Raw genomic sequence first — 72,089 nt, forward strand, 5'->3', positions numbered from 1 at the left:
TTCTTTCAATTAGGGAAGGGTTCTCCAGACTGGATAATTCTGTTTGTCCTCAAGCAAGCAGCAGTCTTTTTGATACATCTAACGAGGATAATATTTCAAATCGAAATGGAGAACCTCAAGAACATAACTTATATGAAGTCAGAGATGATATTTGCGAACAATCAAAACTTAATTATGAAGCGAGTGAAGATCAAGAACATGACAGCCATGGAATATTGGATGGTCGGAGTGAGTTTGGAGGCAATGCTGTTGAAGATATAGACTCATGGGAATCAAATGCTCATATTATAGAAGGATGGTAGGAACAAGTGCCAGATAATGTGGTAAGACAGTGGCAATGGTATGGAAAAAATTTGGCCAGGTCTTCTGCATTAATCTTTGTAGATGTGTGATTTATTTATTTATTTTTGTGGATTCTTTTTCTTCATTTTCAGGAGAAGAGTATCTAATCTACTTCACAGTGGCTTTCGCGAGAGACTTGACCAGTTGATACAATCATATGTGGAAAGGCAAAGCCATGCCACTGTAGACTGGGAGCTGGATGGTTCATCACCATCACCTGCGTCTGTCGAACAAGATCTCGATCAAGCAATTCCAAATCAGAGTGAGGTTCAGAAGGATGATGTTGTTAGAGCACATCCTGTTGCTCCACCCTCACACCCAATTCCTCCTCCTCCCCCAATGTGGGACCAGAGGCCACACCGTGATACGTGGACACAGGATGACATGCATCAACGATTTGGAATTGTATGTTATGTCTCTTCGACACTTCTTGGATTTTGGTTCTTTTACATATGATGTTTATGTTGCTAATATTTTTTTCCTATATAGGAGTGGGAAATCATCAATGACATGAGGATTGACATGGCTAGACTACAACAGAGGATGAATAACTTGCAAAGAATGATGGAAACTTGCATGGACATGCAACTTCAGTTGCAGCGCTCAATAAAGCAAGAAGTCTCTGCTGCCCTGAATTGGCCAGCTTGTTCACAAGGTACAGCAACAAATTTAGATCGAGTTTTGCTTATAATTAATTTGGAAATAAAATTTTTTGCCATTAAGATTAACATATAATTTGAAAGGACCATAATCATATAAATCGTTCGCAGCTGCTCCAGCAGAGTTGTGTGAGGGTGAGGGTGGTTTGGCCGAGGATGAGACCAAGTGGGATCATGTTAGAAAAGGAATGTGATGTCTATGTTCTAATACCAATATTGACTCTTTACTGTACAGGTTGGTAGAGATCTCATACTTTTTTTTTTTGATAATTATATAGCTTGTTCTAATCAAAGGCTATAATGGATTTAATTTTTAGTACCTGGAAATGATTGTCTTTGAAGATACAGATATTTTGATGATGTCTTTTAGTTTTCTATTTGTATTTTTCAAAGTTTGTCTAGATATGTTGTTTAAATTATTTTCTATTTTTTTCTTTCTTATTTTGTTTCTGGTACAAAGATGTGATTAGTTTCCTCTGCTTATAAGGTTTTTCTAACGTTGTTATGCATTTGTTTGGACCCAAGCATGTGCTTTGTAGTAGGTTAGCTTAAATAGGCTTCATCTGCTTTTATGATATTTTTTTTAAAGAAATCTTCATTGTCAGTGATATGTGCAATTAGAGTTGTTTTGTTTAAACATGATATTAGACTTGTTTTACTGTTCTTGCAGGTCTTACTGTTCATTCTATCCAATAGGGTAGCTGGATGCCTAATTGCCGAACCAATAGAGAAGGCATTCAAAGTCATCTCAAATTCAGCAGACAATGATGCTATTAACACAAAAGAACAAAGAACCAAACCAACCATCCTCCAATTTGGGGATATTAGTTTTCAGAGGGAGACAGTGAAAAGATCTCATTCTGCTAGTAATACTAACCTGTTGGATGGAGACCTTTGTAGCGCAGTTGTTTTCTAGGAGGTAGCAGTGCCGGCTGTCTGTGGCATTAGAGCAATTTTGGTTTCTCCTGTCAACAGAAGAAAATGAATAGCCACTCAGTTGCTGGATGAAGTGAGGTAATTCTCTTATGTTTAAGATATTCACTTTGGCAAGTGATGACCAATATATGATTTTTTGTAATTTTTATTTGTACGAGTGCCAAATCTTTGTTTGAGAGAGAGAGAGAGAGAAACTTTACTTTTGATGTTCTTCAACTTGTGTCATTTTGATGTTCTGAAGTTTGCACTTACATTATCTTGTGTATAGTTTTCCTTGTATTGAATTTCTTCTGCTAGAGCAACCTAATGAGCAGCAGTTTCTAAATGCTAATACAGTACTTGTTTTTAGCTGTTGAAATGAAGCTATCACCCAATACCAGTTGTGTTCTCTGAGGCAAAGGGATCACGTATATGGGATCCTGAAGGCAAATGGTATCTAGACTTTCTCTCTGCTTATTCTGCAGTTAATCAGGTAGAAAATGTTGGGAAATTGTGTTTTCATATATATATTTGTTACTTGATGACTGAATTTGTTTCTATCTGAGCCATTGCTGCAGCTTTTTATCTATTCATATTTCAATGTTCTTTCTTTTTTTCTTTTCAATGATTTTCCATTTTCCAACTTGCTTATTACTGTGACGATTGCTCTTTTTTCTCTATCTCAAGGAAATGCAAATTCATAGAAGATGTAAGGCAGGAAATTTACTGATATTCATTAACAATTGGTATTTTGAACTCCTACACAAGTACTTTTTAATGAACATGCATTATTTATTTCTCATTTTCAGTGCTGCTGCCTCTTCAATGTCTACACTAAAGCAGCCAACTGTTCGAGTTCAGGCTATCATTGCTAAAGGTGTACCGAGTCAGATGCTAAGCAATTGATTGTGGCTATCATTGCATTATTTTCTTATGATCGAGTTGTGGCTATCATTGCATTATTTGCTTCTGAAAATTTGAGAAATTTCATGTTACAGAAACTATTAGTACTAAAGAATTATGTCAACATGTAATAAGAACAATCACTATAACATATATGTTGTGTATGTCTCACAATGTGGTTATCTAGGCTATCAAAAAGTGGTTAAAATAGCTAGTGACCATAACTGTTTTAACAAGATTCCTCAAGTTCACTTACTTTGGTTCAGCTGTAGAGTTAGTTAAGTTGATTTTTTAGTTTTGTTTTCGGGTTGGTTCTTTTGTATTTTGGTGCACGTATATAAGTGAACCTTGCATCATTATTGATGCACACAGATTTAGAGAGCACTAAGAGAAAAAGAAGAGAGAAAGAGAGAGTTCAGTGAGTTATAGAGGTTGGAGTTAAAGAGAGAGCATTATTTATGTACACTGTTGTTGATGACAGTGTTGAATGTTTTAAACTAATTTGTGGATTGTTAATACAATGTTGAATGTTCTTACTTTTTGTTATTTGAAAATCATGTTCGTTTGATGATGCTAGTATAAATTAGAAAGCTAATTTTAATTATATAAAAAAAATTAAAATATAATAGAATAAATTAGTGTTATATAAATAAAATATATAATGAGAATTTAAACATATCTAAATATAACAATAATACGAAAATTAAGTTATAATATCTATTCCAATAACACTTTTTATGCAAAGAATTATGTTATGCAAATTTCATTATATAACACAAATAATGTGTTATACTAAAGTGTAGTATAACACAAAAAATGTGTTATACTAAAGTGTAGTATAACACAAAAAAAGTGTTATATAATCGACTATAAATAACATAATTAAACACTTATCTATATATTAAAATAACACAGAAATTGTGTTATCGTTGACAGTACAATAACACATCTGTATAACACTAATAAAGTGTTATGTAAAGTACCCTGACCTACGATAACATAGTCGGTCTTAACACATCAGAAAGTGTTATCGTATGTTTTGATAACACATTTTCAGTGTTATTAAAAGCATTTTTTCTTGTAGTGATAGAATCTGGGGGTGTATCGCCCACGTAATAAGGAAAAAGGAAGGAAAGCTAGAACTGCGAACTGAAGTTTGCATGTTTGTTTACTATCCTAAACCCACTCGGGGTGGAATTTTCTATAGTCATTCAGAAAAGAAAGTGTTTACTTCTACGAATGCTACTTTTCTTCAAAATGACTATGCCCAAAACTTCAAACCGCACGACAAAGTAGTTTTAGAGGAGATGGTTGAAGAATTGATTCCAACCAATGTTCCATCGTCATCGATGCAAGTTGATGATGAAATTCCCACTCATCATGTCCAACCGACACAAGTCGATTTCAATGAAGAAAGTACCACAGTTCCTGAGCAAACAATCGTAGATCCTCGTCGTAGTGGGTGGGTTTCTAGGGACCCAGTTTGCTTTGTTTTGGATGGTGAAACCAATATTGTTGTTGGTGACACTACTAAAGATGATCCATTTTCTTTCAAACTGGAAATGGCTAGCCTTGAAAAGGAACTATGGCTCGAAGCCATGAAATAGGAAATGGAGTCCACGTACTCAAATTCCGTCTAGGATCTTGTGGAATCACCTAGTGTCTTTAGGACCAATGGGTGCAAGTGGATCCACAAGAAGAAATGAGGTGTTGATGGAAAGATCAAAATTTGTAAAGCTCGATTAGTAGTATTCCTGGTTCTTAATGTAGATGATATATGTTGTACCCTAATCTTAGCACAAGTTCATTCACTCAGCTTGGGTTGAGTTGGCAAACAAATACGTGGAAAAGTAATCAAGTAGAATATTTGATTATTATTTAGATGGATAGCTCGAGGTTTGTAATGATCAGACTTGGTGTTATGCATCTTGAATTTACCATGAACTACGAATAAGATAAGTCATTAAAGCGCTAGCTCGGGGTCGGATAGCTGTCAGAATACAAGCCTGTGGAAGATACGAAGCTCGGGTGATTCTGATATAACTTATACTTCATACGAAAGGATCCCCAGAGATTCGGGATTTGCTTATATGCTTATCAATGTCCAGGCTGTTATATTTATTATCCCAGATAACAGGACATATTTACTTTGTTATCAAATCATATCCCAACATAAATGGGAATTATTTGTATGGAATGTAGACATTATGTAAATGCATGATTGATTCACGCGGTTACCCAAACCTGTCCGTGAAATTCTCCTATAAATACTGGGAATATTAAACAGAAAGGGAAAGAATTTGGTAATACCAAAACTCTGCCAAAATAGATAGAGAAACAACAATAATATTGACTCGTGGACTAGGTGGATTTTAACCACTGAACCACGTAAAATTTATGTGTGCTTGAGGGAATTTTGATTATTTTCCATTACGGTTTACTGTTAAGCACTAATCTGCCTTATTATTTCTTAATAGTCAGTTGGCGAAAAACCGCGTCAATAGTTTGGTGCTTTTATTGAGAGAAAGTTAGTGCTTCATCAAAATCCCAGTCGATTCTCATCATGGTACTCACTCGCTCAATGCATGATAATGAGATGGAACAGCCTGGTGGGTAGGAGGCCCATCATGCTGTTGTTCTGGATGAACGTGGCCCTGAGATTCAACAACGTCCGGGAAAATAACTCGCGGGAAAAGGCGACACTGAGAGTTCAGTGTCATTGCCGCCGAATCCAAATCCAGACTACCTAACTATCATTGAGTTAGAAAACATGCAGTTGAGGAGCCATCTCGCTAAGGCAAAAACGCAGATTGAGGAGGTTTTGGCTTGGTTACCCCCTCTAGCAACCGACATTAATGTCAAAAATAGGCAGAGTGGGTCTCATAAGTCCCACAGGAATAACCGACCCAAACTGAGTCGATTAGTCAGAACTGGAACTCCAAGTTCTGTACTATGGGGCAAGATTGCTAGAATGCTCTACCCAGCGATCATCATAAGGGTCGTCAGCATGTCATTCGGTTGGTTAGAACTATAACCCCAAGCTCGGTGCCTTCGTCATCGACCCCCAGAAATGCCCATGAAAATCCACGAGGGGTGGTTGGGACAGGCTCACGAGGACAAAACACTCCAACAAACCCTCCTATGTCGCGATCGGATCACCTTATGGAACGAGGATAGCCTCACCAATAAGGCATCCCCCGTTGCCTATAAGACATCTGATACCACCTTGTCCTCAACGGGACATTCCAGCTTATGGAGACAGTAGGAGGAATCCTCCCCCATGTGCCAATTCTTATGTCCCACCAACATGTGTCTAAAATCAGATCCTCGGCCCCAACCACGAGTTGTAAGCTTTACAAACGGGAGCTACTGGACTGAAAGTCATCATAGCGGTAGGTCTTAGGACGACCTAAGAAATAAGTTGACTTCAGCATAGAGTCCTCGGTACGATCCGCAACCTAATTTGCACGATTGTTTGAATTCGAAGAAAATGAATCCAGCTCGGAATGAAGATATTAGCTATACTCGACCAGAAGGAGGTCCATCCATAGTACGCTATAATGGGAATGCCCCACAAAACCAAGCTCGAGCTTGGAGGGACAATAACTCGTCAAACATATATGATTGGATGGGAGCTGTCGAGCATCCCCCGGGTAACCTAAGGACTAAGGACCAAATCCTCGAAAGACTAGCCTTAATGGAAGAGCAAATGAAGAGGCTTTTATCTAGAAAAGAAAAAGACGATTACGACTCAGATGAGGAGATCGAGCCTTGCTCTCCAAATATTACGGTGGCCACATATCCTGTAGTCTTTAGAATGCCACACCTATCAAAATTTAATGGAAATGGAGATCTGTCAGTTCACCTCAGAATGTTTAGCACCATGATGATGGCTCACAATGTCGGGCTCGATCTAAGGTGTAGTTTATTCCCTGCAACTTTGGTCGGGCCAGCCAGGCAATGGTTTAAGAAATATAAGGGGCATTCAATAAGCTTGTTGAAGAAGTTTTCTTCTGATTTCAAAAAAGCATTCCGAGCTTCACAGTCAACTCGGGTTGATACTAATTCATTGGCCAATGTGAAGCAATAACCTGGTGAGATGTTGAAAGCATATCTAAGTAGATTTTCCAATGTTGCTGCATAAGCTAGGGATTTTGATGATAGCTCTAAGCTAATGGCAACGAGGATAGGAATCCTCATCGAGGGCGACCTGTGGCAGGAATTCCAAAGAAAAGGAGTTAAGTGTGTGGACGAATTCTTGGCTCGAGCTCAAGAATGGATTAACCTAGAGGAGGCGTAAGCTTCTGTTGCATGAACTTGCCAGACCCCTATTCAGCCCGTTAAAGTGATAACAGACGTTACAACTATGACTCACACCGTTACCCAGAACAACCAAGGGGGGAATAACAAAAGGAAGGGAAATGGCGAGGGCGAGCAGAGCGGAACGAAGATAAACAAGCCCGCAGAGAAGTTGAAACCTATCTACGCCACGTATACCGACCTAACGAATACACTTGAGCATATTTTTTTGGCCAATTCTACTCCCCTTCCGTGGAAGAAACCAGAGCCATTGAAGAACCAGAGGGCGAAGAAAGATTCATCCAAATTCTGCCGATTCCATAACGACATTGGTCATAACACTGATGATTGCCGACAACTAAAGGATGAGATTGAAACTCTTATTAGGGCGGGACCTTTGGCTCAGTACGCCCAAAATCGGGTGAATCCAAGTAAGCCCGTTGGGCACAACCCACTACCAGTTCTAGAAGCTCCAACAAGCCAGCACGGAGCTCAACATAAATCAACTTGACCCTCCTCCGATATTAGGGGGAGATATAACCACTATTACGAGAGGACCCCATTTGGCAGGCATGAGCAGCAGGGCCCAAAAGAAGTGCATTAATGAATTGAAGTCCCATAACGGGGTGGAGTTCATCCCGGAGCAACAGTTATCGAAACAACAGTGATTGGAAAAGCAACCAATCACTTTCACCGTAGAGGATGCTGGATACGTCCAACTCCCACATAACGATCCGTTGGTCATAATCGTTCACCTCGCCAACCGAAGGGTCCGAAGAACACTAGTGGATAACGAAAGTTCTGTGAATCTACTTTTCAGGTCCACCCTAGAACAAATGGGGTTATCTGTAAATGATTTCAAAGCGACCTCAATGACTCTGTACAAGTTTTCGGGTGAAAGTTCAGCAGCCGTCGGGATGATCGGATAGTGGTGACATTGGGAGAAAACTCACGAACTATTTCCAAGTTACATAAGTTCATGGTAATCGATTGTCCAGCAGCATACGATGTAATTTTGGGTTGACCTACGCTGACGGCGTTTGAAGCCATAACCTCTATCCATAACCTAACAATGAAATTCCCCTTGGCTACGGGATTATGCACTGTCAGAGGTGATCAGCTCGCTTCCAGGAAATGCTATAGCATTTCTATGAAGGGAAAATCACAACCCGAGCAGCAAGAGATGGTTATAAATGACGGAGGTGAGGAGTCCCAGAAAGTAAAAGTTACTCGCGGGATGGAAAAACCTCATCAAAAAGAGGATAGTGACGTCGCCCAATGCGATGACATTGACCCATGGGTAGGTGAAGACATATTAGAACTCCAAGCCATAGAAGATCTTGAGGATGTAAACATCGACCCCAAAGATGCTTCAATAGTCGTAAAGATTGGGAAGAATCTTGATGATAAAAGAAAGAAGGAGCTGGTTGATTTCTTACAGGAAAACCTGGATGTTTTCGCTTGGTCACATGAATATATGGTGGGAATAAGTCCAAATGTAATCATGCACACCTTAAATTTGGACAAGAATGTGCCTGCATAATCTAAAAAATGGAGACGTTTGGGAATGATCCAAGCTGAAGCCCTTGAGGAAGAAGTCGCTCGATTATTAAAATGAGGGTATATCCGGGAGGCAAAATACCTGATCTGGGTCGCCAATGCCATGCTGGTCCCGAAGCCAAACGGGAAAGGACCTGTATCAACTTCTCCGATCTAAATAAAGCTTGTCCCAACGATTGTCTCCCACTACCAAGGATTGACAGTTGGTAGATGCCACGGCAGGTCACGAGCTCATGGACGCATATTCTTGATATAACCAGATCATGATGAATCTTATGGACCAGGAACATACTAGTTTCATGACTGAACATAACGTATATTGTTATAAATTTTTTCCCTTCGGGCAAAAAAATGCAGGGGCTACATATCAACGCTTGGTCAACAAAATGTTCGCTAGCCAGATCAGGAGAAATATGGAAGTGTATGCCGATGGCATGCTTGTCAAATAAAAAACTGCCAACAACCATGTGTTCGATCTAGAAGTGTTTTGGGATATTAAGGAAGTATGACATGAAACTGAATCCCCATAAATGTACTTTCGTAGTGGCGTCTGGAAAATTCTTGGTGTTCATAGTCAACACGAGGGGGATCGAGGAGAATCCTCTGAAAATCAGATCGTTGTTAGAAATGCCCTCGCCCAGGTCACATAAGGAAGTTCAAAGTCTAATTGGAAGGGTGGTGGCTTTGAATCGTTTCATTTCAAAATTCACTGAGAAGTGTCTGTCATTCTATAACTTGCTCAGAGGAAACAAAAAATTTGAGTGGACCGAGGAGTGCGAACAGGCATTCCACAACCTAAAAATGCATCTAGCTGAGCTCGTCATATTATCTAAACCTATGTCTGGAGAATCTCTGTTCCTTTATTTGGTCATGAAAGAGAATGCAGTCAGCGCCGTGTTAGTTCGAGAAGAAGACCGTGCTCAGACACCTGTTTACTATGTAAGCAAGAGACTTCTTGGAGCCAAGTCACGATATCCACTGATAGAGAAGGTGCCATTCTGTCTAATATTGGCTTCTAGAAAGCTCCGGCCATATTTCCAGTCCCGTTTAATCAATGTCTTGACTGACCAATCTTTAAGGCAGGTTTTGCAAAATCCTGAAATATCGAGTGGTCTTTTAAAATGGGCCATCGAACTTAACTAGTTCAAGATATTTTACATGCAACGAACCTTAAATAAAAGTCAGGCCCTTGCATATTTCATGGCTGAATGCACCAGATTTCAAGAGGAGCTTTTGAGGGAGCCAGTGTAGGAATTATGGAAAATCTTCGTTGACGGATCATTGAACAAGAACGGATGAGGAGCTGGGATCATCTTAATCTCACTGGAAGGGCATCGATTTCACACAGCTCTAAGGTTCAGATTTGAAGCATCCAACAACGAAGCCGAATATGAGACCTTACTAGCAGGACTGAGGGTAGCAAGAGAACTCAAAGTGAAAGCCATCTAATGCTATAGCGATTCCAAACTTGTGGTCAATCAGGTATTGGGAGAGTATCAAGCCTGAGGTACCAAGATGGCGGCCTACCTAGCTAGGGTAAAGGGAGAACTGTCAGAATTTGAGTATAGCTCTATTGAATAGAGTCCTAGAGAGCAGAATTCTAATGCTGATGCTTTGGCATGCTTTGCTAATACAAAAGAGGCCGAGACATTGAATGTGGTGCCAGTGGAATTCTTGGAAAACCCAAGCATGACAGGAGAGGTGATAGAGGTCGGAATGATCGACATAAGGCCGACCTGGTTGACTCCCATAATGGAATACCTCATAATTGAAAGTTACCTGACAACAGAAAAGATGTGAGAAAAGTGCTTTATCAAGCTCCATGGTATGTAATAATAGATGGAATCTTATATCGACATGGTCATTCGTTGCCTCACCTACGATGCATTCTACCCGAGGAAGCCAACACCATTTTACAAGAAATACATGAAGGCATTTGTGGAGATCATGCTGCGGGGCAAAACCTAGCAATGAAGATACTGAGGCAGGGCTATTTCTGGCCCACTTTAACGAAAGACTCGATCTCGTATGTTCAGAAGTGCGACAAATGCCAGTGTTTTGCCATGGTTGCCCGAGCTACTCTGATTGAGCTAACCATGATTTCATCCCCATGGCCATTTGTGGTATGGGGAATCAACCTAATAGGCTCCCTACCTATGGGAAAGGGAGCAGATCATTATGCGGTGGTGGCGATCAACTACTTGACGAAGTGGGTAGAAGCTGAGCCTCTGGCAACCATCACTTCAAAAAGAGTCCTGGACTTCGAAGTGAAGAATATTATATGTCAGTTTGGGCTTGCTAAAAAGATCGTGTCAGACAATGGGACGCAATTTGACAGTGATCTCTTCATAGATTTCTGTGAAAAATATGGCATTATGAAGAGTTTCTCGTCAGTAGCATACCCACAAGCCAACGGGCAGGTCGAGGATGTAAACAAAACCCTTAAGGCGAGTCTGAAGAAGAGGTTAGACGAAGCAAAAGGATTATTACCCGAATAGCTCCCCCAAGTACTTTGGGCCTATTGAACTTCTCACAAGACCTCCACAGGGCATACTCCTTTTTCCAGTCTTTCAGAAGTGAGGCCATGCTTCCAATCAAAGCAATGGTAACTACTCATAGGCAAAGGATGTTTGATTAAGAACAAAATAATGGATTACTTAATGCATCCCTCGATCTGATCGAAGAAAAAGAAGAGGAATCGCAACTACATCTCGCCCATTATCAACAAAAGATCACTCGCTATTTCAATTCAAAAGTCAAGGGTTGTAGACTGGGATTAGGCGACCTAGTTCTCTAATGGGTCTTTTTGGCGAATAAAGACCCTAAGGATGGTGTGTTGGGCCCGAACTGGGAAGGACCATACCAGGTTGTAGAAGTCTTATGCAAGGGAACTTTTAAGATAGCTCGACTGAATGGAGAAATAGTCCCATGGACCTAGAATGCTCTCAATTTCAAAAAGTATTATCAATAGTTCCACCATCAATGTAGGCTTATTTATAAAATCCATTCCAATTAAATAATAGATGGATTATTAAGTAACCATTTCCTAGTCTTATTATTACAAGCTCGTGCTCTCATACATTCTAGTTACTTGGGGGGCACATAACCGAGCTTGGCAAAATTAAGCCTGCTCAGATAAAGATCTAAAACATAGAAGCTTGGAAATATTGATTATTCCACAACATTTTAAAGCTCGAGTTTTCAATAAATCTTGCACGAACTAAGTTTAAATTATTTAAAACCTTGGACGTAACCAGGTCCAAAAACTTAGAAGTTTGGAAAAATTGATTATTCAACGACTTTTTAAAGCTGGAGTTTTCAATAAACCTAGCGTGACCAAAGTTTAAATCGTTAAAAAACCTTGGATATAATCAGGTTTAAAGCCTGATTCATAACAGGTATGACACAAATAAACAAATAAAAACTTGGATATAACCAAGTACGATAAAATCTGTCTCGATCTAAAAGTCGATTCCTAAAAACTCGAATGTATAAGAGTCTAAGGATTCATAAGCATAAGAAGATAATAAAGAAAAGACAAGTGGATCAAAAGTTAAATATATATTGAAATAAAACAAACAAATTACACCGAGGAGAAATAACCTCGAACTGAGCCACAAGGCAATTGTTTAATATCAAAAAATTGTTAAACAATTACAAAGAAAATCATAAATAAAATCATTGGGCCCCGTCATCTTGCATTGCAGAGGTGACCTCCTTGCCATCTCCCTCCGTTACTCTAGAAGTCTCACCAGTTTCCATGGGTTCTTTTAAGAATCGATCCTTGAGTTTAGCAAGGTACGGATCCCATAACTCGGGCTCCATTAAAGAGAAGTTCCCGTCCTGGTTGAAAGCCCAACAATTGTACAACATCTCCTCCATGGATGATGATGACGTCGTGTTTTCCTCCTTGGTCTTAACTTTGGCCTCTAGAAGTTTCGCTTTGAGCTCACCAATCTCGACCTGGAGTTCTTCAGCATGATGGTTCACTTCTGTGGTCTGAGCCTGGGAGGTAGAAAGTGTGGTCCTTGCGGCCTGCTCTTTTTCTTGGGAAATGGTGAGAACAGCCTTGGCAGCTTGCTCATTCTTCTGAGCAGTTGTCAAGCTTGCTTTGGTGGCTTGCTCACTTACCTTAGCAGTGTCTAGCTCGGCTCGGAGCTCATCATTTCTAGCCCTAGCCCTAGTTATGATGCGGTATTGGGCCAGGACGAACTACAAAGTAACAAAACAAGTGAAAAATATAAGATGAAGAACACAAAAAAAAAAAAAAAATTATCACTAGGTGTGGAAGGAAAACTTACGGTGAGGTTCATCCCAAAGGCAGAATCGAAGACATTCTCTGGGCTACGCCCCTCCATGGTTCTCAGGTCCCTCACGCTGGCTTTATAGGCATGGCCCACCATATTAGACGTTGTCTCATATATAATACCCCGAAAGGATTCTAGGATCCTCTCCAGGTCCTGAGGATCAACCGGTATTCAGACGGTGGGGGCCTCGGCTTGAATAACTCGGGGAGGTGGGGGCATAAGTCCAGAGGGGGGAGGAGGAAGTTTCTTAGTGATGACATTAGCCATTAGAGCTGACTCCTGAGCTGAGCTCGTGTCCTTCCTATTGGAAGGGGATTTTGAAATGTTCCCCGTTGCAGGCATGGCCTTCTTCACCACCCTAGGCCTCTTCATGACGAGACCCGTGCCAGTTTTCCTAGCCTGAAAGGCAATTCGTAGGTCGAGAGCTCTGGTCTGTTCCATCTCTTCACCAAAAAAGAGCAAAAGGATTTAGTTCACATAAATGATGCTTTAAAAACACATAAAGGAAAAGGTGGAAACAAAGATCCTACCCTCCGGGCTGGGGAAGGAATGTATAATCACTAGCTCAAGTGTATGAACCGGGCTAAGCATTGTGACCTTCGACTTTGGAAGTAATGGAGAGGAGGGGGAATCTAGGGGTACAATTTCTAAAACCCTAGGGAGTTTAGGTTCCTCCTCAGGGCTAGATTCATCTATACACTGCCTAAATCTAGGAGCAAATGCCCCTTGGAGCAGAGAGGGCCATGTCCTAAGGTTGGTTTCATATTCTTCGAAAATAGACAGCCTAAAATGTAGTGTATTGTCAACAACAATGGTGCCTTTGGGGTAGTTATGGTCATAGCGTACCACCAAACGGTCCACGCATTGGAGGAGAGTTATGTTTAGGTCCAAATCGATGGGGTTGTGACTAACTAGCTAGATGGGGTTGAAAAGAATTAACCTAAAGCTAGCAGCAGCCCGATATAATTCCCTAAAAAGGTATGGGTTACGTTGGTCAGAAGGGCCGGCTGCTGCCCTAGAAGCAGCTCGATCAGGATCAGGCCTGTGGACTGCTTCGGGGGCCTGCCTTTTTCGCATAAGAGGCACCTCGTCCTCTTCCTCCTCACCGTCGTCAGTGGTTGGCAAGGCCACTTTAGAGGTGGGGAGCTCGGGGATCACTGGAAGAGGAACCCAGGTTCTCAAGGCAAGTGTTTGACCCTCACTGATCAACTTACAGACTAGCATCGTGATGTCATGCATGACCTGATGATAGTCCCTTTCACTGGGGGGAGTTTGGACAGATTCTCATACTGACCCCTGAGGGTCACAGATTTTCCCGTCCTGGCAAATATGGCTACGTGAAAAGAAAATTCAATCAGGACGTGTACAGGAAAAATATTTTAAGTAAAAGAAATAAAAGTTTTCGAGCTGGATTTACAAGGATGAAAGACTTACAAGGTCAGTTGAAGTAATAGTGTTCGCAATTTCTGAAACCATTCGACATAAAGAATAAGTCTATATAATAATTTGGATGGCTGGGGAGATCAATGACGGAGCGGAGTTTGGAAACCGCGTGAGGTAGTAGAACCCGTCACCACGTTCCCTCTGCCAGGGTGGGGACCTCCCACTCATGTTTCAAGAAGAGATATTTTAGCCCTGCCAAAAGTCTATATAAATTGGGGGGGGGGGGGGGGGGGGGGGAGCTGAAAAGGAGCGAGTTTTACATACTTTAAGAATCTATGAAATACTGGTCCAGGAGAAGGAAGGCCCCAACCTTCACGTGCTCATCACTTCAAGCCGCGTAGTCGTCTTGGAAAGGGGCACAGCTCCGTTCCCCTTTCGAACGCAGGTCGGACGAGGAGAGTCCCAGTTTTGATCTCTATGTTGTGGCTCAACATAATCTTATTCACCTTCCCCTGAGTTGTGATCTTTGAGATGTTATGCTCCGCTTTGAAGAATGCGTTGGGGCCGACGGGAATTTCTCTCTCCACTACCAGACCGAAGAGCGGAATGGGAGAGTCAGGCATGAAATTCTTCCCTTTGTCTTTGAGTTGGGTAGATGAGCTCGCGAATTTCTTCTTTGGGGGGGACATCAAATCACCTAACGACACAACGACCTAGTAAGTAGGCGACCTATGATTATCTATAACTATGTCGCAAGGGTACGGATGAAATGGATTATTTTTGTTATATGAGCTAAAGTTAGCCTCATCCCCATTGCATGCTGCCACGTGTTAATCGCGTGATACCACCCAATAACCTAAGCTACACGCCTCAGTTTCCTAGCAGTCCCCTAAACCTAAAGACTCTTCAGTTTTTTTATCCCAAATGGGTATTCTTTAAATAAATTCACCATTAGGGTTACCCAAATTTACCCAGAAATTTCCCCAGTTTTATGGATGTCTTATTTCTAAAATATGTTTGGACTCACCCATTGAACCTAAATCGAAACCTATTCCCTATTAACATAGATGAGAGCATAAATTCCATTGAAGAAAAAGGGGGAAATTTTTTCAAACCAAAGGATGAGATACTTACAGGAAAATAGGTTCGCTGATTAGAGGGAGTAGACTCAGCAATGGGAAGCTCCTAGAAAGCTTCTGAATGTCTAGGCATGATGAAAAATTTTAGGGATTCTGGGAAAGAAGGGAAGCTTGGATATTCAGAAAAGGGAAATTTTTAAATGCAAAGGTGGTGAGGTTTGAAATTTGGTCATCCTATTTATACGTAAATTATGGAAATAAATCTGGGCCATCCAATTGGGTTAGTTCAAGATCCAAGGGCCAAGATTAAATAGAACAAATGGCGGAAAAAATTTGAAAAGAAAATTAGTGCAGTCCTCGAAACCCAAACAAACGCCAATTGCAGTACACCACAAGTTTAGTACTCGAGTAGTAGGCATGCATGTTTTTATGTACCAAAAGTTTAAAAGCGCCTACTATGTAGGTCAGAAAATTATGACATCATACACTTGTAGGATCTTGGGGGGCAACCCTAATCTTAGCACGAGTTCATTCACTCAACTCGGGTACAGCTGGCAGACAAATACGTGGAAAAGTAATCAAGTAGAATATTTGATTATTATTTAGATGGACAGCTCAAGGTTTGTAATGATCAGACCTAGTGTTATGCATCTTGACATTACCACGAACTACAAATAAGATAAGTCATTAAAGCGCTAGCTCGGGGTCAGATAGCTGTCAGAATACAAGCTCATGGAAGATACGCAGCACTGGTGATTCTGATATAACTTATAATGCATACCAAAGGATCCCCATAGATTTAGGATTTTCTTATATGCTTATCCTTGACCAGGCTATCATATTTGCTTATGTAAATGCGTGATTGACTCACATAGTTACCCAAACTTGTCCATGAAATTCCCCTATAATTACTGGGAATATTAAACAGGAAAGGGGGAGAATTCTGTAATACCGAAACTCTGCCAAAATAGAGATAGAAACAAAAATAATATTGACTCGTGGACTAGCTGGATTTTAACCACCGAACCACATAAAAGTTCTATGTTCTTGAGTGAATTTTGATTATTTTCCATTATGGTTTACTATTAAGCACTAATCTGCCTTATTATTTCTTAATGATCTGCTGGCTAAATACTGAGTCAACAATATCTTACTCATTGGAAAAATTGTTAAGAAATTATCAGATATTAAGAATTGGCTGAGCACTCAATTCCAGATGAAGGATTTGGGTAAAGCAAGTTATGTTCTAGGTATCCAGATCATTAGGGATAGAAAGAACAAACTCTTAACTCTATCTCAAGCAGCTTACATTGATAAAGTCCTTGAATGTTTCTCAATGAAAAATTACAAGAAAGGGCGTCTATCGTCCCGCCATGGAATTCATGTTTTAAAGAAGCAGTCTCCCAGACTCCTGAAGAGGAAGATGCAATGAGAAAAGTTCCTTACGCATCTGCAGTTGGAAGTCTAATGTATGTTATGTTGTGTACTAGACCAGATATCTACTATGCAATGGGAGCAGTGAGAAGGTATCAGTCAAACCCAGGATCGGAACATTGGATAGTAGTTAAGCATATTCTAAAGTATTTAAGGCTGACTAGGGATTATATGTTAGTCTACAAGGGTGGTATTCTGAACCCAGTAGGCTACACCGATTCAAATTTTCAGACTGATGTCGATGTCAGGGAGTCTTCTAGAATGGTGTTTATTCTTTGGGGTGGAGCTGTGAGATGGAGAAGCATAAAGCAATTTGTGATCTCATATTCCACCATGGAGGCTAAGTACATAGCTGCGTTTGAAGTAGCTAAGGGAATAGTTCGGCTAAAGAAGTTTTATTCCAAATATGGATAAATCACTTGTGTTTTTTTGTGACAACACAGGAGCAATAACAAATTTGAAAGAATCTCGAAGTCACAAGAGGAGTAAGCGTATTGAAAGGAAGTATAACATAACTCGAGAATATGTGGCTAGGGGAGATGTAAAGGTTACGAAGATTGCATTTGAAAACAATCTTACAAATCCATTTACAAAGACACTACTAGAAGCTACATTTGATATGCATATCAAGGAAATTAGATTAGTAGAATTAAGGCATTAGTATCAATTAGTGCAAGTGGGAGTTTTTTTGGGATATTATGCCCTAATTAAAACCCAATATCTTTGTAATAACATTTTATTATCAATAAAAGAATAGAAATCAATTTTTGACTTGGTCAATCACTTGTCTCGCATGTTTTATTTTCGTGATTATTTGTTTAATATAAACTTCTATTAAATCTCGAGCATATACCTAATCATATTTATAGTGACGTAATCACAATGGAATATAAATATGATTATATGTTCAAACAAAAGTTAGTCCTAAGAATAGTCAGTGCACAGGATTTACACTGACTTGGCAATCTATGATGTGCTCTGCTTACACGCTGCAGTGTTATGTTCTTTCTAGATCATTAGCAAAGTAGATAAGTTCGGATGTATTTGTTACATCGGACTTGAATAATATTGACATTAGATAAGATAACTAAACATACTGTTATTATCTATTCTACTCATATCATATAGTTGGCCATAGGTCAATTCAATCTAAATTCTGAGCGGTTAGTATTCTAAATGATTGTATTATTTGAGTTCTTTGACTTGTTTGTTACCAGCTTACCCGGACTAGCCCATACTTGCATATTGGGAACTCAGTAGTATAATTGAGTGGGAATGTTAATCATAGATATGATCATCTATAGCTTCTAATGAAGAAGTAAAATCATGGTTTCCTTTTAGTTTGGCACAATATGCTAAATGATATATATCTCATTTCAGTAATTAATATTAGTTTACTGAAATATCATTTACAAGGAACTAAGTGTTTTAAGGATAAAATACGATGAGGGGTAACACTGTATTTTAGTCCCATCTCATTGTAGACCATCTAAAGAGAATTGAGTGATAATTATGGTTGTAATAATGGAAAACTAATAACGTTTCTATATTGGTTATAGAACATTCTATGAATTCATGGGTGCAATTCTGAGTCTGTAGTGGAGTCATGGGGAATTAATAGGTTAGTAAATTTATCTATTAAATTTATGATAACTTATTGGAGCTTGATTTCATAGGCCCGTGGTCCCCACCGTACCTTGGATAAAATCATCTAGATAGTCTCAATTAACTGATTTAATTATCAATTAGAATTATCAAAGTTGACCTAGACAATTTTGGATAGTTTCAATGAGTTATGCAATTTAGAGAAGAAAAAGGATTTTAGAGAAATTTATTAATTAAAAAAAATTGGTGTCTAAATTAATAAATAAGTTTAAATCAAGGTTCAAATTATAAATAATTAATTTGATAAAGGATTTAAATAATTATTTAATTAATTTATTAACAGAAAATAATACGGGCCTTGATTTTAAGTCCAACGAGCTTAAAATTAAATGGGAAATTTCACAGGCCTAATGCCTATGAGAATTTCAACCTAATGGATGATATATCTATATTTTGTTGATTTTTAATTAAAATAAATGACCTAAATTAGCCTATAGAAGGAATGGTAAGTGAGAACTGAAGGAAGATGATTGAGAAGATCTGGAGCAGAACAGAAGATCAAAACATCAAGGTTTGATACTCTAGGTTTTTAGATTCTCTCTACAGCAAAAGTCATTTCTAAGCCTCAATATTCTCTTCTCTTCTTCTTTTTGCATATATCTCATGTGTTGAGAATTGCCGTCTAGTCTAGGCAATTCTAAGGATACACTGGCAGGATGTTAAGAAATTTGAAGGTCGGTTCAGTTTCTTGGTGATACTCTACGACATAAATGATTCAAGGGTTAGAGAAACTGAAGGAAGGATTAATAGATTCTGCTGCGTATAACGTAAGTGTTCTTATCATTATCTTTGTTTAAATTCAATCGTATAAACATGTTCTAGGATGTCTTATGTGAATGCCAAAAATCAGACATAATCCCAAAAGGACCTCAATCAACAGATGGGAGAAAAGGTGAGGTTTTCCCCCTAGTAACCTTGGGTACGCTAAGCAACCTCGTGTCCCACCCCACGCAAGGCCTTCGCGAAACTACCCCATCTCGCCCCACACGAGGCCTTTACGAAGCTACCCCGTCTCGCCCCATGGGAGGCCCTCGCGAAGCCGTGACTTTGCGAAGCTACCCCATCTCGCCCTACATGAGAGCCATGCCTCACGCAAGGCCCTTGCGAGGCCATGACCCCTAGTGCATCTAGCCTCTCTGAACCCCTTGCGTCTCGCTGGACACCTTGCACCTTGCTGAATACCTCGCCTCGCCTTGCCTTGCCCAGATGAAGGTCCAAAGGGCCACGTTCTGTCGTGTGTTTCCTCGCACGCCCACTAACGCTTCGTGCCCCGTGGCATCTTGCATGGCGTGTTACTTGAGCCTCATTCCACCGGTGAGGCATCCTTCGCCTATCATTCAATTAAGGCACCTTGGCCCACTTGCTAGAGCATGATAACTTGCTTACGACTAGCTCCTAAGGATGAAGTCACACATTTTCCTTGTCAAGTGTTAGGAGATACAAAGAAAGGGCCAAACTGGCCCAAAGTAACAGAGGAGGGGAATGTCGAAGCACGGAGTATGTCTGGCCAGGTACGTACTTGTCCAGGAGAACACATGGTACGAACTAAGCACCCCTGTCGGACAAGTAGTGGTCGTATGAGTAAGATACCTGATGTGGTCCTCATCATCCAATCTTTGACACTTGTACTAAACAATTGGTGCAGGCACATCCAAGTATTGAAGTTGAGATGCTCCAACAAACCCTTAGCATGTACCAGAACCGACAACCACACTCCTGGCACCACCACCACCTGTAAACTGCATATGCTGGGTCGTGCCCCCAAGGACCACAGTGTACTAAAAGTCATTAGTACTCTACTATAAATATGACCTCTCTTCATCTGAAAAGGGGAGGAATTTTTGTAGAGAATTTTGTAACCAATCAATTTTAATGGAAAGAGACACTCTACATTCTCTCTATTTTGCAATCTAAAAGTTCAGCATTTACATTTTGTGTTCATGAAATCATAAGAAAATTTGATTGAAGTTCATTTGATTTGAATCTACTTCTTTTATAACTTACAAAGTTCTTGATCTATCTTAGTTGACGAGTTCTTACCGTCAAGGAAGCCAGGCGAAGTTTGCCTTCATGTATCTTATGTTTGGAGCAACGTCCCCCAAAGGGTTTTAAGGGGGAGAACGACTTGATAACCTTCACCAAAGAAGACGCACTGGGTGTTCATTTCCCTCACAATGATCCCTTGGTGTTGGCTATACAGCTTGCTAGCATGAGGGTGCATCAATTCTTGGTGGACAATGGAAGCTCTGTAGACATCCTCTATCGCCCAGCTTTAGAGAAGATGGGACTGAACACTAGGCATCTAAAGCCCGGCAACATCTCCCTGTATGGATTTATAGGAGATTCGATACGGCCCATAGGTGCTATTGAATAAGCCCTCACCATGGGAGAAAAATTGTACATGTACTTAGCAGTATCATAGCATACTATAAGCGCCACCCTAGTCAAAGGAGAAAATAAGCATCAACAACCCCTATACTATGTCAACAAGCGGTTGGTAGATGCGGAAACCTGATACCCAGAAATAGAAAATTTAGCATATGCTTTGGTACTGGCATCGCGAAAGTTGAGGCCCTATTTTCACGCTCATGCTATGGAAGTGCTCACCAACAACCCTTTGCATCAAGTCTTGCACAAACCGATGACCTCAGGAAGGTTGCTAAAATGGTCAATTGAGTTAAGTCAATTTGACATCCTTTATACCCCAAGGACCTCGGTCAACGGACAGGTACTTGCAGATTTTATAGTCGAGTTTGCCTACCGACTCGATGAGGGGGGAGAAATAGAAGAAAATGAGCTAATGTGCGGAGGGGAAAAACAACCTAAAGAATGGGGCCTCCATGAGGACGTGGCGTCAAACGAAGGAGGAGCAGGTGCTGGGACAGTAATGATGGGACCTGAGGGACATAAGATGTATTGTGCATTAAGATTCAGATTTGAAGCTTCCAACAACGAAGCGGAATACGAAGCACTACTGGTTGGCCTGCGACTAGCCAGGGAGCTGAAGATAACACATTTGCATGTCTTTAGTGACTCACAGTTAGTAGTATTTCAGGTGAAGGGAGAATATCAAGCTAGAGGCCCAAAAATGGCTGCATACCTAGCCAAAGTAAAAGGGTATTTGGATCAGTTTGAAAAATACACCATAGAATAGATCCCAATAGAGCAAAATACGAATGTTGATGCTCTCACAAAACTCACCTCTACCCGAGACGAAGAGACGCTTGAGTCCATCCCTTTTGAATACCTCTCTAGGCCAAGCATAGCAGAAGAGGAGGTTCACATGGTTAATACTCCCATGGAGTCATGGTCCACACCCATCTCAAGGTACTTAAGTGACGGAACGTTGCATGTGGACAAAAAAGACGCCTGTAAGCTGATTTACAAAGTCGCGAAACACACCCTAGTAGATGGTGTTTTATATAAAAGAGCTTCTCCACCCGACTCCTATGGTGTATAGACAAGGGGGAGGCTTTTGAAGGTTCTGCAAGAGATACACGAAGGGGAATGTGGAAATCATACTGGGGGGCAATCAACGAAAAAAATGCCATACGACAGGGGTATTATTGGCCTACCATGGAAAAGGACGCAGGCGATTTCTCAAGAAAACATGACAAGTGCTAATGACATGCTATTTACCCCAGACAGTCACCAAATGAGCTAGAGAGCATGACCAGTCCGTGGCCCTTTCTAGTGTGGGGGATTGACTTGGTTGGCGCATTACCAACAGGAAGGGGAGGAGCGAAGTACACGGTTGTAGCAATCGATTACTTTACTAAATGGGTTGAAGCAGAGCCGCTAGTCAATATAATGGCTAAGAAAATCACCGCCTTCGTCAACAAGTTTATCGTCTGTAGGTATGGAGTACCCTACAACATAATCTCTGACAATGGGACCCAGTTTGAAGGGGGGTTATTCGGCGAAAATTGTAGTGCACCCGCAAGGCAATGGACAAGTAGAGGCCATAAACAAGATCCTGAAAAGGCATCTGAAAACAAAATTGGAGAAGTTGAAAGGAGCCTAGGTCGAAGAACTGCCTAATGAGCTTTGGGCCTACAGGACCACCCCCCGTTCCACTACTAGAGAAATGCCTTTCGCCTTAGCCTATGGGTGCAAGGTTGTTCTTCCAGTAGAAATGAAAGTCAGCTTTGTCCGTATACAAGCATACGATGACCAAGCTAACCACGCAGCATTGGCTGAAAATTTGGACCTGTTGAGGCAAGAAGAGAAAGGGCACAACTGAGGTTGGCAACGTACCAGTAACAAGTTGCAAGATACTATAACTCAAGGGTGCGAGAGAGGACGTTCAGGGTCAGAGACCCTGTGTTAAGGAAAGTTCTGCCAAACACTCGCGACCCAGGTGCGGGTGTACTAGGGGCAAATTGGGAAGGGCTCTGCCAAGTTGCCCAGGTAGTGCCTCCTAACACCTAAAAGCTGGCACGATTGGATGATACCATGGTACCTAGAGCATGGAATGCAAAGCACCTAATAAAATATTATCAGTAAGACATCCATGTCTGAGGCAAGAATATTATTGCTTTGTCTAAACATGTAAGTTTAAGTGTAATATCTATGAGTTAGAGGGCTGACTTAGACCCCCTGATATGTAGTAAGAACAAGGTCGCCATAGAAACCTATGTACTCTACTCGTTTCCAATGAATATGTTTCTCTTTGGCATCCAATGAATATGAAGTAATAACTCTCGTGTATGAGCAAAATGTTCACACTATCTAACTCTCATTTCCAATAATCATCAAAGTGCATGAGAAAAATTATTATAGTGCCTGACAAGATAAATCTCGCCAACCACTTGGGGGGCAGAGTATACAGCCGAAAATGGTCCTAAAAGAGACCCTTACAAAAGGATCCTAAAAAAGGCTCTTACAAAAAAAAGGGAAGTAAGGAAGAAAACCTTGCAAGGAATCTCTTGAGTTCATGAGGATTAGCTACCCTTATGAGCATCGAGAGGGTCAAAAGGTCCTACACGAAGAGCCTCCTAATAAAGGTCGATACCTCCATGGGAGGAAAGGCCTCAGGAAGATCATCCACCAATAAGTCTAGAGCGGCCACCAAGCTGTCTAGCCGAAAAGGGTCCTAAAAGAGACCCTTGCAAAAATAGTACTATGCGTAATGACGAGAGGGACACTTCTCACATGAAATAATAAGCGCGTGCAAAAGTATATAAAAGGATGGCTAGAACCCAAAGGGTGAACATATCCTTACAAATACAACTAAGGTGCACCAAAGAGACCATCACTACTGGTCCAAATAATGAGTTATTAGGAAAAAGAGAGACCTATCGAACCATTCGGCTGCTGTATACAAGGGTGGGATCAAAAGGACCTCAAGCATAAAGAAGAAAAAACAAATGATCATATATATATATATATAAAAGAAAAGAAAGTTGCGATAACATTGCAAGATAAAATTGGCATCAAACACAGTTGGACTTAAAAAAGTTCCCAAAAAAAAAATGAGGTTCAAATGAGCATACAACCAAATCGAATTAAAAGGTAAAAGTTGTAGAGGCAAAATCTCTGGGCGTCCCACCATGAGCATTCCATTCGGCCACCTGGGCAATGACATGGTCACTAAAGGAGGAGAAATCGAAGCTAGGACTCTTCCTTCACATTCAATAGAGGGTGCGCTATATGGACTTGTACTAGACCTCAGCCAAATTAGCCTCCAGGAGAGTGACCCTCTCCTGCAACATCGCAGCCTTGACTTCCACTCTCCCCAAATCAGCTTCCAGTAGGGTGACCCTCGCCTGCAACATCGCGGCCTTGGCTTTCGCTCTCCTCGTCTTTTTTGAAAACGAAGAGGACTTTGCCAGGGCCTTGTCCAGCTTAAGCTTGGTGTCAGTAAGTTGTGCCTCGAGCTCCTGAACATTGACAACAAGACGGTCCCTTTCAGCGTTCGAAGAAGAGAGGTCCTGTGCCAAGTCTACGAAGTGTTTAGCCACCAGAGAGGCCTGCAAGGAAGCAAAATGAAAAAAAAGTGACCAAACAAAGAACAAAAAAAAAAAAAAAAGACCAATGTAAGATGCATGAACTCACCCAAGTGGTGGAGTGCAAAAGCATCTCCCCAAGCTCTGCCGTGGAAAAACTCCTAAGACCTCTCCACTCATTCTTGGGAATACCTTCAGCTACACGGTTATACCTTTGCATGTAAGGAGATGACGTGCGACTCACCCAAGATGACCCCTCCAAATTGGGAGTGTCCGGGTCAGCGGGGACAGATGACCCACTCACCGAGGGAGGAGGAGGCGTAGGAACATCAGAGAAAGGGTGCCTCGAATGGTCATGATTAGCGGGAGCACAAGGAAGATTATCATAGCCCTCGGAGAAAAGCATAACGAAGCACCCTGGCATGGTCTGTGGACCGCGGAAATTAGAGGTTGTGTCGCGGTCCGTAGGGATAAAAGGAGGGCGCCCCCTGGAGGATGGAGATGACCTGGCTGGATGCTTAGAGTTTGAAGAAACCTCCCCAGGTACCCATTCTGCATCACCCCCGTCCAAGTGAGGCTCGGCTAGAGTCGCCTTCTTCTTTTGCTCGAAAATATTCCACAGTAGATCGGGCTCCAAAACCATGGATAAACCATAGCGGTTAAGGTTGGCCACAGTGAAGAGACGGGCGACCATTGTTTTTGCAGGGTCAGCATCGAGAAAGACGTCTACTGGTGCTGCCTCTGACTTAGGAACGTCGGGGATAATGAAGCGCTCTGAACAATCAACACAGTTATCAATATGAGTATAAGTTCCAAAATAGCAAATTCAATGTGAAAGAAAAAATCTTGAGGTACTTACTTGGGGATGAGCGAAAATTTTCACGAACGGAAAGGGGACCTTTCACAAGAAAAAGTCCTGCTTCCAGAAACCTAGGTTAGACACGGAACCCTCTATCAGGGAGACCTGAGAATTGGCTTTTTGTAGGCTATTGAAGCCTTTGGGTTTAGGGGTAGGCATGAGATTGTACATAAAATGCACCTCTTGGGCCATAGGAGCACGACTGTTAAGCCCCACAAACACCATATATAGGCATCTCAAAGTCAGCCAGTTGTTAAGTGCCAGCTGAAGCAGAGCAAGGTTGAAGTGGTTGAGGACCATGATGAAAAATGGGTCTAAGGGAATGGTCCCACCCACTTTCAAGATTCGCTCGCTCATGGCCACATAGCCTTGTGGGGGATTATCGGCCCGACCACTACAAGAAAAAATGCTTTTAATAACACCGAAAATGTGTTATCAAAACATACGATAACACTTTCTGATGTGTTAAGACCGACTATGTTATCGTAGGTCAGGGTACTTTACATAACACTTTATCAGTGTTATACAGATGTGTTATTGTACTGTTAACGATAACACAATTTCTGTGTTATTTTAATATATAGATAAATGTTGAATTATGTTATTTATAGTCGATTATATAATATTTTTTTTGTGTTATACTACACTTTAGTATAACACTTTTTTTGTGTTATACTACACTTTAGTATAACATTTTTTTTGTGTTATACTACACTTTAGTATAACACATTTTTTGTATTATACTATACTTTAGTATAACACATTATTTGTGTTATACTACACTTTAGAATAACACATGTCTTATATTAGCTTAGAGAAACATAATCTTTTTTTACTCACAAAACTAGGAAAACAAATATGAAAGTTGAAGACAAATAAGGTAACATAAATAGATTTTTATTAATTACTCAAATGTAATTACAATATTTAGTCTACTAGTCTAGGCTTAAGAAATCATATTACAACATGGTGGGTTGAATTAAACACTGAGTGCAAAACAGACAATATCTGTCTTCTTTGTGAAATTCTTTTTATGCCAAGCAATCCTTTGAGCTGCTGAAGGGCAATTGTAATGGCAGCTCTTCCCATTAACCCAACAATGGCAGCAACTCAATCAAGAACCCCAATCTGAAAAAGGATCCAGCCATTTTAGAGAAATATATAAAACATATAGAGTGCAGTTTTTTTTTAATTGTCTTAAGCCATAAGCATTGTTGTATAAAACTTATTCTTAACTTCATAAAGTTTCAAACTAAAATGAGCAACTCAACTATGATTAGCTTACCATTTCAATCTCTTTGCCAAGATGTTAACACCCATGGCCATTATAGCAGCACTATTAGGATTAGGAGATAATTTCCTGACCAAAGTGCAGATGATCTCAACAACCCTGGCCAAATGATAAGAGACAAGAGCATTAACGTGGCAAGAAACAAACATAACACAGTACACAGGAAAAGAACAGTATTTACCACACTCAATGCCCATTAAAGCAAAACACACAGCCTAGCAGGTATTGCTGCAGAAGCTTGTAATTAATTAGTATTGTCAAAACATCAGAAATCTAGATTAGTTTCAGTTAGATATCCCAGTTGCACAAGAATCTAAGTGTTCATCAGAAATCTAGATTAGTTTCAGTTAAATAGCATGTCATCTTCCTATAATATAGCATAAATAATTTAGCAGTAATCAATATCTCTGTAGTCTCTAGAAAGCTAGATTTTTCAGTTAATATGATATATAGAAGAAGACTTACAGTTAGACCAGGTTTAGTTTCTTTGGTGACTACACCGAGTCTCATATCCAAATTCTTTTCAAGACAAGATATTTCCAAATTCTACACAAGTTTTATGGAAAAGTATTAAAATAAGAACCTTAAGTGACAATTACTTCACTTTGTTGTAGTGATTATCTACACTTCATTGTTAAATTATGTAGTTTCTTAAAAAAAAAAATATGCATATCTAGTATAACACACAGAAACCAACATTTAATTCAAAACTCAACCTTAAATGTTACAGTATGTTACTAGAGTGCAACAGAGAGCTGTGATGAACCTGTACTGAAGCAATAATCCCTAGTTCACCAAATTGGTCTGCAGTCCCAGGTATAAGATGCTGGGCATGCTTAATCTGAAAATTAGCTCTAGTCATGCAAAAATAATCATGGAAAGAAATATCAATATTAAAACTTTGCAATAAGAAACAGCTTTTCTGTGGCACATAATAGGTGGCAAACTATCAATTTTGCACATAATAGATTCAATTGCTATTGCAAAGGCAGAAAACATAGAAACAAATGACCAAAACTTCAGACAAGAGAACTGCATGTACCATTAAACACCATTCTACATATAAAGAGCAGGTTAATTGCTAAGGCAATTGCTGATACGCAATTGCTGAACTAGCTGTAACATACACAACACAAAGTTCGTACACACAAAGAAGAGCAACAACTAAAAGTAAAAGAACAGCAACAGCTCTTGTAGATTAGTTTCAAGCAACTTGTTGATCACAAGTCACCCTAAGATTCAATTCTATTATCTATAAAGTCAACATTTCAAATTGGAAAAAATAATAAAATGGTGTCTATAATTGTGCCAAAGAAGTAGAAAAATCATGTATTAACTTTAGTTTATCAAATGAGGTTCAGATCATCTTGTGTCTGATTTCAGCCTCTAATAAAGTTCTTCCATTATCTTATAAATCAAAGTTCATTGAAGCATAAAACAACCAAAAAATCTTACGAAAGTAAATTACAAATTATGAAATCTTTCAGCATTTTTTTGTTGTTCCCATATGACAGTAAATTATGAAGCAATATAAAGGCCTTAATTACAAATTAGACTACTATTCCATTAGTAATGGGAATTCTCTTTGTATTTCAAACCCTTTCACCTTTAACTGAACAATAACATACCCCAAAATATAACATAAAACATGTCACTTTTGCCAAAAGAAAAAAAAAAGTTCAGCTATTAAAGATGAGAATCCTAAAATCTAGAACAAGAGAACCATGTTATGCACACCCCTAATTATATTAATGCACACTAATCAAGTTATAAATATTTAAATAACTCCTTACTGCCACTGGTACAAAAACAATACCACCACAACAACCATAACTAGGAACACATATAAGATCAAACAGTCATCTATACTTAAGCACCACAACTAATTAACAACTCTGTCGAGACCAACAGCTTAAAAAACTAGTTTGGTACAACTAACTTCTAGATTGAATTACTATTGGTTTGGATCAGAAGATCATATCCTACTTGCATAGAGTAAACAAAGAAGGTTCTAACTTCAAAGATTTGGAAGTCTACCAACATAAAAGAGAGCATGCTATATCCAAAATGAGCAAAAGAAGAATTTAGTTTTTATGTTTTCTTCACAATCAATGGACCATTAAGCTAATCAAACAGAGTATAATCAAATATAAGCTAATCAAACATTGGTATGGTCATGTAAAATCCTGCTATAGAACCAGTGAAGTTCTCTTATTTTCTGAAATTAGAGCTCAATATAAGGCAAGCATCTATAATCAAATATTAAAACTAAACACAATAAATGAGGAAAAATATGGTCTAATATATGACAAGCACTTTCAACTTGCAAGCATCATAAATCTAGTTAAAAAAAATTAAAAAATTAATTGTCCTTAAAGAAAACTATGGTCTACAATACTCACTGTTCTACCAAGAATAAATGCAGCTGTAGCACCAATTGTTGCACCAATAGAATCAGCAACGAACCTCAAAGGCAACCCAAATAGATAACCTCCACCAAGTTGTAAGAGAAAATAAATAGCACAAATAAAGCATTGATAAAAATAAAAAAAAATTAATACTAACAGATACACTTTCACACTTAAACCAAATAAGTTGACTAGACAGACTTTATTCATTCAGAGTTCTATTTTTTTAGAGGGGGGAGGATCACTGAACAGACAATTACATACTTTATTAAACAGACTATAAAGGTCCAAAATAATGTCATTGTTTTAGTTCTGCAATAAGAATTAGTGACTTTAACTTACTGTAAATATTGACTTGTTCTACTTCACAATACCAAAATCCATGGAGTCACATCACTAATACCACTTCTCCTAGTTAACTAGAATGAACTATAGAGATATTAAAACCGGGCACAAGTCTATATTATTAAACCACAAGTAAAGAACAAACAAATAAATAAAAAAGGCAAAAAAAATTATAATAATAAGTAAAAGAAACATACATGATTCTAGCACATTTTACTTTGTAAACATTCAAAAAGAAGAAGACATTGTCAGGCAAATATCATAATTCAATAAAATGGCATGAAACCACCATTGCGATAGAAATAATGGCCACCCAAAGTACAGTCATGAAACAAACATAAAACACATTGATTGGAAATTCCAAATCAATCATAATTCAGCAAGAAATCTTACAAAACCAAAGAAGAAACTATGAAAGTCATTAATCAACAAAACTAGAAAAAAATAGTTGTAATAAATGACAAATCACCAAGCTCTGCAATAAGAATTAGTGACTTTAACTTACTGTAAAGTGGCTAAAATGCATAATGTGTACCAGTAGGCTTGCAAGTTTTGAAAGTGTGTATGCATATGTATAGATAATTTTTATAAGATATCACTACTATAAAAACGGGCTTTCCCGACAGCTTTTAACTGTCGCTATTGAGCAATGACGACAGTCGACTAACTATCGTAATTGCCTATGCCGGCGTAGGGTAGATATGCCGACAGTTAATAGGTGTCGCCGTTGCTGGCAACGCCGACAGTTAATACGTGTCGCCGTTGCTGGCAACGCCGACAGTTAATACGTGTCGCTATTGCTGGCAACGCCGACAGTTAATACGTGTCGCCATAACATTAAATTTATATATATAATAATTTTTCAATATATATTTTTTAAAATTTTTTTATATATTTTTAACAATTGAAATTTGTAAATTTAAATAAAAAAATTACTCACATAATTAATTATTATTACCATAACTTGTAAAAAAAATTATATTTATCATAATAAAAATTCATATACATACAACATTTATTCATATAATTCAGATGTAAATAATAAATCAAATCCCCATGAGACTAAATAATTCTCAATAAAAATAATACATCAAATCCTCAATGTACATAATTCTAACAAGCAAGAAAGAAAATAATACCCAACAACTTGAAGAATTTCTTGTTGCCTTGGTTCTCTTAAATATCAGTAGAATTTTAGCCTACAATACAAAATAAACACCAATAAAGTTAAACCAAAACTAAAATAAATAGAGAACTTGAGGTTGCAGATGAAAACCCCAAAACGCTAATCAAAGTCAAGCAGCAGTCACAGCGGCATGCTTTGCAACTTTATCAATAAGCTCATCCTTCTTAGCTCCCGCAATCTTGTCAATAATTTTCCCTTCTTTGAGGAACAAAAGGGTTGGCATTTCCTCGATTTCCCACTCCTTAGCAACATCCTACATGCATATAACAATATAAAAGGCACAAATGTCATCAGATTATCTTTTCTCTTTTCTAAATATCATCAAAACCCCAAAAATCAAACCTAAACCATAATTGTGTATGAAAAAATTATCATAGAGACTACTACTAATGCGAGCCCTCATCTTAACTCCTTTGTTAGTATAAAAAAAATAGTTGTAGATTAATACCTGCAACTCATCAACATCAACTTTCAGGAATATGACACTTGAATTCTTCTTAGGTCGGTGAGGATTGGGGCAATAACACGGCAGGGTCATCACCATGATGCAGTGAAATCAACCACTACCTGTAAAGAATAAAAGAAGTTATGAGCACAAACAAGAAAAATCGGCAAGAAGTTTTGTATATTCTACTCAAAATTTACATATCAAAACAGAGCATATACATAAACATTAAAATAGGTAAACCCAAATCCACCAAATTATATCACCGCAGAATAAATCAAGCATAAGTTTTGAGCTTTCGGAGACAACAAAACAGGATGGGACAACCTTAATCGAAAATTTTCTAGGTAATATCGTAATAGAGTTCTAAGAATTTCTTAAAAAAAAAAAACTCAACTCACACAAACAGAAAGAATAACATAAGAAAAGTAAAAACAAAGTAAAGCTTTCATTTTTTTTTCATTACCAGTTTCTTGGACTCCTTTCCCTTCTGAAAATGGTCGAGCCCCGACCCCGACCCCCCTATGCCATCGAGCTCAGACCCAAGACCCCCCACCTGTCGTCGATCCCAGCCCCCGACCCCCCTGTGCCATCGAGCCCTGTCCCGAGCCCCCTGCCGCTGTACAGCCCGATCCCGACCCCCTTCGCCATCGAGCCCAGACACGAGACCCCCCACCTGTCGTCGATCCCAGCCCCCGACCCCCCTGTGCCATCGAGCCCAGACTTGAGACCACCACCCGCCGTCGATCCCAGCCCCCGACCCCCCTATGCCATCGAGCCCAGACCTGAGACCCCCACCCGCCGTCGATCCCAGCCCCCTTCCCCCCTGTGCCATCGAGCCCAGACCCGAGACCCCCACCCGCCGTCGAACCCTGCCCCGAGCCCCCTGCCGCTGTACAGCCCGACCCCGACCCCCTTCGCCATCGAGCCGAGACCCCCCACATGCCGTCGATCCCAGCCTCTAAGCCACCAATCGTTTCCATCGAGCCCAACCCCGAGCCCCCTGCCGCTGTATAGCACGATCCCGACCCCCCTGCCGCCGTCAACCACCTTCTCCTTTTATTCTTCTTAAGCTATTGTGCTGCTGATAAAAAATGACCTAAGGATTGTGTCTATTATGATATTAGAGGTGAAGCCAAAAAAATAAATTGCACACCTATATAAATAATTTTATATACATCTTTATTTAATAAGATGTGTTGGTGTAGTGGTAAAGATTACCTGACTTGGATGGTGGAGGTTCAAAACTTGCTTGCTCCATTATATATTAATTGTTTTTTAAATCAAAATTTTAAATATTATATGTGTACTATTTAATATCATTAAAAAGTTTTACAAATTTTTCAAATAAATTTTTTTAACTAAGACTTTAGTAATACAATTTAGTAATTAATATTTTTTTATAAAATTAAATTAAAGTATTGTTACTCTTAATATCATAATTAATTTAAAATTTGATATAAAAAATATTATAAAAACAAAAGTTAATATTAAGAAAAATTTAAAAACAAAAAAAATATAGTTTTAAAAGTTTGTAATAAATACATAATTTTAATAAATACATATTTACATAATTTAGTTTATTTTTAAAATTTTATTATTCATTAATTATAATTTTTTATTTGAATTTTGGCGACATTTTATGACTGTCGGCTTTGAACTTTTATTAACTGTCGACGTTGGGGTCAATAGCAACACATTTTAACTGTCGACATTGATCTCGAATTAACTGTCGGCGTTGGGGTCAATAGCGACACATTTTAACTGTCGGCATTGATCTCGAATTAACTGTCGGCGTTGGACTCAATAGCGACACATTTTAACTGTCAGCATTGGTCTTGAATTAACTGTCGGCATTGGGGTCAATAGCGACACTCAAAAGCAATGGTGACAGTTATTAGCTGTCGGCGTTGGTCTCTATGCCTACAGTTTTTAACTGTCGGCGTAGAGTCTCGCTAAGAAATTACGACAATCAACAGAGTTAACTGTCGTGGTTGGGTGTCGGGAAAACCCAGTTTTGTAGTAGTGTATGAAAGTTCCTGAAGTAAATTGACAGGGAAATTTACACATAATCATACCAAGCCAACACACTTTTATCTTAACTATTTTAACAGACTTCAAATGTAACATTAAAAAAAAAAAAGCAAGTGCATCAAATGAGGTCTAGACTTAACAGGGCAGCAATGTGTACTACTAGGAAGGATGAAGCAATGTGTTAAAGAAAATACAAGTCATTCAGGAATTCAAGAAAATACATAAAGTGTCAGCATGAAAATTGATACAAATATACTTTCTACAACAAAAAAATTAATTTTGTTGCTGTGTAATCATATAAATTCTTTGTGATGGCACCAACCTTTGATGATGGCAGAGAAGAAGAGAGTTTTTCAAAAAGCAAGGGAATGACATATGGCTCAAGAAGAGATGTTGATGAGAAAGCTACCTACAGAACAAAAAAATAGTACAATTTGGTTATTGGTATAAACGTGCTCTTACAACCCTTGTAATTTATGGCAAGTATAAAAGTGCTCCTCCCAGCTTGTCTCAAGGCTCAAATCATCAAAAAATAAAAAAATAAAAATTATGATAAATTTGGTTCAAGCACCAAAGAGAAATTACTCAATTGATTAAAAACACTCATAAGTCATCTTCACCAGAAATACCTATGCATCTTGTAACAATTTTCTACTTCTATTAAATTTCTTATTGTGCTCACCAATTCCAATATAAATACATATATATACACATATATACTTTATCTTCCCTAAGGCAGTACCCATATGCTAAACTAAGGAATAATATTGCAATAGGAATCCAGATAGAGAAAACCACTAATTGGAAACATGAAAGGGGGAAATCACAACAAGAACAAATTAGAATAACTTAATAAAGATAATCTGGTCATGCAAAAAGATTCCATAGAACTATACGTGTAAATATTAAGGAATGATTTATAATTCAAGCAGATGAGAGAATGCCAAAAAAAAAAAAAAAGATAATTTTCCATTTTATGTGATAGACTAGGCCATGAAATTTACAAGTGCTTTATGCCAATTACGACATGGTTACCATGGGCATTACAAGTGCTCCATTGTTAGAATGATAAAGTTTGGTAACTGGAAGATCATAACAAAGAGCATAGATAAATTCAACACCTACAAATACTATAACAATGGAGTATCACATTCAATTACGGCATACCATTAGAGCCCTTGCAAGATCATCTCTTTTGACATCAGTGTCCTCTCCTTTTGGCTGGATAATGTTAAGAAGAAAAACATGTGAAAATAAGTACAAAAACAAAAAGGATAGCACATCATAATCAATGATAGCATTCATCACATGATCTGAATACTAACCAAAGAAACAAAAGCAAACCAAAAGGGAAAAGCTTGCTTAGAATTTTTTTGGTCCAAGTGAGTACCAGGCTGAAAATCAACAAAAAATGATTAAGAATTTACTCACCATCTATTTCCAAAGAAAATTATATAAGAACCTTTTCATACCTCAAATCTACGGAGCCAACACTTTCTCTCTTCTATCTTTTTCTTACTAAATAAACCAAGGGACAAAAATAAACAAAAGGAGAAAATTGAAAGTCACATTCACATAATTATGTTTTTCTCCTTATAGGTAGATTAGAAAATAATACTACAGTATTAGCATAAACAGAACAAAAGCAAATAAATAAAAGTGCCATCTATTTGAGTTCAAATGGGTGAAATACTTACTCGCCCAAGTCTCCACTGAAAGCCCCAGTCTCTCTTAAATTCAACTCTTCTTCTCGTAACTTTTCCATGTCATTCTGCTCTCGATAGAGTTTGTAGAAATCTTGCAAAAGAGCAATATCTTGGCTTCTATCTATAACTCCTCCCTCCTTTTTTGCAAGTATTTGCTAAAATTTTGGAAACAATAAAAAGTAAATATATGGCAAATATAATATTATTGTCGTAGTGTATAGAATGCAAAACAAACAGACTAAAAATCTGGAAGTGAAGTTTATCCATTTCAAACTAGTGAACACACCTTAATGACAAACATCAATCCATGGCTAACCCCACAACTTTTTATATGTGGGGTTAAGAAACTGCTATGTGCTACTCCAATTATAATCCATTGAAGTAGTAACTAATAAAAAAAGTTTCACCACCCTGTCATGCACCCCCATCACACCACACACACATCCATATGGCTAACCCCACCAGGCAATACATACACAATACACAATGCATATTTAACTATTTTTTTCACTATGGTATCTTCAATTATCTTGTTAATCTTTTAGTATATATATAAAGACGCAATAGTGTATTTCATAACTCAACACTAAATAAATAGCTTCAGAGTCAATCAATTCGTCACTCACTTATTTTTCACGTCTTCCTCACCTATTGCTTTTCTTCGATACCTATACAAAACAAGCAAATACAATTATGAAGGGATTTAGCTTGGAACAACAAGGACACTATAGGCTGATAGCAAAAGGTGACTAAAGTTGTTGAAAAATATTCCAAAAAAATCTAGTGCTGAAAACCTGGTCAGAAAAGAACTCAACAGACCCTTCACCAAAAAGAATACATAATAAAAGCTTCTTTGTAGGTCCCATTCTACCCATTTTTCCTAGTAAGATCATTGTATATGCATACATACAAAAATCAAATATTGTACGTTGAGACAATTTGATCTTAAACTCAAAGTTCATGATATGCATATGCAAATATATATATATACATACAATTTTTTTATGTACTATGAATACATACCTATATGTTTGATGACTAACTAATTTGGTGAGCACAAAGTTATAGAGAAAGCCTAAACGAAACATTCAGAGAACAAAAAGAAGTTATAAAGGCCCTTATTTGACACTTACCTCATATTCGTACAAACAAAAGGCTTTGTCCTGTGAGAATAAATAACAAACACCTCTTAAGTTTTCTGACTAAAAATATCTCTTTTTAATTTGAAAATAAGTGAAACTGAAAATGGAAAAAAAGAAAAAACAAACCCAAAGAAAAAATCCTTTCTTTAAAGGACCTTTCGTACCTTGTAGGAAAAATGGTATAAACATATCAGACCATATCTAAAACACAAAGCAAGAGTCAATCCTTCATATAAACAAAAATAAATTTTAGATTTCAAACCAAAAATCATATACTCAAAAGGGAGGGGAAAAGGCAAACTTAGATTTTAATGGATTTTCAGATTCCACTAGTTGAAGCTCAGACCAACGATGATTGAAGATGAGGCAAGAAACGATTATTAGATACAGAGAGGGTTTGAGAGAAAAAAAAAAGAGGTGAGAGAAAAAAGAGGCTTATAATTCACTAAGCCTATTAGCAATTTTGAGTTGCTATAGTAAAAATGAAACTATATATATATAAATGAGAATAATGAGTTATTTTTACCTAAATATCTCTCATTTGTTAACACTCATTTTTACATTTACATAGTAGACTAATTAAAGCGTTATATCTACAACTCCATTTTTATTAGTTTGTGGCTTATCTTTTAAAAAGAAAAAGTTTATTTCTTTTGATAGAGACTTCACTCAAGGTATGGACACATAAAAATGAAAGAAAAAAGAAGATGTACTAACCCAACACCTATAATTAAAAGAGAGCAGAAAGAACAACACAAACTAGATAGCAAATCAAACTAGAGAGAATGCAAATTTCTGCAGAACAAAATACCACAAATATGAAAAGGTGCCACTATATATACAAGACCAATAAACAACAAGAATAGTAAAGATAAAAAAACAACCAGAAATCTTGCCTAGCTTCTACGTTTTAGATATCACATATGGGTCATATTAAAGCAAAAGTGACTAAAACAAAGAAAAACAATAATTGCCTTTATTCTCCTCATGTAAATGCAATAAATATCTCTCATTTGTTAACACTCATTTTTACATTTACATAGTAGACTAATTAAAGCGTTATATCTACAACTCCATTTTTATTAGTTTGTGGCTTATCTTTTAAAAAGAAAAAGTTTATTTCTTTTGACAGAGACTTCACTCAAGGTATGGACACACAAAAATGAAAGAAAAAAGAAGATGTACTAAACCAACACCTATAATTAAAATAGAGCAGAAAGAACAACACAAACTAGATAGCAAATCAAACTAGAGAGAATGCAAATTTCTGCAGAACAAAATACCACAAATATGAAAAGGTGCCACTATATATACAAGACCAATAAACAACAAGAATAGTAAACATAAAAAAACAACCAGAAATCTTGCCTAGCTTCTACGTTTTAGAAATCACATATGGGTCATATTAAAGCAAAAGTGACTAAAACAGAGAAAAATAATAATTACCTTTATTCTCCTCATGTAAATGCAATAAACAAATAAAAAAATTATGGAAACTCATCCAATGGCAGCTACAACTATCAGTATTGTTGGCACCTTACATTCAAATCTACCTTTTTCACAAAAAAAAAAAAAAGAAGCAAATAATATCAATGAGTGGTTAGTTAAAGCATAAGAAAAAGATAAAACCTTGATCATACCTAGCTCTTAATATGGCATTCAGATATATATATTTCTTGTCTAATATTTATAAAATCAACAAACCAAATAGAATAGCCACTACCTTTAGCTCTCATATTAAAACGTGTATAAGCCAAGAACATATATTTAAACTAGAAAGAATAAAAGTCTTTTTCATTTCTTTTAGTATAGAAAATCAACACATATACCTGGGTTAGACAAACTTAGATCTGGGTTAGACAAGAAGTAGAGAAAAACTTGAAACTCTCTACGCAGCTTAGCTGGCCAAGATACCTAGCCTTTCTCAAAGGCTTTCCAAAAGACCCAATCTTTTTTTTTATTAAGACCTAGATGTAATTGAGGGTGAACGTTAGAGAGGAGATATAAAAAAAATTGGGGGAGAAAGGAGAACAAGTACAGAGAGAAAGAAAAAGAGGCATTTGTTTTAATATTTGGACTTAATTTTTCACTTTGCCACTTGATATTTTTGAGACTCAATCAACTGTTGAAATCCATCAAACCCATTTCAGAAATTTCCCAGAAACCATCATCCAAATTGAATAAAAACCCTATTTTTTCCTATAAAAAAAAAAGTCATCTCGTACCTCATTGAAGGATGATTTGGGTGGGCTTGGATTCTCAAGAACAGTGGGCAGAGCACTAACCACCGAGCTAGCTCCATCTGTCAATCTTCTTCGGCTTCCATGGAAACCACCGCACGCCGCCATGAGTGTAGTCGTGGTCTCCCATGGAAGTGAGAGAAGAAGATAGGGGAGACATGGAGCTTGAGAGGAGATGATTGGAGAGAAATAGAGAGAAAGATGAAGGGGTGGCTGAGAGGAGAGGCACGTATAGGAAGAAAAAAATAGTTTAGGGATTTTTACTTTTTTAATATTTTTTAATATAAAAAGTTTTAAATAGGTAAGAGACAAAGAGGGAGGGAAACGTTACAATTTACTTTTGGCGCCCAAAATTTTGAGTCACCCGCTTTTTACCTAGCATAATACTTTTTTAATTCTGTTAGATTTTAGTGTTATCCTATGCCCTTTTTGGTGTAGTGGACACTTGTTGGAGGGTACGTATAGCTTGTACTCTTTTCCAATATGATACTTGTCAGATAATTCTAGCAATCGGTTTTCCTACATGTTGGACAATCGGTTTTCCTACATGTTGGACATGATAGTGGATGCCAACAGAGGACCAGAATCTGGCTTCTTGGGAGCCACCCATCGTCGCATTCCCTTTGACATATCTGCAAAACCCAAGGAAAAAGGTGAGGTCAAAACAGGGCACTTTACCCTCCATTTTTTTATTCTTGCGAGAGTTTTCCATAGAGGCATTGAGTGTGGAAGCATTGAACACAGGTGGATTAAAGACAAGGGTTGAGGGGAACCCGGGTTGACCTCAGGGTTACTATAGGGAGAGAATGGAGTAGGAGGTTCAGGAGGGAGATTTCCCTCCATGAACTCCAACTCCATTTGTAGATATAAAAGGCTCACTCTAAGGTTTGCAATGTGGTCATTAAGGTCAAAGGGGAAAGGGACTCCATCACCCCTCAAAACCGAATCTATCTCACTCTCCACCACCCAAATTTTATGCCTAAGCTCGGCCATGCGCTCAAGGTGGCATATACGAGCCCTCCTTAAGGTGTCATAGTCTTGGTGAGGATTGTTCTCGGGGGACCCCGAGTCTGAAGATAAGTCCACAAACTCGACCCCCGAAGGAATGCTAAACGATCCCCCACATGCCATGAAACCTTGCCTTGTTGGTAATAGGGGTGAAAGTGTAGGTGGAAAGGGTGCTACAAAACCCAAAGGAATAAACTCAAAAACTCTAGACACAAGTGCTCGAAATGACCGACTACGGGGTACTAGGACGGGTATATGTTCAAGCAAGGGCATGTATGTGGATTAGCGTACGAGGAACTCCGGCCAAGAAAATCCATCCCGAGTAATGATAATTTAAACCCATTGAGCACAAGAAAGGAAGAAAGTATAACTTGAACAGGTAAAATCGAGCACGGTTGCGGCCGAAGGAATGCAAAGGGTCGAAAGCACTGTTGCCGTCGAAGGAATGCAAAGGGACGAAAGTATGTGTTTGCATAAAGAAAGGAGAAAGGTGTTTTGGTCTCCTAACACCTATATAGACGTTTACATAAAAAAAAAAAAAAGGGGGGGTAATTTAAATAATAAAGAGGAAAGAAAGCCAAAATGGCCTTGTGAGGAACGGAACCCCTTACCTCTTGGAGGATGTGAAGACACAAATATCACCAAGCTCAGAAAAGAAAGTGTGAATATTAGGTTTGAGGTGAAGGTCTATTTATAAGAAGCTCAAACTCATCTTAGCCATTGAATCCAATGCCTGATCAATGGTCAAGGAGGCTTGACAGTCGCCTTGGGATCTGCGAAGCACAATGATAGGCTCACATTCACTCTCAAAATCTCATAATAGTCCTCAAATCCAAAGTGTGTTTCTCTATAATCCCAAAATGAAGAAGTAAACTAATACCTCACGTGCATCCCAAAACATCACACCTTGAAGTCTACCAGCGAGTCTGAAGACCCTCTTGTAGACTGGGGGGCAAGTGTGAATGCCAAAAATCGGACATAATCCTGAAAGGGCCTCAGTCAACAGATGGGAGAAAAGGTAAGGATTTCCCCCTAGTAACCTCGTGTCTCACCCCACGCGAGACCCATGCCCCACACAAGGCCTTCGCGAAGCTGCCCTATCTCGCCCCACGCAAGGCCTTTGCGAAGCTGCCCCGTCTCACCCCATGCGAGGCCCTCGTGAAGCCGTGACTTAGCACCTCGCCTAACCTGCCTAGAAACCTCGCGAAGCCGCATAGTATCCCCCTAAAAGAGACCAATACCTCACGTGAGGCCCTCGTGAGGCCGCGACCCCTGGTGCATCTCGCGAACCCCTTGCGCTTCGCTGGTCACCTTGCGCCTCGGTGAATGCCTCACCTCGCCTCGCCTACATGAAGGTCCAAAGGGCCACGTTCTGGCGTGCGTCGCCTTGCACGCCCACCAATGCCTCAGGCCCTATGGCATCTTGCATGACATGTTACTTTAGCCTCATTCCACCAGTGAAGCATCCTTTGCCTATCATTCAATTAAGGCACCTTGTCCCACTTGTTAGAGCATGATAACTTGCTTATGACTAGCTTCTAAGAAGGAACACACACATATGCGTTGTCAAGTGTTAGGAGATACAAAGACAAGGCAAAACTGGCCCAAAGTAACAGCGGATGGGAATGTTAGAGCACGGAGTATGTCAAGCAAGGTACGTACATGTCCAGGAGAACACATGGTACGAATAGGCACCCATGTCAGACATGTAGTGGTCGTGCGAGTAAGGTTTCTGGTGTGGTCCTTATCAGCCAATCTCTGACACCTGTACTAAACAAGTGGTGGAGGTACATCCAAGTACTGAAGTTTAGGTGCTCCAACAAACCCTGAGCATGTACTAGATTTACATGAATATAAACAAGATCCAATATAACTCACAAAGTTCTTTATCTAACTTAGTTCAGGAGTTCATACTATCAACATCTTATATTAACTTATTTAATATATGATTTATACATGAAAATAAACAAGATCATGTATAAGTTTTCCGAACAAAAAGTCTGTAAGTGCCATAGTTTGGGGGGAAAATAACATTTTGTCCTATATTATATATACATACATATATTTGTTTTAGAAAGTGCATAATTCATACTAAAACATTTAAGTTTATCATTACTTTTCACTGGGATTGACAATAGTGTTTTATATATATAAATTTGTTTTAAATACAATTTCCACATTTCAAAGTAACATACACTTTTTTAAAGAAACAAAAGATAGAATATACTTGTTTTAATATAACTAATGGAAAGGGCAAATAAATATCACTCACTTATTCTCAGTATACGCATATATGTTGCGAAAAATCTGAGGGGGATAGGGCCCCCTGAATAGCAATAGATGTTTATCCTTGTGCTTAGGGTCCCTGTGTCCATACATTGTGTTCCTCCATGGACTTTAGCTAGGAAGAAGAAGAGAGGATAGAGAGATATCAGGAGAGATGAAGAGAAAGATGGTTTTTATTTGATTTTTTCCACTGGCATTCTATAACCATTATAAAAAAAATGAAACTTTTTGTTTATAGGACCTTAACTAGCGTCAAATAAGGAGTGTCAAAGTTTTTGAACAAAAAATATAATGATCCAAAAATACTAATGCAAATTTTGTGGAAATAAAACCAATTATAAGATTAAAAAGATCTCGAAAATCCATATCTATATATATATAAAACTTTTATAATGTAATGTGTGCCCACACTAAAAGTATTTACATTAATTATTGTAAAGCATTGTAGTAAACCCAAATAGTTTAAAGATAATTTAAATTGTCATTTTGAAAGTGTGACATGCCAAAGGTCGAGCGACATGTAGACTTTCAAAGGCAAACTCCAATTCTCACTGCCCCAACTTTTCCTTGCCCTTACCTACAACATGAGAAAATGGGAAAGTAAAAATGCGTAGTAAATCAATGTAGCAAAACATATGATAAATAATAATAGGAACCAATGACCTAGTCATTGTCCTCACAACACATAGCTTACCACACTTAGGGTATCAAACAAATCAAGAATGTCTAAGCTCCTGGCGACATTGCCTCGCATTAAGCATAACCAAAAAACATAACCATGCAAAGAATTCTAGACCAGAACAAAAGCACAAATAACATTCAATAATAAAATTTACCATAGAAGCCAATTTGGGATTTTCCAAGGTATCCTTTAGTATATCAACTCAAATCGTAGTGGAGACTCAAGTCTCTACACTAATATCCAATTTAGGAGTCTCTCTCGAGGGTAACCATCAATTACCTAGGGCATTTATGCCAATTTCAAACAAAACGGGGTTTTGTGGATTCACACCAGCTCATTGAAACTCCTAGGTTTACATGGCTCACTTTCCTTCTGGCCAATTGTCACGATAGCTAACCAGACCAATAATGTCAAGGCCAGAAAAAGTCTTCACAATGATTGAGTAGGCAGAAAATGTCCGCGCTACATATAAATAGGTGGAAACCGTCCATGCACTCATGAGCCAAGCACAAACCATCGGCCCAATAATACAACAAGTGGAAACCTCATCGGACTCGTAAGTCACTACTACAAAATTGGGCTTTCTCCAAAGTTTTCTTCCTCAATAGATTGTGGTTTTTTGAAGCAATGAGTACCACAATGTAATCGGGCGTAGAGAAAATTCCACAAAAAAACTGCCGACAAATAAGACTTTTCTTCGAGGAGAAAGACTTTTCATCGCGGTTTTCTTAAAAAAATCGCAGAGAAAAGTCTTGTAATTTTTCAAAACCTTGAACAAGCATAACTTTGTGCTCAGTGGTCTGTTTTGGGTATTTTTTTTAACCCGGGTATTTTTTGATATTTATCCAGCTACAAACAAAGAAAACCTGAAAAAAAAAAAACCCTTTTTCTTGTTTGGTCACCGAAAAATCTGAAAAAAATAACAAAGCAAAATAAACTCTAAAAATAATGATGAAACTCTAAAAATTTGATTTTGATTTTGCTATTTCACACAAAACCTCTAAAAAATTTGATCTTTATTTTGCTATTTCACGCAAATTAAACTTTAAAAATAATGATGAAAAAAAAAATATTATGCAAACAAAGATATGTAGATCATTACCTATTTTGATGATTAAGAACACAATGTATGGCAAAAAATGTCGTAAAAATGGACCATTTTTTGACAAAATCCTAACCATTTCTACTTCAAAAAACCTAGAAATGGACAAATATCAAGCATCTACTTCAGTTTTTAACTAATATTTAGCTAAAAAATGATGAAAAAAAGACTAAGAATACGGTTGAAAGTAGTACCACAGCCGCTGGAGAAGCTTTTCGCGAAACGAAATAGTTCTGCAAACCTTGTGGGGAAGAAGGGACTAATATATAGGTCTAGGAACCTTTTCTCTGCGATTTTCTCAACAAAACCGTAGAGAAAGAAAGAATTTTCAAAACCACAGAGAAAAGTCTTGTAATTTAAAAAAACTTTGAACAACCATAACTTTGTGCTCGATTGTCCGTTTTGGGTGTTTTTTTTAACTCTGGTATTTTTTTGATGTCTATCTAAATAAAAGACTATTTATTTATTTTTCTTTGAGGTTTTTTTCAAAAAAAGCGCAGAGAAAAAGTTTACATTCCACACATTTCCTAATTTACACTACATTTTTTTTGAAAACCTCAATAACATAGTACTTATGCCAACGGGTATAGTTATTTAAATGTTGTTGTGGATCAAAATACCCTTAGTGGGTATTGAATTACGACCTTAATGCCCAAGATAGAATTATAATATACTATAATGTCATAATAAATTTGAGTACACTGTATGTTAGTTACCATGTTGGCTAACAAGGCAGGATTCTATGTGCGGAGATTGCCTGTGCGCAACAACGATTATAGTTATTTGAAAGTCAACTTTTAACGAAATTTCCAGCTATGTTTTGCTTTTTTTTTTTTAGCTATGTTGGGTTATCACTATACATTACAATAAGAGTATTGTTATCTTGATTTTTGACACATTTTAAATGTTATAAATGACTTTTATTTTGCAAAATTAGTGTAACGACCCAATTTGCTAATAAGGCTTAAGGGCCTTGATTAGTGTGCCAGGAGGGCATAATTAGATTATATGTGATTTAATGGTTAAAGCATTTTATATGATTATTCGAATATCAGTGATGCATGACCATGTGTATTAGTATGCATGTAGGCCCTGATTAGGTTAGAAGGGCATAATTGTAAATTTTGGCCCGTTGAGGGCATAACTGTATATATTTATTAAAAACTGTCAAGACCACATTATTATGTGGAAATATTTGTAATTTGTGACTTAAGGCGAACCTAGTGAGAGGTTTAGCAAAAAAGTCACGGTAGGGATTTATACCCGGCTCGGGGCGAACCTGAGGGTATTTATGGGAATTTAGAGAATATATTGGGGTCAATTTTGACATTGAGGAATATAATTGGTGATTAGTTAGGTGTCGGGAGGTAAGCGGTTAATATTAGAGACACTCGAGGAATTAGCGGGAATTGAGAGAAATGACCAAAATGCCCCTAGGTGGATTAAAAGGTTTAGGATTTATGGGAGCATATTGTGGTCATTTGGCTTATAAAGGATGAATGTTATTAGGCTTTATGCCTTAGTGGATTGTGTAGAAAGGGCTGGAATTCTGAAGGAAAAAAAGGAAACAAGAGAAGGAAAAGGGAAATTGGAAGTCTATCTTTCTCTCTCTCGATTTAAGCTTTTCCTCAACATTTCTTGAGGTCTTTTGGGGCAGAAACTCAGGGAGAGTCAGAGCAGAAGCTTGAGGCTAGGGCTCTTAGTCTGGTTTGAGGAGTTGGTAGGGGATACTCATCTTTTGAGGTAAGGTTCAAGGTAGTTTTCAGTTTCTAGTTTTTGGTATTGTCATGGATTTTGAGCTAAGTTATGATGAGGAATTCTAGGCAAATTGAAGCTGAGATTTGAGGAGGAGAAGGCTGAGCAAGAGAGGGAGACAACCTAGGCTAAGCTCATCCATCGGGTAAGCTCATCCATCAGAGGTAAGGAATTTTAGTTTTAAGCTCTGTGATTTCTGTGGTTTTGCTGAGTTTCTGAGCCTTAGGTCTAGCTATGGTGAATTCTTTGATTAGGGGTGCTTATGATTGAATTGTGTATGGTTGGGATGTTTGGGATGATTGGAGGATGTTGGTAGGCTTGTTTTTAAGTTTGGTTGAAGTTTGGAAGAATTTTGGTAAGGTTTGGCTCGGGAAAATTCGAAGGAGAAAATGTTATGCAGGGCTGTGCTGTGACTAGCGCTACAGAGCTAGTCACTGGGCGCTGTAGCACTAGGCCCTGAAGCTTCTAAGCCTTTTGGCTCTGTTTGTAGTATTGTAGTGCTCTCCTTAGAGCGTTGTACCGCTACCCTGTTTCCAGAAAGGGGTTTTTGGGTTGTTTTCAAGGGTTTTTGCCTGGGGATTCGGGGTTTGATTCCACCTCCCTGTTTGGTGGAATTAGGGCTTCCCGAGGGCTCGGGATTGGTCCCGAGGCTAGGTTTTGGACTTGAGGTTTGGTGATGATTCTTGCCTATGGTTGTGACTAGGTGTACGCTAGGGCTTACGAGGGATCGTGCTTGAGGATCAAATCGAACAAAGCTAGCAAATCTAAAGGTAAGAAAACTGCACCCGGTTATGTGTTTGTGATGGGACTAAGTGCTCTTCATATCTGTATAATGTCATAGATGGTACTACGCCATGGGACATATGATAAACGGCCTAAGGGTACCATAAATTATACTTGCGCACAGGGCGTGACTCGGCCACTGGTAGCTAAGGACAGCTTAATATTCACTGAGCTCGGTTTAAGCGGGCCGGAGTCAGTGGGATAAATAGAGGGTGCGGCCTAAAGGCGTTAACCATAGTTATCATATGTGAATTGATTATTGTAATGGAATGATATACTTGGTACACTGAATACTTGAATAACATTAATGCTTAAACTGTTGAGTACATGCTTATGCGGTATGAGTTATCTGATTGTTTATTGAATGATTATGCTCTGTTATTGTGTTTTCTTGCTGGGCCTTGGCTCACGGGTGCTACGTGGTGTAGGTAAAGGCAAAAGCAAGTTGGACCAATCCTGAGATGTAGATTTGCGGGGCTGAATGTACATATCCAGCTGTTCGGCCGCCACGGCCGAGGAGTGGAACAGGATGAGAAATGCTTAACTGTTTGTTTTTCCTTAGAGTGGCTAATCACTGTAACTAAGTCTTGAACCTTTTGTAAATAGTCTTTGACGTATTACTTTTGGGATCCCAACGTAAAAAGGAAAATTGTATATATATAAGAATTGCAGCTTTTGAGACCAAAATCTTTTAACCCTAGTTCAACTATAGTTTCAGTAACACGTTTTGAACTAAATGACTTGATTAGCAAGTCTTGCACTTTTATAAAGACACAGTGTAACAGTCTTGGCTGTCTAGGGTGTTACAATTAGTGTCAGAATTTTCGAGTCATTAGATAATAAACCTTGGTTTTGTATTACAACTCAAAGCAAGTAATCTAACTCTAATGGAAGATAATCACAAATTACATAAACACAAAAGAAAAAGTGTAGAGTGGACCTTTCTTAAAGAACAACCTTTAAACACAAAAGCACAAGTCTGTGATTTTACGTGAAACACAAAAGTAACAAGGCTTGACACAAATGTAGTTTTGTTGTTTGAAATCTCTATTCTTGACATTCTCCCTGGAATTTCTTGAAGCTACTGCAATGGAATGAGATTGAGATTCACAACCTTTGATCCTTCATACAAGTCAAGCTTTCTTGATGAAGATCTTGGAGATAACTAGTAATCATGAATTCTAGAGAGAGTTCTTTTAGAGAGAGAGAGAGAAGTCTTTTAGAAAGAGAGAGAGAGGTGAGTGATCAATTCACTAATCAACTCAAATGAACCATTTAAAGAGTATAGGAACCTCATTAGACTCAACCAATGAGATTAGAGCATTTTAATATGATTTTTGGAGCCAAAAACATGTCAGTGTAAAGATCCGTATGAAAGGCCTAGTCGACGCATCACCTGGCACCAGGCAACACATCGTCTAGCACCAGGTGACGTTTCATTTGGTCTAGCATTTTTTTGCCGTGTGACACGTCGCCTCCCAAAGGTGACGCATCGCCGATGCCTTTGTTTTGACGCTCCAAAATCCCTAAATACTTCCAAACTTTCTAGGTACTCTTATATAGTCCAAAGAAACACTTTGGACCCAAAAAAAAGATTTATAAATGCTTATATTGAAAGTCAATTTTCACATGTTGACTTTTGTGAATCGTTATGGTTTTTGCACCTCTTCATGCCTAACAAATTTCACCATGTATTTAATCAATCATAATAGTAGCTTTGTCTCCAACTCCTTGTCCACGATATTTGTGAGATGTCCAATGCATCCATCATCATCCATCTTTCTCGTCTTTAGTGTTGAGATCATTGGCCACCTCTTTTCTTGAGATGTTCCCTTGAGTTCGAATGACTATTCCACCTTCTTGCTCTTCCAGTTGATAACGACCCCATATTTGGTCAACCAATCCATTCCAAATATGATGACTTATTCATGTAAGTCTAAAACTAATAGGTCGATTGCCAATTTGCATCCTTCTACCCAGTCTGGTATGGATCTAATCAATGACCACACCAACATATCCTCTCAAGAAGGTAAGGATACTTCACACATATTAGACATAGGCTCAAACCTTCTATATATTTTTAGCACAAAGCAAGTAGATATAAAAGAATGTGATCCACCAGTGCCCATCAATGCATACGCTGAAGTTTGGGCGATAGGAATCATATCTGCCACCATTTCTGACAATCCAGCTTCTTTATCACCTTGAGTGAAGAGGTGTCCAATTTGATTATGTTGACCATTCACGCTCATTAGAAATGAACTTGGGCAATCTCTAGCGAAATTTCTGAGGCCACCGCATGTAAAGCAGGCCGTTGAACTGTAGCCACTCAGATGACGTCGGTTGCATTTTGTGCAAATAGGCCAATTTTCAAATTCGCGCTTGGGTTTCTTGTTAGAGTTTAACCCCTGATTTGGAGGTTCCGCTTTCATCTTGTTGCCTCCACTGTTATTATTTCTTGAATCTCTTGTCCATTTCCTCTTCCAAAATTCTGGTTAAACCGAGGAGTGAATCTTCCCCTTGGTCCATTTCGATTGCCTTGAAACTGGCCTTGATTAGTTGGAGGAAATCTTTTCTTTGTAACTTTTTGGGTCTTCTTCTTCTCATGTGAAAACAATGACTTCTGACGGATTGCTCGCTCAACCTGCACTTCATAGGTTTCTAGGCTTGTTCCCCTGGTGTCAGCAAAGTGTACAATATCAATTTGCATCTTTCAAAAACCTCCTCACTTTGCTTGCCTCCGTGCTAATCAAATATGGTCCAAACCTTGATAACTGGTCAAACTTTCGAACATATTATTGGACACTCATCGTTCCCTACTTCAGATTGGATAATTCCACTACCTTGTATTTTACCACAACTCTTTTGAAATATTTGGAGTTGAATGGGAACAAAAATTCTTGCTATTAAATTTTTGCCGTATTATGATTCTTCTTGGAGGCGTCCCACCAAATTCAAGAATCCTTCCTTAACATATATACCGCGCACACTACCTTCTCATGTTCGGTTACATCTATAAACTCGAAGATTCGTTCCAATATACCTATCCATTCTTCTGCAATTATAGTGCCTGTAGTCTCTTCGAAGACTGGTGGGTTATGTTTCCCGAACCACTCTGAGATAGGCTTTGCAGATTTTGGCTGAACTGCCATAGGTACTGTGGCTAGTAGGTTACCCTTTTCGACCTCAGGCTATACTTGAGGGTCATGTACCTCGATAACATGTGGTACCGGGTTATCTGGAACATTAACTGGTGGTGTCGGAAGTCATTGCAGTAGAGATTGAAACATCTCAGCTTGAAAGGCCTTAGCATTGGACTGTTCCTTTCTATCCTGCTTCCTTAAAGTTCTTTACTCTTCCAGAGCTCTTTGCAGTTCCTGAACTTGTTCAGCCAAGGCAGTTTGAGTTCATTGCGCTCTAGTTTTAGGCGCCATATATTCCTATACGTAGACTTTCCTTTTGTGACATAAGGACGAGGAATTTGTAACGACATAAATAATTACTTAATATAAAATTAAGTACACCAAACATATCAACAAAACACAAAAATAAACAAATAAGAAGATATAAAACTCTACTTTATATAAGCACAACTTTGTACAAGTTTTCAAAATTGGGCTCGCTTATCCTATTGGATTTACAAAATTAGCCCTAGGGTTTCAATTAGTTGAGCTTAGTTAACCTAACACATTTACAAAACTTATCTCTAACATATAGGTTCTATAAACTGCTAAACAAAAATACTGCTATATATATAGTCACTATCCCAAAAGTATATGGCTACAGAGTATATCTATCTACTCAGACTATGATCTTGATGTCGGAGTCGGTCTCCTCATCCGTGTCGTCCTCCATGTCTTCCTCTGGATCATTTTCTAGAACATCCTTGAAATCCTCTTCACGGTCCTCCTCACGATCCTCGTCCATCGCTTCTCCATCTCATGCCACCGCTGTGGCTACATTCTCAATTGCCGCTTCCTCGACTCCCACTCTAGTTGCCTCATGTATTACTCGGCGGTAACGCGCCACCAACTCCCTTTGGTATTTTAGATACCAATGCGTTTGGTCATGAAGTGGCCCAAAGGAAATCTTTACCGATATTTGGAACTTTGTCCACAAGACGGTATCTGGGTTTGGATGATGGAAATAGCACCTTCGGTAAGTGTTTCCTTGCAAGTATAGGCTAACCAACCCCACCCAAAACTCGGTGGGAATCCAACTCACACAAAGAATGTGGTCTATGCTGTAAGTCCAGTCCCATACATTTAACTAATCTCAATCTTGTCCATCGTACAGTTGTGGTCCCAACCTGTGAAATGTCTCATAGAAGCTAACCATTTGCTCTAGCATATATAATATGGGTGGTTCAACTATCTAAGGTTGAATAACTTCAGGTTGATCTGCCATCTCAACATACAATTTATAGAAATTGGGTGAGTAACAATGAAACAACCTAACTAAAAATATATTTTAAGCAATACTTACATAGAGTGTCGGTCTACCTTGGAGAATGTACATGTAGGTTTGTCTACAAAATCAACTCAACTCGAGATTTGATACCACTTGTAATGACCGAAAAATACTAGTACTAATTTTTGGAAAATAAAACCATTCATATTGTTAAAAAGGTCTCAAAAATCCATATATATATAAAAGCTTTTAAAATGTAATATGTGCACACATTAAAAAAATTTACCTTAATAACTTTAATGAATTGTAGTAAACCCAAATAATTTAAACATAATTTAAATTGTCATTTTGAAAGTGAAAACTCCCCAAAGGTCAGGTCACATGTACACTTTCATAGGCAAACTCTAAATCTCACTGCCCCAGCTTTTCCTTGCCCTTACCTACAATATGAGTAACTAGGTAAGAAAAAATGCTTAGTAAATCAATCTACCAATATAGAGTTGAAACAATAATACGATCTAATGACCTAGTCTTTGTCCTCCCAACACACAACTTAACACACTTAGGGTTCTGGATAAATCTGGGCCGTAATCAAACAATTAGAAAATGCCTAAGCGTCCTGACGGCATGGCCTCGCCTTTAGCAGACACCAAAAACATAACCCTAGATCGAATTCCAAACCAGAGCAGAAGTAGAAATTACATCCAATAATAAAATTGACCCTAGAAGCCAATTCAGGTTTCTCTAAGGTAACCCCTAGAATCTCAATTAAAATCGCAGTGGAGACTCAAGTCTCTACACTGATACATAATTCAAAAGTCCCTCTCGAGGGTAACCATTAGTTACCTAGGGCATTTATGCTAATTACAAACAAAATGTGGTTTAGTGGATTCCCACCAGCTCATTGAAACTCCTATTTTTACGTGGCTCACTTACTTCCTAGGCAATTGTCAAGGTAGCTAAGCAGGCCAATAATGTCAAAGGCAGAAAATGTCTAACCAATGACTGAGTAGGCGAAAAATGTCTATGCGCGCTACATATCAATTGTAGGAAACCATCCACGCACTCTTGTGCCAAGCACAAACTATCTACCCAATAGTACAACAAGTGGATACCGTCCACAGACTCATGAGGTAGGCCAATAATATCAAAGGCAAAAAATGTTTGTACAGTCATTAAAAAGTCGAAAATCATCCACACTATATGACAACAAGGAAAAAACCCACTATTAAATAACATGTTGAGCGTAAGTGACGCCTAATCATTGCCTCTAAATGAGCCTTCTCTCTAACAAGGGTATAAGTCCTACTTCTAGCATGCAATCCACTAGTTAATTCATGTTGTTGACAAATATAAATCATAGGTTGACTTACAAGTTGTCCTTTGCTACACACGGGCAATCAACCAACAAAGAATCTCACCTTGATAGCTGACATTGTAACTAACATACAATGTGCTCGGATTAATGACAACATTATAGTAGATTATCATTATACTTTGGGAAATAATGTCACAACCGAATACCCAGTAAGGGTATTTTCTTCCTCACCCGTTTAAAAGCATAGCGAAATTTAAAGCTTTTGGAATAATTCTCTCAACGGGTCTATTTATTTGAAAGTCAGAATTTTGCGAAATTTCGGACCTACTTGGGAAAATATAGTTTTGGAAAGTTTCAAGATTTAGCTATTTTACCCTTTCTTTGATAAGTTACCAAAAATACCACACTTTTTGGTAAAAACATTTAATTTATAAACTTTGATAAATTAAGCTAGTTTATTTGATTAAGAAATAATTATAAAAATATTGATTATGTTTAGTTTGTTTTTAAGAAAGATTAAGAAAAAATTATTTTTATATTAGAAAGATAGTAAATCCATTTTTTTAAATTAGGGTTTTGGACCCTTTTTAATTTTTGTAAATCAAAATCCATTAATTGATAAATTATTAATTTTCTAATATCCAAATTAACCTCAATAATTATTTAGTGTGCTAAACTCAAATCTATAATTACCAAGATTAAAGTACATTTTCTTAGCCAAACACTTTTGAAAATTTCCCATTTTTTCTAAGTGTAAAACTTTGTTAGTTTTAGTTCAAATATGACTACTTTAGAAATTATTTTTTGAAAACTATAAATCCAAAAAATTTCAAAATTTGCTGAACCAATCTAGGCTATTCCAAGAATTTTCTTGCAAATTTTTACCCAAAAATAACTATTTTTAATCTATTTTCAAAAGCCTTCCTTCAAAACTTCACAAGGAAAAACTATTATTTTTATTGAACTTTGAAATTTTATAAAATGCATTTGGTTCATTATTTAGGTCTGAAATTACTTAAACTTAAACTAGGATGTGTAAAAATTATCCATATGAAAAATTAGGTCATTTAAATAAAATTTTACTTATTGAAATGGGTTCCCAATAATGGCTGTCTAGAAGCTATTTTGTGCTTCTTGCATAACTTTTAAAAAAACATATCTCTAAACCTATTTAATACATTTCTTTGAAAATTTAATAATTATTTTACCAATAACAAAATAATATTAATTATAAAAGTTAGCCAAAAAAATGCATTAATTTACCTATGGAATATGATGGAGGTGACCATATACCTCTTGTTGACATTTCAATGGAACTAGGGTGACCTCTAGCACTTCTATGCCTTTGCTCAACCTTTAATATACATATTTACACTCCCCACATGCCCAAAAATCAGATTACTCAAGCTAACAAGTTTATCTGAGAGCACAAAACTAACAAAACTCAAAACATTGACTAATGAATGTTTACATTTTTACCTTTAGATGATCTAGCATGTATAGGTTTTTTCCTTACCTTCAAACCAAGGTCGAGAGACTTAGTGTTATATGTATGGAAGGAAGGAGGTGAGAGATTGAGATTTTGAGTGAAGATTTATGAAGAAAAAAAATTATAGAAAAGGACCTAGGGCCAAAGTTTGGTTTTGTGAAAACTTAAGGCCAAAGTTTGGTTTTGTGAATTATGAATACTATTTAACTTTTTAACCTTTTATATGGTGTAAAAATGGAACCTAAAATGAATAAATTACCCCTCATGCTACCGCCCCAACAAAGCTTAATTAGCTTTGCTATAGTTTTTAATTAATCCTAAGCTTAATGGTGCATATTTTTAAAAAGTTACCATGTAGTAATTTTCTTCGTACCTCACAAAATTGAAATTTTAACTTAGAGTAAATAAATTAAATATACCTTTTCCATTTAATTTAAGTGGTCACACTCCTTCATTTATAACTCCTGTAATTTAATTCGCCAAAATATCATTTTTTGCTAAATGTGCATTTTTAACAAAAATGCATTTTTTAGAGGTTATTCATACAAAAATCAAACTTTTTGACCTTGATTAAGATTAATCAAATAATTTATGCCCAATAATATATTTTTTATAATAATTTATTCGAGAGTTTAATTGATTAGCGTTTCCATTTTAGTTCGGGACCGAATTGTTCGGTTTGTCACCAAACCACACATTTCACACTTTGGCTAAGATTATCAACATGAAATTTTCTTTTCATGCATATATTATCATTCGTAATAATATTCATACATAACTCCCCACCCCGTTCTTAGAAACTAGTAGGTGCCCGAAACGCGGAGCGTTACAAAAAATGTAACTTCTTTTACTAAAATCAATTAATACGATATTTAAAACAACACACTAGTAAAAAATGAAATAAATTTCCAAGAAAAATCAGAACAATCAAATATTATAAAAAAAAAAAAAATCAATATTAAGTTATAACTAGGATATAAAATGTATATTATAAAGTAAATATGTTTTTTAGTATTAATATTGTAATACTATGTTAACACGTTTTTTTCGTCAAATGTGAATTAAGATAATTAAAAAGAGACAATTAGGCTCGTAATAAGCCGCAAATAAAGAACACCTACAATTTACGTTGTTTAGTGGTTAAAATATACATAGTCAACAAATCAATGATATTATTGTATTATTCTCAAGAGAATTGTCTATGATAATTTCTCCAGAGTTTTGGTATACAAGAGTTTCCTCCTTTTTCCTTTCCATTACCTCTATATTTATAGGGGATTAATGGACATGTTTGGGTAACTTAAAAAAAAAGGGTAATTTCCCTTTATTACATTAATTGCTTGATATTCTACATTTACTATGCACAATCGCAATATTCTTTACTCGGATATAAATCTCGAGTCTTCAGGGATTCGTATGATCACTTTCAACATGTCGATCGAGAGTTGTAGACTTACTATGTGAGCTCAATCATTTCAAGATGGTTCGAACTACATACGAGGTTGTACAAGCTAGGTTTAGGCAACCTCAGGGTCTAGCTAAACGATCTCCTCGATTCCTTGACGACCTATGCTTAGACCGACCTAGCCATCTGAGATCCAATATCATGAAGTCAGAGCTAAGGAAGGCTTGATTAAATGTTGCACAGCTATACTACGAACAAGACACGTCAGTTCATGTTTTTCAGGTACAACATTTTCCCCTGAAGCCTCTTCTTGTGCGTGAAGGCACCCCTATCTCTAACAAACATAGCACAAGCTTTTCCTCTTCTCATTGGGAAATGTGCTCACCTATCCCATGGAGTACTCATGTGTCGCGTCCTTATAGGAGTTTCTTCTGGTTCCAAAATACTATTGAATGTTGTCATTTGACCTTTTTGTCGCTGTTTCACCCCTTTAACTGTGACCCTACGATCAAAAACTTCCTTGATCATACGGTCCTCAATTCCCATGGGATTTTTCTATATTTAACTTATTTTTTTTCGTTCATTTCAGTTTTCACCTTTCCATTTTTCTTTGCAAAAATTACTCTCTTTTTTGTATTTTCTAAACCTTCGACAAACATGGATTTTATGGATTCAATAAAAATTTTCTTCCAACTTCAACGTTGTCCACGATATTCCTAAACCAATGTTGATTTATACTTAGGCGAGCTAATTTATATTCCTAAACCAAGTCAACATGAGCCATCCAACACAAGTCATAGCTGGTTCCTCCTTTGGAAACTAGAATGTTGATGAGACATCATTTCCTTACTTTGGGCCAGTGGTGGAAAGAATGGTCGTTAAATGGATAGTTTTATGAGGTGGAGCAAATCGAGTCTCAGATAGACTCATTGGCACAAGTAAATAGAATCCTAGAGAGTTAGGTCATAAAGACGACCATTGAATGGTATGCTCGCCCCACCAATCAAGGAGAGCAGAGTTGCGCTCCTCTCGAAGATAATTTTTGAGCCTAGAGCGACGAGCACCATAAGGCTGGGTCCTTCCTCCCGTTGAGCACATAGTTTTCAAATTTTCTGAATTATGTGAAGCTCACTCTCTTCCTGCTCCCCCCAAATACCTACCCCTCCTTGCTGGTTTAAAGTATCTATTCTGCAAGAGCAGGTTAAAAGATCCCACCCCCGATGACATTTTGTATTTCTTCTGCCTCATGGTCAGCTCAACCACAAAGACCTTCGGTGATGGATTCTATTATCTAACCCAATTTCACAAGATAGCTCCCTTCATCGAGCTCCTGAGCCATCAAAATGACTAGACGAATAGGTTCATGACCTGCGAACCCTGATACTTCAACAACCCTCGTAGGTTTTCTTAACCTTGGTTATTTTTGTTCCTTGGTCTACTTTATAATTTTTCCAATTTGCCTACTCAGATCACCACAACCTCCTAAAATTCTAACCAAAATCCTTGTAAAATCTCAGAATTCATCAAAATCCCCTTTGAAACTTAGAAGCTACACACACTTAAACAAACAGCAAAGTTCTACCATTAATTAACAGCCGAAACCTTACCTTAAAGGTGGCTTTGCCCCTAAGCTGCACCTCAAACACTTCTGGCTTCAATCCTTCAATCTCCGAACTCCAATTCCCTAAGCCTTCTCTTCCAAAGCATCAAAACTCTCAAGGCACAAGAGAGGAAGAAAGAGAGAATGTGAGTGAGAGGGAGAGAGAGTGCTAAGAGATATTCCACTGTGTTCTGGTTATTTTCTAGAGTTTAATTTGACTATACCCCCTAACCAAAAGACCAAATATCCCCTGAAATTAACCCAGCCCTCTTGTTGCCCATAAGGGCAAAACAATCATTTGCCTCGTTTCTAGCTAATTCCTCGAATTATGCTACAAATTCTGAATTAATCTCAACATGCCCAACTAATCACCAAATACTTAGTTGTTACTCGATAAATCCCAAATGTATGCTAAGTTTCCTAAAATACCCTTAGGCTCACCCCGAACCGGGCATTAAACCCTACTGTGACTATTCTGCTAATCTGCTCACTAGGATCGCCTCAGGGCGTATACTGCAAATATATCCACATATTAATGTGGTCCCAACCATTTAACACGTATAATCTCATTTATGCTCCCAACAGGCCAAAATTAGAAAAATGCCATTATTAACAAGAACGGGCTTACATACATGTTTCATACTAACATGCATATAAATATATTCATATTATCATATAAATCATGTATGCCACATAGTCACGCATTAAATCAATCAATCACACATATATCCAATTATGCCCTCCCAGCATGCTAATAAAGGCACTAAGCCCTATTAGCATTTTTGGAACGTTACACCGCCTACGGAAGAACTAGTAGTTTTTAGGAGATGGATTAGAACACTCCCAGTGATGGTGGACAGTAGGGAACTATCTATAGAGTTGATTGAGTTGGGTATGGATGACTTTGACATGATCTTGGGGATGGATTGGTTAGTAAGATATGGGGCAACTATAGATTGTAGGAAAAAGATGGTGACTTTTGAGCCTGAGGGTGAGGACCCCTTCATTTTTTTGAGTATTATGCATGGACCTCGTATTCCCATGATATCAGCGTTGAGGGCCAGAGACCTCTTACGATAAGGTTGTATAGGTTTTATAGCCAGTGTGGTGGATACCACTAGGATCACACCAGGGGGCCAGGGGAGACTAGATTGGTATATGAGTTCTTGGATGTGTTCCCTGAGGACTTACCGGGAAATCGAGTTCATCATTGAGTTGGCCCTAGGTACAAAACCAGTGTTGAGGGCACCATATCGAATGGCTCTGGCAGAGCTAAAAGAGTTGAAGATACAGTTACAGGAGCTACTACACTTAAGGTTTATCAGACCTAGTTTCTCGTCATGGGGTGCTCCGGTTTTGTATGTGAAGAATAAGGATGGGAGCCTGAGGATGTGCATTGACTACAGGGAATTGAACAAGTTGACTATAAAGAACAAGTACCAACTACCAAGGATAGATGACATGTTAGATCAGTTGCAGGGTAAGACAATATTCTCAAAGATTGATCTTTAATCTGGTTATCACCAGCTGAGGATCAAGGATGAGGATATTTCGAAGATGACCTTTCGCACAAGGTACGGGCATTATGAGTTCTAGGTCATGTCATTTGGATTGAACAATGCCCCAGCAACATTTATGGATCTGATGAATAGGGTGTTCAAGGATTACTTAGATCAGTTTGTGACTGTCTTCATTGATGACATCCTGGTTCACTCTCGTTCAGAGGCAGAGCATGAGCACCTTCTCTGGTTGGTATTGCAGATGAGTTTTGGCTACTAGATAAAACATTCAATGGACATATTGTCAGTGGATACGAGATTAAGGTGGATCTGGCCAAGGCAGAAGCAGTTAGGAATTGGCCGAGGCCAAGGAATTCCTCAGAGGTTAGGAGTTTCCCTGGGTTAGCAGGATATTACAGACAGTTCGTGGAAGGGTTTTTGAAGATTGCCACACCATGACTGAGTTGACGTGGAATAATATAAAGATCATATGGTCAGACAATTGTGAGGGTAGTTTCTAAGAGCTGAAGAGACAATTGATTACTGCTCCAGTGCTGAGTCTTCCTTCGGACAGGGACAAATTTGTAGTATACTGTGACACATAAAGACTGGGGTTATGATGTGTGTTGATGCAGAGTGGGAAGGTTATGGCCTACACATCACGAACACTAAAGGAATATGAATAGAGATATACCACCCATGATTTGCATCTAGCAGCGGTGGTATTCGCACTGAAAGTGTGGCGACACTATTTGTATGGAGATAAATGCGAGAAATACACCGATCATAAGAGTTTGAAATACTTCTTCATCCAAAAGGACCTAACTATGAGACAAAGTTGTTGGCTAGAGTTGGTGAAGGATTATGACTATGACATCCTTTATCACCCAGGAAAAGCAAATGTATTGGCAGAAGCTTTGAGCCAGAGGGGCTCAGGACAGTTGCTTAGCTCGATGAAGATATCGAAGGAATTGGTAGAAGAGATGACCAGAGCGAGGATAGAATTGGTAGTGGGCCAGTTGGACAATATTACTTTACAATCTACCCTCTTAGAAAGGATAAAAGAGGGCGAAATGGGTGATACACGGTTGTAGGAGATTAGAGGGGATGTGTCAGTCGGAGTTGCTAAGGATTATTCCATTTCAGAGATGGGTATGTAGAGATATATGGATTGGATCTGAGTTCCAATGCATATGAGTATTAGATGAGAGATTGTCGATGAATCTCATACTACGCCATACTCACTACATCTGGGTACAAGGAAGATGTATCAAGATCTACGGTCGTTGTACTGGTGGCCTGGGATGAATAATGACGTGGTCCATTATGTAGCAAAGTGTTTAATCTGTCAGCAGGTGAAGGCTGAACACCAACGACCCGTAGGGTTGTTACAACCTTTAGGTATTTCCGAATGGAAGTGGGAAGATATTACCATGGATTTTCTAGGAGGTTTGCCGAGGATGGTGGGGCAACATGACTCAATATGGGTGATAGTAGACAGATATACCAAGTCAGCTCACTTTTTGCCAGTTCGGACAACCTATACTATGGACCATAATGCAGAGCTGTATCTGAGGGAAATCATACGTCTCCATGGGGTCCCAAAGTCTATAGTATCGGATTGGGATCCCATATTTATTTCCATGTTTTGGGGTTGTTTGCAGAAGGCTATGTGGACTCAGTTAAACTTCAATACAGACTTTCATCCTCATATAGAAAAGAAGTTTGAGAGGACAATTCAGATATTGGAGGACATGCTTAGAGCATGTGTGTTAGACTTCGAGGGGTCTTGGAGTATGTACCTCCCGCTGATTGAATTCTCATACAACAACACTTATCAGTCAACAATTGGAGTAGCTCCATATGGGATATTGTATGGAAGGAAGTGTAGGTCACCCATTCATTAGGATGAGATGGGAGAAAGGAAGTATTTGGCACTGGAGATGGTTTAGAAGACTAATGAAGCAAGATCAGAGCTCGAATGCTCGCTTCGCTTCGCAGATAGAAAGGCTACACTAACCCTAAGCGTAGGGACGGGGAGTTCCAGGTAGGGGACCATGCATTTTTGTGAGTTTCGCCATTACAAGGGGTAAGGAGATTTAGTAAAAAGGGAAAGCTGAGCCCTAGAATCGTAGGACCTTCAAGATCCTGGAGAGTATCGAGCAGGTAGCCTACAGACTGGCTCTGCCCCTGTCATTATCAAAGTTCATGATGTGTTCCACATCATAATTCTTCAGAAGTATGTGTCAGATACGTCCCATGTATTGGGATTTGAGGATCTAGAACTATAGACAAATTTTTCTTATGAGGAGCGACCAGTTCATATTCCTATACAGAAAGGACAAGGTTCTAAGGATCTAAACAATTCCTCTAGTCAAAGTCTTATGGAAGAATAGAAAGGTTGAGGAAGCAACTTGGGAGCCATAGTCAGTTATGCGGGATAAACATCCCGAGTTATTCACATAAATTTGGAGGACAAAATTTTCAGTAGGAGGGGATAGTAGTAACGTCCCAAAAATGCTAATAAGGTTTAGTGCCTTGATTAGTGTGCCAGGTGGGAATAATTGGGTATATGTGTGAATTAATTGATTAAATGTGTGACTATGTGACATACATGATTTATATGATAATATGGATATATATGCAAGTTTATGAGTTTAAATATGCATGTGGGCCTGTCCTAGTTAAATAGGGCATATTTGTGATTTTGGCCCATTGAGGGCATAAATGTGATTATACATGTTAAATGATTGAGACCACATTATTTTGTGGATATATTTGTGTTATTCAGCTCGAGGCAATCCAAGTGAGCGGATGAGCGGAATAGTCACAATGGGGTCTAATACCCGGCTTGGGGTGAGCCTAGGGTATTTTGGGAAATTTAACGTATATTTGGGGTTTACCTAGTAACGGGTAATTATTTGGTGATTAGTTAGGTATGACGGAACTAACTAGGAATTTGTAGGATGACTCGAGGAATTAGTGGGAAATGGGAAAAATGATCATTTTGCTCTTGAGTTCATTGAAAGGGGAGGTTTTAACTTAGGGGCACTTTAGACCTTGTTGTTGATGTTAGGAGACAAACATAGCTGAATTAAGAAACAATGAGAAGAGGAAAGAAGAATAACTCTCTCTCTCTCTCTAGAACCTTGGGAGACATTTGAATTTTTGGTGAATTCAAGGGGAAGGGTTGAGTTTGTTTTTGAAGAATTGGAACTAAGACTACTTGAGGATCGGTTCAAGATTGAAATCACTCCTGAGGTAATCTTCATGACCTGATTTCTTTGTGAATTTTGCTGTTAGTATAGGTTTTCTTATGTTCTTTAAGTTTCAATGGGGTTTTGTTGAATTCTTAGTTCCTAGAAGGATTTTGGTCAGATTTCTAGGTGATTTTGTTACACTGAGTATAATATTGACGTGTAGAGGCTCAATTATGGATTTGGTGCACGTTATGTTGGATTTTGGTGAATTGAACTGAGGAAAAATGTAGAAAAAATATGAAGGTTTTTGGGGTTTTTTGGCTCAAGCCGCGACCTTCTTCTTCAGGGCCCGTGACCCGTGTGTGTGAAGAGGCTGGGAGCCTCTAAATTTTTTGCTAGGCGTCGCGACATAAGTTTTATCGTGCCACAGCCCGTGTCCTCCAAAAGAGAGTCTCGGGGCTCTCTAACTTGTAGCGCGCTGTGGCCTTAAGGAACCGAGCCGCGACTCTAATTGAGAGAAATAACCAAGTTAGGTTTTTAGGCTCGAGAACTCAAGCCTAAGTGCTTAGGAAGGATTCTACTACCCGATTTAGTTTAATTCGGGGTCCCGGGGGCTAGTATGTTATTCTAAATCTTTTAATTGTTTTAGGTTTTAATAGTTATCGATTATCGCTTTGTGACTAGGGTTACCGTTAAGGCTCGTGATTGGGGATCGTGCTTGGGACCGCTCTTCATCTTCAGCTAAGGACTCGAGGTAAGAAAATTAAACTTGGGTTGTGAATGGGGCTGAGACCCCCTGTAAATGAATATATGCAAGATTGTAAATATATATATGTGTTTGAGGATATATGCATAGGCATGTTTGTTCGTGTTGCTTTTGATTGTGCGTTTTGCAATCTATCTATCTAAGGGAGCCAGGGATGAGGTTAAGTGTGCAAAATACAACCTAGCCTAAGCAAGGCGGGGTCAGCTAAATAACTAGCGAGCAACAATTAAAATAGATAAACTTCACATTTACTATTTCAGGATAAAACGACCTAGCAAATATAGTGTCTCCATAGGGTCGGTCAAGTTAATTTTAGATAACTTATAAGTAACTCATATTTTCTCTTTTAAAAATAAAGTACCTCTGGTTTTGTAATGCGCTACTACCTTAGAGTAGTTACCAAGAGATTTATAAATATGTTATTAGCTCGCTAATCGAGATTTTAGGTTGAAAAGTGTAATTAAATTGAAATAAAGACTTATTTGACAACATTAGTTATACAAATTTGGACATTCATTTAAATTCATAAAGTTATACAATTAGGATCCCAAAATACTATTTCGAATATGTATTACAACTCAAAAACGTCGGTATAGTCAACCTAACCGACAAAATCAAATGTTACAACATATCCTGCAAAACAAGCCCGGTCGTAGCAGCCATGTAGGCCGAACATGTACACGCCGCTCCAAGCTCTCCAACTCATGGTTAGTTGGCCTTTCTGTTGCCCTTACCTGCATCATAGAGCACTCGTGAGCTGAAGCCCATCTAGAAAACTCAACACATAACATATTTTAATTCAATCCAATAATATACAGCATAAACAGTCAACAAATTAAAAATATAGTGGCCTATGGCGACCTAAGTGCTTTACCCGACATTGGGTTCGCGGTCTTCACCGAGCGGATGAAAACAACACCCTTAGAGGGTCTCGCCCTAGCTGCTCATACTCAGCGTGCTTAATGCCAAACCCGACCCTTGCCATACCCAGCCTTTGCCATTTCTGGCCTTCGTCGTTCTTGGCCTTTGCTGTTCTCAACCTTTGCCATTGCCGTTCTCGGCCATGCTCTGCTCTACGGGGACCAAGCTATTTCTTACCTTGAGTCCGAGTGCTAGCATTTAGGCAAATAAGCACCACTTCTGAGAACGATCCTCTCTCGATCCCTAGCAGTAACCTAGTCAAAACCCACAAATAACATTCTCATTACCATTCGATTCCATAATTGAACCTTGTAACCAATCCCATGCCCTCGGGACCTCCAATTTTTCCACACAGGGTTGTGAAATCATCCCCCAATCCCCTGGGCCTATGCCCAAAAATACAAAATTAAGGGCCCTGAAAATGGCCTAGCACCACGACACAGTCATACAGGCGCCACGACATGCAGCCAGAGCCCCTGCCCTGGATCATCCCAGCATCGCCGTTCAGAAGAATAGCGTCGCGACGCTTTTACGCAAATCTAGAAAAAAATGGGGTTTTCCACCATTTTCCTCGAGCCAAAACTTCCCCAAACCATTCCCCAAGTGTACCCAAGTTCCAATTCGACCCAAAACTCCAAATAAAAAACATAAGTAGCACATATCCATCTAAAAACAAACCCAAACATACATCCAAACTCCAAATCACTCAATGGTATAAAATTCCTAAAAAACATAAACCACACCAGAAACATTCTTAAAAAATTTCAAAGGAACCCTTACATTAAGGGGGACTTCGACCCTAGCCTGCCTCCAATCCCAATCCAAGCTTAAAATTCACAAATATTAAGCCAAAAATCCAGTTTTCAACAATCACTCGAAACTGTCAAGAACAAGTCAAAAGACCCAAAACCAAAGATGAAACCTTACCATTGTCTCCAAATCCAAAATTTCTAGATGTAGATGCCTATAAATCCCTTTCTCCAACTTGAATTCACTCTCAAATTCTTCAACAACAAGAATCTTTATGTTTGTTCTTGGCCTTTCTCTTTCTATAGCTCTTAGGAACTAGATGAGTGTGAATGGGAGGGTGTTTGTACGTGTCTGGCTTTCCTTCAGCCAAGGGTTGTCTAATTAATACCCAAAAGACCATTCTACCGCTCCCTCTAACTTAGTTCTAGGCTAACCCTTAAAGGTATCTAGGTCCTTTACCCCTATTATAAAAAATGCCACCTTTTTAATCTTATTTAAGTTACAACACTATCTCAAATTAATAATAGTTACCAATCTGAATGGATACCAAATACCGTATTTGTGACTTTCCGCTAATACTGCGGGATAGGACCTTTTCATGCTGGAAACACTGCACATAGCTCAAAATCATACCCTCAGTGGGTTCAATTTACAAAAATGCCCATTGTAACGCCCTGGTTACCCCAGAACAGTTACGGTGAACGGTGGACCGGAAATTTGACTTGCTACCCGAGTCCTTTGGTCAAAAACGTGCTCTAAGTGTAATTAACAGGTTAAGGCATAAAACCAATAAAAAGGAAATGGAGATTTTCATTACAAACTGCTCTGCAGAGCTAATCAAAACATTTACAAGTTGTTCTCAATACAAAATGGTCATTACTGTTTTAAATTTACAATCCTGCCGACCTAAGCGGCAAAAATAGGGTAAACCCCCTAGTTCCTCTGAGAACTCCTTGGCCGTGGTGGTCAAGCGGCCGCATATGTACACAACACCACCTAAGCTCTCCACTCAAGGCTAGGTGAGCTTTTCTTTTCCTTTACCTGCACCACATAGCACCCATGAGCCAAAGCCTAGCAAGAAAACATAACACTATTGATAAACATTATCAAATGATTATCATTATAATCACACTGAGCATAAAGCTTTCAAGCAAATGAGTGAACATCACATGAGGTCCTGATAAACCATACTGAGTGACTGATAAGCAAGTCACTAATTCAAATGGAAGAGTGGCTGCTAGGTAAGCCACTAGCCTTCAACAGGTTCTGATAAACCATACTGAGTGACTGTCAAGCATGTCACTGTTTCAAGTGGGAGAGTGGCTGTTAGGTAAGCCACTAGCCTCCAAGCGCTTATTTCATTCATCGACCCTCGGGGTCGGTCTGGCATTAATGCTCTTTGAGTCATTCAATGCTGACAGTCGATTAGATCTAATCTTTGTTGGCTTGCGTTAACACGCTAAGGCCGTCCTGACTAATGAGTCAGCGCAATGTAACCAGTGCCCAGTACCACTGCCGAACCTGACTAATAAGTCACAGCTTCACAGTTGATACTAGCACCTTTGCCAAACCTGACTAATGAGTCAGTACCATGCACAAGTGAGCAACATATGCTAATCATTCTATATTCAATCCATGTCCATATTTACACAACCAACATGCCTCACGAATATCCATGCATGTCACACTTGGGGTGCAGTTTTCTTACCTCTGGTACGAGCTAGAATGAATAAAAGAACAACCCTGAGAACGATCAACCTTTTGGTCCTTTAGCGGTTACCTGGTCATAACCAATTATGGGATTCCATCAATAAAATGAATAATAAAAGGTTCTCAAACCAAAACCTAACCTCCGAGACATCAAACACTACTCAACCGGGTAGTAGGTTCAACCCCGAGGCCTTAGGCTTGAATCCCCAAGCTAAAATCCACATTCTGGCAAAAATGACCTTAAGGGCCGCGGCCCTCCCCTGCTGCGCTGCGGCGCGCCCTCCAGACAGAGAAGGCCTTCCCTGCCAGACGCCAAGGGCCGCGGCGCACCACAGCCGCGCCGCGGCGCCTAGCCCAACTAAGCAAAATGACAGCACGCACCTAGATTTTTCCCCTGCGTTTTTCCTCTCAAACCAGCCCTTCAAACTAACTCAAAACCTCCTCCAAACACTCATTTAAACCCCTAGACATCACCCATAACTCACCTTCATCAAAACCCAAACTTATCATCAATCAAAACCTCTTCAAATTCACACTTCCATGAAGAAATCAAAAACTGAAAAACTATAGAGAAAAACAGAGCACCACCTGAATTCAAGACTAAAACTCACCTCAAAACCAGCTTTGAACCTTCCTCAGCAGGTGAACTAAGTCCACAACCTCAGCCTTTAAGTTCCCTAGCTTAATATCCCACCTTGAGCTAAAGAACACCAAAGAAACGATGAAGGGTAGTGATGTACGGGGAAGAGGAAGAGAAACCCTGTTTTTGTTCTGTTTAATCTATAACCTTCTACAACCAACTAAAGGGTAATATAAATCCTTTCAAATGACCAAAATACCCTTAAGTCATCAAAACCCTCTAAAACCATTTCTAGGGTAAAATCGGTACTTTCCACTTATCCCGTTAATCATAATTAACGCTTCCCGATTCCCGCTAATCTCAATATCCTCAATTACCAATAATTCACATCCCGTTACCCTTTAATGCCCGGTAACACTCTAATCATTAAAAATACCCTGAGCCCCAAGCTTAAGCCCGTTATGACCAAACCGATAATTAACATACCATGATCGTCTCATGCCGAATAGCTCGAATGAACCCACATCATAATGGGGTCTCAAAATATATCACCAACATGCATCCCAATAAACAATTTACCCTCAACGGCCAAATTACCATCACACCCCTGTAATTAAAAATATGGACTCACATACATGCATTTCACATCATATTATAATATAATCAACATATACATGCATTTTATCAATTAATAACATAATTAAGCAAGTATGGCCCTCCCGGCCTATTATTCACGCCGTTAAACCATATTAGGGAATTCAGGGCATTACACCCATGGTTACCAAGCATGGGGCTTTAAACACAAACAAATTCATACACACACACATTATTACATTTATACCCTCAACCGGCCAAAATTACAAATATGCCCCTATTAACAAAAATGGGTCCACATGCATATTTAATTCTCCTAAACATGCATTTCTAATCATATAATCATTTAATCCATGTAATAACATAATTAAATTAATTATTGCCCTCCCGGAACGCTAATCAAGTCACTGGGCCTTATTAGCAAATTTGGGACGTTACTACTATCCCCTCCTTATAGAAATTTCAACCTCAAAATTTACCTGATTAACTCGTGATATCGATCCCACATATCAGTCTCACGTTCCCAAGTTTCCTCTTCCACTTTGTTGTTCCTCCACGGCACTTGATCTTTCCGGTCTAGGATCTGTACCGACTTCTCCCCATAAGATAAGTCTTTATCTAGCTCCAGGTTCTCATAACTCAGTACATGCGTAGAATCAGATAATACTTCCAGAGCATGGACATGTGGAATATGTTATGAACCCCTGATAAGGCTACCTCCCCAACCCATTCCAAAATCTCATAAGGGCGAACAAACCTCAGGCTTAACTTGCCTTTCAAGGGAGAAACTCTGAGAAATACATGATCACTAACTTGAAACTTTACGCCCTTGCGTTTCAAGTCTCAGTAACTCTTATGTCAACTCTGGGAGGCGAGTATTCGAGCTCTAATCTTCCCAATTTCCCCATTGGTCCTCTGAACGGCCTCAGGACCAAGATACTTTCCCTCACCCGTCTCATCCCAATGGATGGGCGATCTACACTTCCTCCCATATAAAATTTCATAAAGAGCCACTTTGATAGTCACCTGATAGCTGTTATAGTATGAAAACTCAATCAAAGGGAGATACTTACTCTAAGATCCCCCAAAATCCAGCACACAGGCTCGCAACATATCCTCCAATATCTGAATTGTCCTTTCAGACGGTCCATCCGTTTGAGGATGATAAGCAGTACTAAACCGTAATTTTGTGCCCATAGCCTTCTACAGGCTCTCCCAAAATTAGAGGTGAAGGTGGGGTCCCTGTCGGACACTATCGACCTCGGAACCCCATAAAGTCGCATAATTTCTTTCAAATACAACTCAGCATAATGCTCCACTGTATGAGTTGCCTTAACAAGTGAAAAGTGGGCTGATTTAGTGTACCTATCCACAATCATCCACACCGAGTTATACGGAGTCCGTGGGGATATCCTCCCATTTCCACTCCAGGATCCCAAAAGGTTGCAGCTGTAATGTCCTGGTTAGCCCAAGATCGTCACACTGTGTACTTTCGATAGTGCTTAACTCGCTAAATGAGCCATTAGGTTGTAAACGTGCATCTAGGTGTTATTCACAGGCTACGGTGAAAATCTCGATCAAAAGGAATGGATATATTTTATTTAAAACGTTAAATTGTACATGGGCCCATAAAAGTGTTTACAAAGTTATTTACAATCCAAAATGGTCATGACAGTATAAAAGTTATAGCCCGCCGACCTAAGAAGCAAAAATAGGGTTAAACCCTAGTTCCCTAAGAAACACCTTGGCCGTGGTGGTCAAGCGACCGCATATGTACACATCGCCGCCTAAGCTCTCCACTCAAGGCTTAGTGAGTTTTTCTTTCCCTTTACCTGCACCACATAGCACCCGTGAGTCAAGGCTCAAAAAGAAAACTTATTATTACATGTATACAATATAAATAAATGATTCTGGGTCTTGCAGCCCTAATCAGATGGTGACTAATAAGTCTTTATGGGTAGATGACTAATAAGTCTCTCTGGGTAGATAACTAATAAGTATCTCTGGAGTAGATGACTAATAATACTCTTTGAATAGATGATTGATAAGTCTCTCTGAATAGATGACTAATAAGTCTCCATGAATAGATGACTAATAAGTATTTCTGGGGTCCCGCGCTCCAAACCATGTGACGTTTCAGTCACCTAAGCCTTTTAGCCCTAAGTCTAAGTAACTAGCCCTTAGACTAGACAAGCGCATTAGTTTTTCTTCGACCAATAGGTCGGTCAAGCATGTAATGCTCATGTTGATTAGATCTAATCATTTCGGCATGCGATAAACATGCTAATGCCACTCTTGACTCATAAGCCAATATCCTACGACCAGTGCTCTGTACAACTGCTAATCTTGACTAATAAGTCACAATCTCACGACCAATACTAAACACCAATGTCGTTTCTAACTAATAATATTTCATTGGCCGTAGCAGATAGTACACTCCATAGGTATGACACCCTTCTTTTCCCTGGGCTTCTTACGACAAGACTAGGTGCTTCTGATTCCACAAGGGATCCATTCCAAAGAAGTCTCTTCCAGCTTGACTCAAAGCCTGTCAAAAGAACATCCGATGAAACAGCTGATAGTGTCTTTCAGAATCCAACCCGCTTTTTATACCAAAGATCATCATCATCAACATATCGTACATAGCATAAATTGGATTTTTTATTACTAAATGAAAGAATCTTGACATCAAGCTGATGGAAAAAAATGTTTATAAAAACAGGAGACATGGGACAGCCTTGAGGAATCCTTTTTGTTTGAAAAGAAGACTCATTCCATCATTGTCCATTATTTTAGTAGTAAAAAAAAAAGCTCGAATAAGATTCAAGAAATGAAATTATTATTCTATGACTAATGTTATCAAAGAATCTAGACCTTGAATACAGGTGTAAGAGAGTTGGTGATCTATCTCGTAGCTCTTCCGGCTGCCTAAAAATTCTTTCTAGTCAAGAGGGCCCCCTTTTTTAATAGATGAGATTAGGATGAAAGTCTATTATCTCTGTCTTGCTCTTCCAAATCAAATTTTGGCATGCGGTAATGGTTTCATCCACTAAATTCTTTTTTTTCTATGGAAGCAAGTGATGGAAAATGTTGTTCTGTCTTATTCCATGAGATCTAGAAGCACTTCTGCAACATTCTCTCTCTAAATGGGTGTATCCCTAGCGCACTTTTTTACGTGAATATGACTATGAATGAATGTAAGAGAAAGCTGAAGAAAAGCAACCGAAATTGGCCTAGAATAGTTTTGATCGGAGGTTACCATACTTTTCTTTCCAGGCTAAAGCTGTAAAAGGACTTTTTTTATAGGGACTCAAGCTTGCGCAGTGCCATTCACAAGTTAGCAAAGCTGCTAGGCCTTTACAATGCAACCAATGTCCATAAATAGGGCTCTCAACATGCCTCATCAATAACCATGCATGTCAAATGCTGGGTCTAGTTTTCTTACCTCTGGTTCGAGCATAAAATAATAAAAGAACGACCCTTGAGAACGATCTGTCCTTAAGTCCCTTAGCGGCCACATAGTCATAACCAAATATGAAATCCCATCAATAATGTAAGTAATAAAAGGTTCATGGATTAAAACCCCTCACCCGGGACCTCGAATCCTACAAAAAGTGTTAGTAGATTTGATCCCGAGCTTAGAGAAATGAAAACTCGCGCTTAAAACTCATTAAAAACCCATCCTAGTACAAAAGGGACAGGTGGGCCGCGACTTGCCCCCCAGGGGCGCAACGCACCCCCAAGACAGAGAGGCCCTTATCTGGGCTGCCAGGAGTGGGCCGCGACTTGACCCTGTGGGTCGCAACGCGCCAGCTAGACAGAACCCAGGGGACGCTCTGAAATACCTTCATGTCGCGACTTGCATGAACTCGGTCGTGACTGGACCCCACAAACCCAGCTCCCCTACATTTTTATCAATTCAAACTCAGCCAAAATTTTCACCAAACAATCCCAATATCCCAATTAAAAATTACCACAACATATCCACCAGTTTAACAACAAAACCCAAGCTTAAAAACGCTTGAAACACCACCACATACACAACTCCAAATAAAACTATCAAACATTAAACTAACCTTAAAATTAGAGTAAAACCCTTGAAACTTCAATATAAAAACCTAACCTTAGTTACGAATTGAACCTCCTTGAGTTGCTGGTCACTAGCCTAAACTCTCAAGCTTTAATTCTCTAGTTGAATCCTGAAGTTTATCTTCAAAATTCTAATGGAAAGAGAGAGAAAGATGATCGAGAGATGGAGAAGATAAACACTCTGTTTTTCTGCCTATTTCCTTCTACAACCCACTAACTTTAAACATATATAATGGTCAAAAGACCAAAATTCCCTTAGGGTCATTCTAATCCTTCAAAGCTAACAAGGGCAAAACTATCATTTCCCATCCATCATGTTAATCATAATTAATGTCCTCCAATTCCCATTATTCCCAATTTCCTCAAATAATATGAAATCATATCCCATTGCCCGTTCATCCCCATTAATGTACTAATTACCAAATAACCCAAAGGCTCACCCCGAGCCCAGTAATTAACCCCATTATGACCAAACTGCTACTTGCATCCTAGAATCATCTCATGCCGAATAGCATGAACATATCCACATAATAATGTGGTCTCACCCGTAAATCACAAACATGCACATAAATATAAAATTATGTCCTTAACGGGCCAGAATTACAAAAATTCCCTTCTAATAAGAAGTGGGTCCACATGCATGCAATTATCATCATATCATAATATAATTCACATAACCATGAATAAAATCACATAATAGCATATTAAATCAATTATGGCCCTCCTGGCCCCCTAATCCAAGCATTAAGCCACATTAGGGAATTTGGGACATTAAACCTATCCCCTCCTTACAAAAATTTTGTGCTCGAAATTTACCTGAATAGCTCAGGATACTGACTCTGTATATCTGAGTCAAGTTCCCAGTTCCCTTCCTTGACCTTGTTGTTCCTCCATAATACCTTAACCAACGGTATAGTTTTATTCCTCAGGACTTTGTCCTTTCTGTCTAGTATCAGGAGTGGTTGTTCTTCGTAGGAGAGATCTGCCTAAAGCTCCAAATCCTCGTAACTTAATAAATGAGTCACATCTGATACATACCTCCGAAGAGCAGAGATATGAAATACGTTATGGATGGCCGAAAATGATGGTGTTAAGGCCAACCTATAGGCCACTTGACCAATCCTCTCCAGGATTCCAAATGGACCTACAAACCTAGGGCTCAGCTTGCCCTTCTTCCCAAATCTTCTCACACAGTTTCATAGCGAGACTCTAAGGAATACGTAGTCTCCCACTTGGAACTCTACGGTCCTGCGTTTGGGATCTGCATAACTTTTCTGTCTACTTTGAGAAGCAAGCATCCGAGCTCTAATCTTCTCAATGGCCTCATTGGTCCTCTGAACTGCCATAGGACCCAAGTATCACCTTTCTCCGGTCTTATCCCAATGAATGGAAGACATGCATTTATACCACACAACATCTCATTAGGATCCACCCCAATGGTCGACTGATAGCTATTATTGTAGGAAAATTCTATCCAAGGTAGATACAAAGTCCCAAATGCAGGACACATGCCCACAACACATCTTCTAATATCTGGATCGTCCTCTCAGATTTTCCATCTGTCTGAGGATGATAAGTAGTGTTGTACTTCAATTGTGTACCCATGGCCTTCTGAAAACTTCCCCAAAACATGGAAGTGAATGTGGGGTCTCGATCTGACACGATCGACCTCGGTGCCCCATGACGGCGTACAATCTCTCTCACATAGAGAACTGCATACTGATCAACTATATAAGTAGTCCTCACTGGTAAGAAGTGAGCTGACTTGTTGTATCGATCCACGATAACCCATACTGAATCATGTTGACCCACAGTCCTGGGTAACCCCACCACGAAGTCCATCGTGATGTCCTCCCATTTCCACTATAGGATGTCCAGAGGAAGTAATAGCCATGGTGGCCTCTGATGCTCAGCCTTAACCTATTAACATGTCAAGCACTTAGCCACATACTCTGCTACATCCCTCTTCATCTCAGGCCACTAATACATTGG

General features: G+C 38.7%; 2 protein-coding genes, 1 long non-coding RNA gene and 1 pseudogene across 16 annotated transcripts; 1 reads left to right on the plus strand and 3 right to left on the minus strand.

The window, feature by feature from the left end:
- LOC133806363 (uncharacterized) overlaps positions 1–1,917 on the plus strand; it is an 11,108-nt pseudogene extending 9,191 nt beyond the window's left edge.
- Positions 1,918–26,457: 24,540 nt separating this feature from the next.
- LOC133804067 (uncharacterized) lies at positions 26,458–27,300 on the minus strand. Its single transcript, XR_009878284.1, has 3 exons — positions 27,110–27,300; positions 26,639–26,743; positions 26,458–26,481 (listed from the first exon to the last, which is right to left on the minus strand). It is a non-coding gene; the product is annotated as an uncharacterized LOC133804067 (long non-coding RNA).
- Positions 27,301–30,541: 3,241 nt separating this feature from the next.
- On the minus strand, positions 30,542–31,592 carry LOC133803586 (thioredoxin H-type 2-like). The gene is made up of 3 exons (XM_062241682.1): positions 31,495–31,592; positions 31,032–31,150; positions 30,542–30,836 (listed from the first exon to the last, which is right to left on the minus strand). The coding sequence occupies exons 2-3, from the start codon at positions 31,125–31,127 to the stop codon at positions 30,693–30,695; spliced, it is 240 nt and encodes a 79-aa protein (XP_062097666.1). The 5' UTR covers positions 31,128–31,150; positions 31,495–31,592; the 3' UTR covers positions 30,542–30,692.
- A 1,584-nt stretch (positions 31,593–33,176) lies between these two features.
- LOC133807306 (callose synthase 10-like) lies at positions 33,177–38,403 on the minus strand. 14 transcript variants are annotated; one of them, XM_062245556.1, is made up of 10 exons: positions 38,136–38,272; positions 37,740–37,877; positions 37,357–37,463; positions 36,037–36,111; positions 35,902–35,931; positions 34,760–34,923; positions 34,535–34,580; positions 34,388–34,456; positions 34,230–34,283; positions 33,177–33,471 (listed from the first exon to the last, which is right to left on the minus strand). In XM_062245556.1, exons 3-10 carry the CDS (start codon positions 37,369–37,371, stop codon positions 33,322–33,324), a joined length of 603 nt encoding a protein of 200 aa, XP_062101540.1. In that variant the 5' UTR covers positions 37,372–37,463; positions 37,740–37,877; positions 38,136–38,272; the 3' UTR covers positions 33,177–33,321. The 14 variants fall into 14 exon arrangements, with proteins under 14 accessions (XP_062101540.1, XP_062101532.1, XP_062101539.1 ...); XM_062245548.1 differs by having other exon boundaries at positions 36,075–36,136; XM_062245555.1 differs by lacking the exon at positions 37,740–37,877 and having other exon boundaries at positions 38,136–38,273.
- Between the last annotated feature and the right edge of the window lie 33,686 nt (positions 38,404–72,089).

Source organism: Humulus lupulus, chromosome X (genome assembly GCF_963169125.1).
Source record: "Humulus lupulus chromosome X, drHumLupu1.1, whole genome shotgun sequence".
NCBI classification, from domain to species: domain Eukaryota; kingdom Viridiplantae; phylum Streptophyta; class Magnoliopsida; order Rosales; family Cannabaceae; genus Humulus; species Humulus lupulus.

Excerpts from the sequence above, each read along its gene's own strand:
- LOC133807306 (XM_062245561.1), bottom strand. The coding sequence starts at position 38,258 with ATGGCGGCGTGCGGTGGTTTCCATGGAAGCCGAAGAAGATTGACAGAT. Across the intron at positions 34,284-34,387 it reads GGTTTGCTTTTGTTTCTTTG|CCAAAAGGAGAGGACACTGA; the intron begins GTTAGTATTCAG and ends AACATTATCCAG. Across the intron at positions 33,472-34,229 it reads ATCTTGCAAGGGCTCTAATG|GTAGCTTTCTCATCAACATC; the intron begins GTATGCCGTAAT and ends TTTGTTCTGTAG.
- LOC133803586 (XM_062241682.1), bottom strand. The coding sequence starts at position 31,127 with ATGGTGATGACCCTGCCGTGTTATTGCCCCAATCCTCACCGACCTAAG. Across the intron at positions 30,837-31,031 it reads TTGATGTTGATGAGTTGCAG|GATGTTGCTAAGGAGTGGGA; the intron begins GTATTAATCTAC and ends ATATGCATGTAG.